This window comes from Xenopus laevis, chromosome 7L (assembly GCF_017654675.1).
Source record: "Xenopus laevis strain J_2021 chromosome 7L, Xenopus_laevis_v10.1, whole genome shotgun sequence".
NCBI classification, from domain to species: Eukaryota; Metazoa; Chordata; class Amphibia; order Anura; family Pipidae; genus Xenopus; species Xenopus laevis.
The window spans coordinates 97,773,918-97,846,006 of record NC_054383.1 but is presented as its reverse complement, the minus strand read 5'-3'; the positions used below and the strand labels follow the sequence as shown (position 1 = coordinate 97,846,006).

At 36.9% G+C, this 72,089-nt stretch overlaps 3 protein-coding genes across 3 annotated transcripts; 2 read left to right on the top strand and 1 right to left on the bottom strand.

Annotated features, from left to right (window-relative positions):
- Positions 1-13,966: 13,966 nt before the first annotated feature.
- LOC108696571 (2-hydroxyacyl-CoA lyase 2) lies at positions 13,967-41,178 on the bottom strand. The gene is made up of 16 exons (XM_018226054.2): positions 40,968-41,178; positions 39,106-39,227; positions 36,650-36,851; positions 36,437-36,564; positions 33,407-33,545; positions 31,254-31,365; positions 26,417-26,516; positions 26,021-26,118; positions 25,501-25,637; positions 24,344-24,478; positions 22,825-22,939; positions 22,239-22,408; positions 17,998-18,068; positions 17,132-17,203; positions 16,940-17,045; positions 13,967-16,775 (listed from the first exon to the last, which is right to left on the bottom strand). The coding sequence occupies exons 2-16, from the start codon at positions 39,220-39,222 to the stop codon at positions 16,597-16,599; spliced, it is 1,881 nt and encodes a 626-aa protein (XP_018081543.1). The 5' UTR covers positions 39,223-39,227; positions 40,968-41,178; the 3' UTR covers positions 13,967-16,596.
- A 14,299-nt stretch (positions 41,179-55,477) lies between these two features.
- LOC121395769 lies at positions 55,478-62,779 on the top strand. The gene is made up of 8 exons (XM_041570053.1): positions 55,478-56,761; positions 58,334-58,408; positions 58,693-58,779; positions 59,911-59,931; positions 61,343-61,426; positions 61,739-61,862; positions 62,104-62,168; positions 62,419-62,779. Exons 1-7 carry the CDS (start codon positions 56,521-56,523, stop codon positions 62,165-62,167), a joined length of 696 nt encoding a protein of 231 aa, XP_041425987.1. The 5' UTR covers positions 55,478-56,520; the 3' UTR covers position 62,168; positions 62,419-62,779.
- A 976-nt stretch (positions 62,780-63,755) lies between these two features.
- LOC121395477 lies at positions 63,756-69,382 on the top strand. The gene is made up of 9 exons (XM_041569048.1): positions 63,756-63,791; positions 64,302-64,476; positions 65,765-65,839; positions 66,124-66,210; positions 67,236-67,256; positions 68,204-68,287; positions 68,604-68,727; positions 68,969-69,033; positions 69,284-69,382. The coding sequence occupies exons 1-8, from the start codon at positions 63,756-63,758 to the stop codon at positions 69,030-69,032; spliced, it is 666 nt and encodes a 221-aa protein (XP_041424982.1). The 3' UTR covers position 69,033; positions 69,284-69,382.
- The last annotated feature ends 2,707 nt before the right edge of the window (positions 69,383-72,089 follow it).

Here is a 72,089-nt window from a genome sequence, read left to right as displayed (position 1 = left end):
GTACGGCTGCAGGGATAACAGCTGATGTTAAAGCACGTATTTAAGCAATAATACAATCTTCAGGAATAACATATCAAAGGTTAGATGATCATTCGTTGATAATATTATTCTTTTGATATATATCTCCTAAAACTCAGCTATGCTAAGTAAATACCTGCCAAAGAAAAAGCAATGCATTAGTTAAGAAGGTGCAGATTGCAAAAAGCATCAGAATTGTATAAAAACTGTATATAAAGAATATATGGCTTGGCTATTTACTTTTCTACCATTTATTAGTGTGTGTGTGTTCCAGAATCCATACACACACTTACCTTAGTTATTCACGTAGATACTAGTGATTCAGCATGCACCAAATGCCTCTGGAGTTTCCTTTGCAAGCTTTTATTGCAGCAGAAATCTGTGTGCATTTAGCCCACACCTTAATCCTATGGGACAAGATCCCCTGTATGTTTATGATTTTATAATTGGTACATACATTAGTTGTAATGTTTAAAAGTACACAGGGGAGGCAGAGCATATTAAAACTGCCAATTAGCAGTGAAGTACTTACAGTAGGTGGTCTGTGTCTAGGGATACAAATATTCCCCACATTGCAAATGTAGGAAAAACATTTTTACATACTGTATAGCACATAGTAATTACATTTTTATACATAACAGTTCATTTGACTTATAAATCACACCAAGTGGCTAAATCTCACACATTTCTGAACTGCTAACAGGCATTTTCTTTTTTTTTAAGTATTTTTCTTTATCAAAAAAGTATAAACATATTGCATGTTACAGGTTGTACAGTATTAGACAGAATTATAGTGAATTCACTGATGCAAAGGTATTATCATCTGTAACTTTTTTGACATCATTATTAGACATTGTACGTTATCACACATTTCCAAAAAAACGTAAAATAAACTTAACAAACTATCACTGCCTTCATGACTTTTCTTACAATCAAATACACTTGTGTATATCTTTAGTTAACTCAATTAGGAACCTGACTTTACTCGACGCTCAAAATTACCGTTAGTCTATCTCTATATTGAATGTTTTGCTAGATAGGTATTCTTTCCAGGGTAACCATATATTTATATATTTATCATACTTATTATGCACGTATGCCGTTAGTTCCTCCATCTTGTGAATCTCATTTATAGTTTGGAACCACTTCTCTTTGGTAGGGATACATCTCCTTCTCCAAAGCAAAGGGATTTGGGCTTTAGCTGCAATCAGCAGTTGCAAGAGTAAATCTTTTTTCATGCAGTCATGTGGTGCATAATTATGAAACAATAGGATTTTTATGGGGTCTAGTAGTATTCGTTCTCCTATCACTTCTGAACACACATGTGCGACCATTATCCAATACTTTGTTAACATGGGACAAGTGAACCATATGTGTTGTAGGGACCCTATATCTGATTCACATCTCCAACAACTATCATTATCAAACAGACCCCTAACAGGCATTTTCAAGGGGCAGTACATCCTCATGATTTTTATTCTATAGTTTTTATTTCTAAATTACACTGTTTATAGTACAAATAATTCACTTTACCATATAAAATGTTATTCCTTAACCAACAAGTGTATTTTTTTAGTTGTAATATTGGTGTGTAGGCAGACATCTCATTGTGCCTGACCCTATGGTTTCAGAAAGAGCCAGCTCTTCACAATGGGACTGGTTTCAGTTAAGATATTGTTTCTCCTACTTAATGTAACTGGAGGAGTCGAAGCTGGACCTGGATTTTTACTGTGAATTGCTATTTTCATATCTACCCGGGAGCTATTGTCATCTGTCAGGGAGCTGTTATCTTGTTACTGTCCAATAGTTCTGCTGATGGGCTGAGGGGGGTGAATGTGACATAACTCTAAATTGCAGTAAAGCAGTAAAGAGTGACTGAAGTTTATGAAAGCACAAGTCACATGACTGAGGGCACTTGGGAAACTAAAAACATGTCTGGCCACATGTCAGATTTCAAAATTAAATTAATAAAATTTTTTTGCTATTTTGAAAAATGGATTTCATTGATGCACTTCGAAAAAAACAACATGTTTTCCCATAACAGTATCCCTTTAACATTGGTTTAAAAGCCTTTTTTCTCAAGTTTCAAGAACAAAGATTGGTCAACTTGCTGATGTTTCATGATGAGTTTGCTCTTTACAGCTGTAATATCTGTGCCCAAAGTCTACATGCATAACAAAAAGCAACCTTAAATCAGATGGCTACAAATATTCACAGCAGTGCAGTACAGTAGTTATATGAATTTTATTTAATGATGTTCTCATCCTGTTCCTGTTGTCTGCTGGGCTGACAGGTGATTTTATGATATAGGCTGAACAGACTGAGCATGATTTGTGTACACATCTCTAAGGCATTTTGAGCTCTACCAGCCTTTGACAGGGATGCTCATAGGAGGATTTTCATTAAAGAAGAAATAAACCCTAAAAATGAATATGGCTTACAATGTCATATTGTATATACTGAACTTATTGCGCCAGCCTAAAGTTTCAGCTTGTCAATAGCAGCAATGATCCAGGACTTCAAACTTATCACAGGGGGTCACCATCTTAGAAAGTGTCTCTGACACTCACATGCTCAGTGGGCTCTGAGCAGCTGTTGAGAAGCTAAGCTTAGGGGTCGTCACAAATTATCAAGCAGAAAATGAGGTTGGTCTGTAATATAAGTTGATGCTACAGGGCTGATTATTAAATTCTGATGCTAATTGCGCTGGTTTCTGTGCTGCCATGTAGTAATTATCTGTATTTATTTCTAATCAGCCTTATATTGTGACATTTGTATTTTATGTGTACTGTATATTGTGAGTCGTTCCCTAAGCTCAGTAAGTGTAAGTGTCAGTAAGGCTGTGGTTACCTTGGGCTGGTACAGAAGCCCAAAATGTAATTTACATCATTTCTAGCTACTTCTTTAATTAGGCTTTAATTCTCTTTTAATGCTAAGACTGACAGTTCAAAAAAAAGACTGCCATACTAACTGCTGGTCTGTCTCCAGACTCCAGCTGGGGTGGAGGATAATACCAGCAGCCAAATATATAGATTGTTTTGTTCTTTTTTTTATATAAACACATTTATATGAACACACATGAGACACTTCCTGCTCCTCAGCTATGTGTGAAATGAGAGAATTAGAGTAGAAAATATTCTCCTGATGAAGCAGCTCCAGATGAGTGTGAATCTGTTGTGTTAAGCTTACAGTGTCAATGCCAGTGTATGTGTGTGGGTGTGTGTGTATCAATGCCAGTGTATGTCTGTGTGTAAAATGAACTGTAAGTGTTAATGTGTGTAACTGTGTGTAAGAAGGTCTGACAGACTCTCCTCTTTTACCCCTTTCCCTTCTCATTCTGCCGAGTTACCCCCACACTCACCTGTCTGTCTCTAATAAACCTCTGCCTTACTTTATATCTGTATAGATAGAAATATCTATAAAATTGTATAACATATATTTTTGCACCACACCTCCTCTCCTGCTCCTGTCCTGTAACCACCTCATTGTTCATTTTTGGATGACATCTTTTAACCCTTCTGCCACTCAGGGAACAAAGCAGCTTTCTCCTAGATTGAAATAGAATGTATAAACATAGATTCTATACTAGTGCCATTTTGTTGTACACAACCTCTTCTTGCAGTTGTTACTCTACTTTATGTACAGTAGAACCCCCATTTTGCATTTTTCAGGGGACCAGAAAAAGTAAAGTAAAGTCAGGGAAACATATTATGCATTATATATATATATATATATATATATATATATATATATATATATATATATATATATATATATATATTTTTTTTTTTTGTTTTTGTTTTTGTTTTTTTGTTTTTTTGATGGGACCACAAAAAAATGGTATAAAATATGGAAAAATAGAAAATTAGGGTATGTAAAATGGAGGCTTTACTGTAGGTATCCAGCTGTAACTAGAACTCTAGAGGGAATAATATTCTGCAACCACTGGCTAGTAATTGTGCTAAGAAAGTAGAAAAGACCAACTCCTGTACTGGCAAACAATGAGTTTGTGTCACTAATAGAATGGCTATTATATACATGTGCAACAGGTACTACCTTATATATTTATAGAAAAGCTGTTGTTAGGTTTGTGTCGAAACCAAAATATGGGTACAAGTCATTTGTGTAATATGTTTTCTTCCTTGCCTCCCCCCTGGAAAATTTTCTGTGGATGCCCATGATCAGCACCCCTTCAACCCCACCACCTTGAAGCAGCCTTTGCACTAGCAGGTCAGTAAAGGTGCAGGGAGTCTTCATGTGTAAAAGTAGAACACAAGGGGGTAGAAGAGACAGAACACAGGGGAGTAAAAGAGTAGGGAAGAGTATAGAAAAAAATAAAAAGGGATGAAAAAAGCATTCAACGGAAGAGGAATAAAATGAGTCAGGTAAAGTGGAAAGTGGGGAAAAACTGAAATACACAGAAAAGGAGAGCGAATAAATGTGCAGAGAACCTGAAATTGAGAGGGAGTGGATTTGGGAGAAGTGGCTGATAAACTGGCAGATGAGAGAGAAGTGGGAAAAGAAAAATGTAAGAATGATGTATGAAGAATAAGTATAGCACAAAAATTAACCAAACAGATGCTGCAAAAAGTCCTATAGTTCAGCATGAAACATGTTAACAATTTACTATTCCCTTAGCACCATGCCATACTTCAAAGAATCTAAATACAGAACTAAGCTTGTTTAGTATCCTGGGATGAACACCATCCAGCCCTGGACCTTTGTTAACTTTCACTTGTTCTAGTCCTTTTGAACTTCCTCAACCAATAGTTAAATTACCCACATTGGGTCTATTATTGTGATCAGTTAATGTCTATTAAAGTAAGTCCATAGTTTGATTTTGAATGTCAATTTAAGAAGGGAGTGTTGTTAAACGTTTGCTTTGGTAAAAGTGTTTTTTGTTATGTCCTACCACTTTGGTGGACCTTCCCTTTTACCACTAGTCATTATTTCATAGAGGGATTGCTGGAAGCCATTTGTACGTCTACTTGAAAGAATACAATTATTTATTTGTTTAATGTACATTGTTCCTGAACATACCAAGCCCACCTATATTACCAGATCTAAATATCAATTTTACTAGACGTTCTGGAGCATTTTCGTTTTCTTCATTTCACAAAGATCTGGGTGCTTTTTCTTTTAGGACAATGGGCCACTTCATGACTTTTATGAAAGCATTACAGTTAAGACTTAAAGGGGATCTATTGTGTAAATTAAAAATGTAATATAAGCTTAGTCTCTTACATAAAATAAGAATTTTGCTAAATCAATTCAAAATTGTTTATGTAATAATCAAGCTACTCTTCAGTATCTCACTCTCCGCAACCTGTCACTCTTCATGCTATCTTCTTGCTGAGGTCTGGGTCAGATTTTGATTGACAGATAGGTCTAATACATCTTTTAGGAGGGGCTCCCTTTTCTAGCAGATATTTTAGACCTAACGCAAATAACCAACTCCAGCACAAACAAAAGCTAACAAAATAACTGATTTTGGCATGCACCCTGCACTACCCTGAAACAATATTTCAATCAGAGACAGTCATTTTGAAAGAGTGAGTTCTAACACATCTTCTAAGCTAAAGGTGAAACCCCCCAAAATGACGCATTAGACCTGTGAAACAAAAACTGACTACACCTACTGCATGAAAAGAGAATGAAGAGAGACAGCTAAGAGCAAGAGAGTGAAGAGTAACTTTATTAATAACGATTTGTGAATTTTTTCACCAGCCATGGATTCGCAGCGAAATTGCAGTGGAAAAATTTGTTGCAACAAAAAAAGTCGCAGAGACAAAAAAGCCACCAAAAAAAACAACAACCATTGAGTTTAATACATTTGGGAAAAAAAGTCACCATAAGAAAAAACGGGCATTGACTTTAATGCATTTGGACAAAAAAGTTGTAGAGACAAAAAAAGTTGCCACAAGAAAAAACTACCATTGACTTTAATGCATTTGGAGTGAGAAAAATTGTCACACGCGGATGCCCTTTGACTTCAATGCATTTCACAAATTTTTGCTCACCATATTTATCAATACATAAATGGTACAGAATGTTTTATTGATTATATGTAGAAGGTTTCTTATTTCCGTGGGATAATCATTATATTCAATGTAATTTTCGGGATAGATCCCCCTTAATGCTGTCCCTACTATTTATTAAGTAGTTGATATTATTACTTGGTATAATAACCCTGGTTATAAAACATAAAGGGGGTTATGTAATAAAAAGCACTAAGTTTGCCCAGGAGCAGTAACCCATAGCAACCAATCAGCAGGTAGCGTTTATGGGTCACCTGATCAAAAGCGAACATCTCATTGATTTCTATGCGTTACTGCTCCTGGGGAAAATGTGTGCCTTTTATTACATAACCCCCAAAGATATTATAAGCCACTGAGGAATTGCATGGCCATATAAAAGCATGAAGCCAAAGGCAGAGCACTTTTATACAGGTCGTGGAACTCCAAAATGACTTCTTTTTTATTCTGCAGTCTTGAAAAAATATTACAGGTAACATATAAGTGTGCTGGTTCAAAATGAACAAAAACATGAAGTGAAAAATGTTCAAGCACTTTTACAGTCGTTAAACAGAATTGTAATAAAATAAATACATAAACAAATAAAATATATAAATAAACAATGATAAAGAAAGAGAAATCCATTGTTTTCAAGAAAAATTGGAATCCCAGTCTAGCATATGTTCTACATATTGAGATCCCTGTTTCTGGAATCGCAAACCTTAAAATAAAGGAACTATGTAGGCTTGAATGACTCTCTAAACCTGTTTTCTTCTGATTCAACTTTCAGAGCCTGTTGCCAACTGAGTTGGTTAAGGTGTGAACTTATATCTGTTATTTTTCCATAAACTGTTTTATTTTCACATACATATTTGTATACAAAAAAAAAAGGCATTTCACATACGTAAATTCAACAAGTTACGCTGGTTGTATAAAATCTGCAGAGACAGCATCAATCTTAATCAGGGCCTTTTTCAACATCAAACAGCATAGTTTGATCACCTCATGCTGTATGTCTAACCAACATACAGACACCTCTTATCTTGATAATTTTCAAAAGAGATGCATAACTATAAACTTGACACAAAGCAATAGGGGAAGATGGGGTCTGGCTCTGGGCATTTGTACTCTAAAGACATGACAATTATGTCATGACATAATTGTCATGTCTTTAGAGTACAAATAATTGTCATGTCTTTAGAGTACAAATGCCCAGAGCCAGACCCCATCTTCCCCTATTGCTTTGTGTCAAGTTTATAGTTATGCATCTCTTTTGAAAATTATCAAGATAAGAGGTGTCTGTATGTTGGTTAGACATACAGCATGAGGTGATCAAACTATGCTGTTTGATGTTGAAAAAGGCCCTGATTAAGATTGATGCTGTCTCTGCAGATTTTATACAACCAGCGTTAGGAAAGGGCAATCTAAGCATACTTGTAGTACGTCTGTTACTTGGGGGCCGATTCACTAAGGGTCGAATTTCGAAGTTAAAAATACTTCGAAATTCGACCCTCGGATTGAAATCCTTCGACTTCGAATATCGAAGTCGAAGGATTTAGCGCTAATCCTGCGATCGATCGATCGAAGGATTTTCCATTCGATCGAACGATTAAATCCTTCGAATCGAACGATTCGAAGGATTTTAATCCAACGATCGAAGGAAAATCCTTCGATCAAAAAATCACAGGCAAGCCTATGGGGACCTTCCCCATAGGCTAACATTGACTTCGGTAGCTTTTAGCTGCCGAAGTAGGGGGTCGAAGTTTTTTTTAAAGGGGAAGTACTTCGACTATCGAATGGTCGAATAGTCGAACGATTTTTCGTTCGATTCGTTCGATTTCGTTCGAATTCGAACGAATTTAACCAATTCGATGGTCGAAGTACCCAAAAAATACTTCGAAATTCGAAGTATTTTTCATTCGAATCCTTCACTCGAGCTTAGTGAATCAGCCCCTTGGTGTTGGTTAGGGGCAGGTCAATTATATTGGTGACATTTGGGGCCTGTCATCATCTCATAGCTAGATGTTATGCATCATTAATGTATTGATCTGTGTGCAATTTTCAAACTAACATAAAAGAGGACAATAACGTTAAAATACTTTTAACTTGGGACTTGTAGTTTGTTATCACTAACTTTATAGATGTTATGTGGAGAGTGATAATATGTGATGAAGGTAAATGTTTATTAGAGCTCACAGCTTGCATAGCAGGTCTTGCATGCTGCCTATATGTTTATAGATATAGCAATATCCCATTTAGTTATTAACAAATAAAACAAATTATTTACAGCGTAGGTACAAATAAGAAGTGTTGTATTAATTGAGGCACTTAAAAGATTAAACTGTAGTCACGTATTCTGTAATATTTATGATGAAACAGTGCAGAGTATGGTTTAGCATCCCTGTGTCAGGTTCATTTTCATGTTGGATTGGTTCTGAAGCAAACCTGGTTAATTAGACATGGTTTTGGGCAGTTCTGAGGGTTTCTTCTATTAGTGTTCCATGCCGGGCTGCTAGTAGTTCCCCCTCCTCCATCAAAGGGATATCCATCCTGTTTATGTAGTGGCATTCTCAGATTTGGCTGAAGTGCTGATATATACAGTATGGTAGCTCTGTGGGAGAGCCTTGCATTGCAGTAGGGTAGCATTCCTGTGTTGGAAGAGATGATAACGTTCTGTAAGAAATGTAGTCAAGGGGGGCCAGTGGGTTGTCATAAATCTGTTTAGTTTTCCCAGAATTACCCCAGTTCTCTAACTTGAGCAGGCCAATTTGGGTATTACTTAAAGTCATGTTTTCCTTTAAGGGGGGGGGTAGTCCCATTCAGCATTGAAGCTATCAGTAGTTGCTGTTAGCTATGGAATCCATTTTTGGTTTATTGTTATAGCTGCACACCTTCTCATGTCGCTGAGTTCCCATTTATCCCACTTATCTATGGGGGTTTGTAAATCATCCAGCTTTACATTTGGTAATCTATCTGCTCGGACCCTATATGGAGTCCCAGTGGCTGCTGCATACCTGCCCTGTGGCAATAAAGCCTTGCAGTTGTTTAGTTCCAGATGAGGAGGCAGATATTCTTTTTGTGTAATTTGTTGAGCAAGAGGTGTGAAAAAGTTGTTCAAATAAGATTCGAGCAGGTTTGCTATTTGCCTTGCAGTTGCCGGTGTGCTTGGGAGTAAAGGGTTAAGAGATTTTCCACCTGCAGACCTGCGGGTCACAGTCAGGCTCCTAACAGGTTGTGATAGGGTGTGGGGCAATATATTGATTGCCAAGTCCCCCAGGAGCTCTGTGCAACGCGTCTTCCCCTGATGGCTGGGGATTAGCAAAAAACTAAATAGTGCTTTCTTTGAAGTGTCCATTATCAATGTAATCAGTATCTTTATTTCTTAGGAGATAGATTTTAGTTCAGGCTTCAAAAATAGCCTATTACTGTGCAATAGAACAAAACCAGGGGATCATTTTATCTATTTTTTAATCTAGTGTTTAAATATAGAGTGACTTCTCTCGAAAAAAGACTAACCTTAGGGCAAGACCATAGATAGTGAAACAAGCTTACATCAGTCTCGTCACACTTGTGGCAATACATAAAGAGTTTCCCATAGCCGAGATGGACTAGTTTGATCTGTTGGATCCTCCAACTCTCTGTTAGAATCAGGTAGTTATAATCATGTATAGACTTCACCAAGTCAGAGGGGGACACCCTAGGCTGTAAAAATCCAAGGTGACTTCTAACAGGAGGAACTTAATTTATTATAATACACAAGTTTCAGTGAGTCATGTGAAATAAATCAACTACTGTTTTTTTATTGCCTGCTAGTTATACCACTTCAGTGAGCAATACCCATCTCTGTGTCTGCCAGGAGTCCTCATAATACGCCTTTTGTCTCACAATCCAATCCCATTTCATTTTATCTTTGAGGCTGGTTTTGCTGGAAACTGCAAAACAGCAGCTTTGGTACTATGTGTGGTGGTATTTTTATACCAATAAATACAACATAATAAAGAGGACATCCACTGACATTGTAGGGAAGGAGATGTCACCATCAGCTTAACAAGCATTTATTTTTTGTAAAGGCAGTAAAGGCACAAAGAACTGACAGTATCTCTTTTTTCATCCTTACTTAAACACAAAGTAATATCTGCTTATTTGGCCATTTATGCAAAACTTTTCCATGTATGGCCATCTTAACTTTCTTACTGTTACCAGTGTGCAAATAATTTCTGATGCCCTAGATCTCTAACACAGGGCAATTAAAATGCAATAACTAGCCATAGCCAGCCATGTGGGCATAAACAAATGCACTGCAACAGATATACTGATATACAGTGACATCAAGGAAACAGAATAGGTTGTTACTAATAATCACAGCAAAACCAATTTTAATTTGTTCTGGGACTAACAGAGATCCTCATTTAATGAATGCACAATTCTCAAGCAATCTTAATGTCTGTTACATGGTTTCTTCTAATGAATGAAACCCTCTCTGGAAATGGTGATGTTTGTTAAACATTTTGCTCTAATGATCAGGCAAGTGCTCTCTTGATATTTACAAAATAATATTATACATCCTTTGCTTCTAATCCCACTGAGAACATATAAACCCAAGAGCATGTTTTCAAGTCACTAGCGATTTCCAAAACTCCTGTCACTAATGACTGTCAACAAATTTCAACAAGGAAAATGATCTCATTAAAAAGATTTATTTATTTATGATCTCTTTTACTTTTAAAATAATTAGACCAATGCTTTACTATGCTTGAAATATTGTGGATCTGGATATAGTTAGAGTTGCAGATTTCTCATACTGGTAATGTAATTCAATTTCTTTATATCTGTTGTGATAGTTAGGATTTCTGGTGTTTTCCATTTCCTTGCAGTTAAATTTGGATTACAAGAAAAATGATGAATAACTGAATGATATGTTTTAGGTTTATCCAGAGGTTTCCAAACTCGTGATGAACGTGTGGACCCAAAACCCATGGTGAACTGTGAGTTGAGCACCGGTTTGGCTGTTTTGGGTTGAGCTTTGGCCAACCATTGCGGATTAGGGTTGGGTGCAGGTCAGACTGGGGAAGTGAACTCCTCTACTGCTCCCAAAGATTCCCTGTCTTGGAACAAGAGGTTTACATAGAAGTAGTGCACAGAGCAAGAAGACATGGGTACAGGTCCTACAATAGCAAACATTTTGCATGTAATGGTCAGGTGCAGGTTAAGTTTTTGTGGGTTAGGGTCAGATACACGTTGAGTTTCTGCACCAGCATCCGAGCCTAACCGCCACACCGTTTTCCCTTTATATACCTGTGCCCGATCCAATCTCTGACATCACAGAGGGGGCCTGGTGAGCAGGCATGCATATAAATAGACGCAGCCGGAAAGCGGCGCATACTTAGATCGTGAGAGATATGAGAAGCATGAAAAGCTCGTCCCAAACCCACTGTGTGTATTGCCCAAACCTGACCAACCCACAGGTCCCGCAGGTATTGGGCCAGCCCACACATCACTACTGCACATCACTAATCTGATCCAAACAAATAAGACCAGGTGAAACAGACAACTGCAGCAAAACAGTGTTCAATACCTTAGTTACCCTGTATGAGTGGTCAACATACAACAATGTGTGTAATACTCCAGGAGATCTCAAAGAACCCCAGGCTAACATCTAAGGATGGAAAGACCTCTTTTGCTTTACCAAATGTCAGCTTCACCATCAGGAGAACACTGAACAATGGTGTGCATTAGAGGTTTGCAAGAAGAAAGCCACCGCTACCCAAAAAAAACAATTGCTTAAAACAAAGTGGATAAATCGGGAGATTATTGGAAAAGTCAGATGAGGCTAAACTAGAACTTTTTGGCTTAAAAGAAAAATGTTTGGGGAAAGGCAAAAACTGCATTCCAATATAAGAACCCTAGGTTATCTGTGAACATTGTAGTGGTCTGCTTTACTGCCTCTGAACCAGGACAGTTTGCCATCATTAATGGAATTCTGAATTGTACAAACAAATTATGCAGGAAAATGTCAGGGTGTTTACTCAGAAACTGAAGGTCAACAGAAAGCTGGCCATGCAGCAAGGCAGAGAATGTTTTTGAATTGTTGAGTCCTTAATCCTAGAGTAGAAATGTTGTACAATGACCATAAGCAGGCAGTTTCTGCATTGAAGTCCACAAAATACCTGAGTGAAAACTGTTATATAAGGAGGAATGGGCTAAAAATCAATGTGTAATGTTGGAATGTTGGGTTGCAGTTATTATGTCCAAGGGGAGATACACCAAGGTCTTACAGTACTTACACTAAAAATGTGTACAGGACCAAAAAACCCCCTTTAAAACAGTGTTATAAAAAGTTTTTTCTGGTCATGTAGACATTTGTAGTATACGTATAAAACCTTGGTGTACCCCCCCCATGGACATCAATAACTGCAACCTAACATTTTTGTTTTTTAGAATCAGTCCATTTGTACCCTAAGTATATAACATCGCCTACGTTTGTTTTACTTTTACTGTTTAATTTTGTAGTTTGTGCAATAGTCCCTTTCTTTCCCCACATTTTCCAAATGAATAGCTGCTTTACTTATGGCATGATTGCCCATGAAAGAATGCAGATGGAAAAACTAGCAAATATTGCAGCCATACCAAACATCTACAAAATATAAATCCTAAAATTATGGATCCATATTTTCACAAGCCCCAAACCACCATTCTAAACATCACTAAACAGTGATAAGAAAAGGAGTGGATTTAAGGAAACAAAATAAATGGACTGCCAACAGTATGTTTACTTTTATACTATACATTGGAAATAGGAATTAAGTTTGATTTAAAACTGTTCATTGCAGTGTCCTTTAACAGTATCCCTGAAAAACCCACAGTGAATTTTGAGGTTAGAGCTAAGGATATTGCGCTAAAGCTTTAAGTGATAGTGACACCTTTAGTTTTGTGTTTAGAGCTATACCGCACTCCTCTTTTTTTGAAATAGTGCTTTTAACTTGTTCTCCCTTAAGCTGGCCATAGACACAAAGATCTGATCGTACGAATTGAGGATTCGTAAGATTTTCGGACCGTGTGTGCAGAGTCCCAACATTTTTCGTCCGGCGGAGATGGGTCGTTTGGTCGATCGAACAGGTTAAAAGATTTCTGTCGGCTGCAGGTAATATTTCTGCATTTATTGCTGATCGTACGATTTTCAGTGGGAGACTTTCACTAGCTTTGGTCGGACATAACTTTCGTACGATTGCTGTCAGGGGCAGAACATCGGCTGATCTGTTCTTTTACTACTTTATTTGATCTGAATGGTTAGTGGCAGGTCGGGAGATGGGGAAGTCCGATCGTACGTTGATTCGTACTATCGGATCTTTGCGTCTTTGGCCAGCTTAAGGGTGAAGACACACAGACCTACTAGTAGCAGCTAATTGTCACTGCCACAAAATAGACAATGGTTAGTGATAATTGGCTTTGCTAAGACACTACATGTGTTTTAGCAGAGGCAATTGTCAGTATTGTCTATGGCAGGACATTTTTATGGCATTTTGTAGCCACAAAAAGTAGCTGCTACTAGTAGCTCCGGAGCTACTAGTAGCAGCTACTTGTTGCGGCTACAAAATATCCTATTGTCTATTTTGTAGTTGTGACAAGCTTCTACTAGAAGCTCTGTGTATCTTCACCCTTATTTATGTGTTGCTTATTTATGTGTTGGATATCTGAGTGGTTAAAGATAGTGTTTGCTGGCTTCCTGAAATAGTAACAAGCCATTCTCTAGAATCAGGGGTCTAGTCTAGCCCTTTGTGTTGTTGATAGTGATTTGTTGACCATGGAATATTTTACCCTACAAAACAACAAAAGGTATGTATTTGAAATGAAACTTCACAGTGCAAACCCCCATTCTACCCCATATTTACTGTCTTACAACAGGACAGTGAAAAAAATAACACAACATTTTAAAATTCTGTTGAAATAGTTTATTTGAATCTTGTTGATTTAATTTATACAGATTTATAAAGATTACAGAAGTCTTTTACAAAAAATGTAAGATCAACACATTTGAAAAACATATTAAAAATGATCTAGCATGTAGCATATCGTTTGAGATTATAGATGTGGGTAGAAAAGGCTATAATTGCCATTTAGTAAACAATGCCCAATCCATTTGTACTGTTTCTGGAAGAGAAATCTGACCTGTGAGATCTTTAGCGTCTCAACCCCCCCCCCCCCAATGCAGTCGCAAGTCATCGATGACCTCATACAAGGGAAAATTAGGCCGCCTGTTGGTACAGTATGCCTATTTAGCCAATCCAATGTGGCGGTTGTTTTCTCCGACATATTGCATCATAGGATGCATTACTCATGTAGAGTCACAAGCAAGACAGTTTGGAGGGAGTAACTTGTTACACATCTCAGTACTAAATCTTGCTCTGACTCCAAGAGGAATTATACACAAATTTAAACACTAATGACAAAAGCTGAACAAAAGAATAGGAAGAATTCACTGACCATAGAAGTAGTATATTGGGTTTACATTGATTATAGACTCTATGTTAAAAAGAAACCATGTGACTAATACTAACAATTAAAAATGGACAGTATTTAGGCCTTTGTGGGTTATTTGGAAAACCACAGAGGGGTTGAATGTCCTTACTGTACTGCAAAAATACAACTGGGACCCAACAATTAAATCCTCCAGCCAATCTGCATTTTTCTGTCTTGGTTAGTGCTTTTGAGAACATAAATTCAATTAGCAAACAAGATTAATGATTCAGAAAATATCAAAGATGGCAAAAGCTTCAAACATGTTATTATTAACTGCTGTGCTTCAGTTCATGAGGTCCTTTATGCTAATGGCTTACACACTGGGACAGGCTTTTACATTAGTCCTTCTATGGAAACCTATCACTAAAATAAAAATGTCTCAGTCCGAAATTAGATTAAAAATAGTCATCTAAAAGCAGCAAATCCCTACATGCATCATTTTCCCTTTATAACCCTACTGTTCCAAACCATTATCTATACACAGGTAGATGAAGGTTGTGTTACCAGAATGCCATGTGCTATATTCACTTGACAGTTAAACATAATTCCCATATCATGTTAACAATGGTGATAGATTACTTAACCTGGTCTATAAACCTATAGGCTGTTGCCGCTTATAAGAAAAGCCCCTTTTGGTTGAGGCCACACAGAAAACGGTTTTGCACAGTATGATCTAGTTAGGTGCTAGCAACATCAGCAATACAACCCACTTCCTGAGATAGGCAGGTAAGATCCTGTGATATCAATGCTGATGGCTTGGGACGGCTCACTACAATTGGCTTCAGCAAAAATCAATGTTGGATGTTCAGGAGCCTTACCAGTTATATCAGTGGAAGTAAGGTAGGCCCTTGGCTAACATCACAGGAATCCCCACTCTGATTGGATGCATCACCAAGGGTGATGTCCATAGATTTTATTTGGTCAAAGGCATGTGACAGGGTAAAGTAACAGGCCATCATTGTACCTGCCCCAAACACTGGAAACTACTCTCCATATATACATTTGGGTTAGCACCATATTATAATAACCCTTTATGTTCAATACAATATCTTGAAACCCACTTGTTGTTAATAAAATAATTATAACTTTACTGTATATATTTGGTATGTTCTTGCAAAACAAAATAAAATATTGTTTTGTACAGCAAGTTGTGAATAAAGGGATTATAACTGTACTGTATATATTTGGTATGTCCTTGCAAAACAAAATACAACATTGTTTTGTACAGCAAGTTGTGACTGCGGTCCTGCAAACTGAGCCAAAAATCCATTTATCCTCATGTTCAAGGGAAATATAGTTGAACAACAGATGGAGGATCACAGTTTGGTGTCAGAGCTGTAAAGTGAATAATATATGTGCTTTTTTTTCTTTTTAACAATAAGAACAGCACATTTAAATGTTTAACAAAATATTATCCAAGTTAATTAAAGGACAAAAAAAGTCTAAACATGACTGGTCCAAGGAAAAAATAACCCCACCCCAACAAATGTTTTAGGCTTTCCTTCTTATTTTGAAAGGAAATATACCCTGTTTGTAAGTATGTGTATTATGCACACAATATCTTTTATATTTTTAGATGGGCATTAAATGTATATATCAGCAACCCTGGCACCAAGATGGAGGTTAAAATACTAAACTGGAGAGCTGCAGAAAAATAATTTACACACCTATAAGTTTAAAAATCAGAGATCTACTGCAAATGTTCACACAATTCATACAATTCTCTACACTAAAAATAATGTTAGGGTGAGCTTTAGCAGGAGATAAATCCTAATTATTGTTTTTGATAGAATATAATTTCCCATTAAGGTTAATTTATTCACAGCAACTCATTAATTATATTGTCAGTGCGTTCAAGAAAATAAAATGCTATTATTTGTATTTTGGGTTTGCTACCTGCAAAATATAATTCATTATTCAATTAATCCATTAGCTACAGTCCTACTAAATTGTAGTCACACGGGTCCAGCTATGTTTTAAAATGCTATGCTTGTTATTGAAAGGGCCTTAAAGAGAAAGCATAGAGGCTCTGGGTATTGACCATGTTTTATACAGATAAAGAGCCATCTCTAAAGTTTGTCTTTCCAATCAGTACGTTTACTAGCGCTGCTTTTCCCTTGTGACAGGCCTCCTGTGCTTCCTTGATGATGTCACTTATTCGGTCTTCATCTTGGGCGGTGACAACGAAGCCTTTGCCACCAAATCCCTCTGCTGCAACATGATAATCTGGATGGGGAAAAGGGAAGGTCAATAGATGGAAATTAAAAAGTCAGTAACAATCAATTATTGCCAATTATTTATAGGTGTTCCTTTCTTATCTAGACACTAAAGGTGGCCATAAACAGGTTTTTCTCAGAATACCTCTATTTAGCCGTGAGAGGAGTACTCACCACTGTATGCCAGGCTGCAGGCCACATTGCTCCCTAACATGGGCACTTGTTCACGAGAAATCTGATTCCAACAGGCATCATTTCCAATAAGAGCAATCACAGGAGTCTGCACAAAATGGTTTAGAACAGAACGGTTACACGGGAAAACTAGAAGGGAAAATATGCAAAACCAGTATATATAGTATTAAATACCTTATGTCGTGTGTAAGTATCAAACTCTACAATACTGTATCCCAAGGATCCATCTCCAAATATTATCCAAACCTAAAGAAAGAATGGAAACAGATAACATGTAAGAAAGATTTAAGCAACTGCTACATTTGTTGAGTTCTATATATTTCTAAACTTTTAGAGTTGCTCAGATGGTTCTTTTGCCACCATAAAACCCCGATCAGAAGCAATTCATCCACAAAGGCGATTCCTAGACCTTTCTAAACTTTATTAAAGCAAAGCCTGGTTAGGGTGAGATGGGCTAAAAGGAGCCAAAAAAAGCCCTTCACATGCAAGACATGCAGAAGCCTTCTGAAAACAGAAGGTATTACTTTCTTGCCTCATGCCATATACTTGGCACTGCCTTAATAACAAAAATGAAAGTTTAACTCTCACACATGGCATTATGGGCGGAGACATGCAAATGACTCCTTTATGTACTTTTGGCCAACTATGCATCCAGAACCACTAGTTTTATAGCACAGATACAGCATATTGCAAATAGATCCTGAGCATTATTACAGAAAGATGTACATTTGTACAAAATGCATACTACATTCTCCAGTACCTCTGAAATTCTGTTGAATGCTCATGTAAATCCATTTACAAATCAGCCTCAAATAATTCAGCACAAATATTTGTGCTGAATTCACTCCTTTCTATATTGTTTCAGAAAGAGAGTAAATGAGCCATTACAAATCTGTATTTTTCTTTTGTCCATTATCTGATAAGGAATTCCGTAAAATTTCATCTGGCTCCTTTGTACCGTGTTTTGCCACTAAAAAGTAGTTTTCAGCATTTGCACATAAGTATCTACAATATGTGTGTATACAGAATATTCGCGTTACCTCTGAATCTGGACGGCAAAGTTTAGCTCCCAGTGCAAATCCTCCTCCAACTCCAAGAGTTCCAAAGGCACCTAGGAATTGACACTGTAAATATTGTTTTAAAGAAGATTATAGTGCATTTTTTTATTTATTTATCTTACAGAAATTATTTGTTCCTTGGCAATGATATAATGTATAATGAGAGAGAGAGCACTAGCTATACAATCCGTTATCCAGAATGCATGGGTTAGATTGATGTTTCCTTATTGTTTTATACATGATGGTTTTCCATTTTATTGTACACTTGGAAGCATATTTATGAAACAGTAAAAAACATAATCTAGTAAAAAGCTTACAAAAGTTAACCCCACATCCTTTAAGCTTGTAACTTGTTTACTAATTAAACATACCACACTCAACGGGAATACTTGTGAAAAGATCAAGATTTATTGAAAAAATCCCAATAAATCTTGATTTTTTCACAAGAAAAACAAAAAAGTCCAGACTTCAAAATTGTGTGAAAAAAGAAAATTTCTTTATCAGAGAAACTTGCAACGTTTTGAAGCTCCTGCTTCTTTCTCAAGCATTACACATCACATTGACATCACATACTATTTATGGGTTACTAATTAACAAGTGAATGATGCTTAACACCTTATTTACTAAACAGCCTAAACAGTACTTACCTATTCTGTGTGTGTAGCTAAGTACTGTTTAGTAAATAAGGTTTAACCTAATTGTTCTACAATTGTTGAAATTAAATATAACATATGATGTTTAGATTGGGTTTCACTTACCACAATGAAAAACTAAATAATAAAGAGTCTTGTGTTGAACCTTGTTAAGCATCATTCGCTTGTTAGGTGTGTTAATTAGTAACCCATAAATAGGATGTGATGTGTAATGCTTGAGAAGCGGGAGTTCAAATTTTTTTCACGCAAGCCTGGACTTTTTTGTTTAATATATGATTTGTCCACGGTGTGGACTAAGTCGCAGATATGGACTCCGCTGCACTCCATTTTGTATGGATATACAGATCATATGAAAATGTTTGGGAACCCCTCTTAATTCTTTGAAGTTTGTTTATCACTGGCTGAGCTTTCAAAGTAGCAACTACCTTTTAATATATAACATGCCTTAAAGTTTATTGAATTAATAGAAAATATGCAATATGCATCATAACAAAATTAGACAGGTGCATAAATTTGGGCACCCCAACAGAGATATTACATCAATACTTTTAGTTGAGCCTCCTTTTGCAAATGTAATATCCTCTAGATGCCTCCTATAGCCTTTGATGAGGATTCTGGATGGTGGTATTTCTGACCATTCGTCCATACAAAATCTCTCCAGTTCAGTTAAATTTGATGCCGAGCATGGACAGCCTGCTTCAAATCATCCAACAGATTTTCAATGATATTAAAGTCGCGGGACTGTGACGGCCATTCCAGAATATTGTACTTCTCCCTTTGCATAAATGCCTTTGTAGATTTCCAAGTTGTCTTGTTGGAATATCCAACCCCGGTGTAACTTAATCTTTATGACTGATGCTTGAACATTATCCTGAAGAATTTGTTGATATTGGGTTGAATTCATCTGACCCTCAACTTTAACAAGGGCCCCAGTCCCTGAACTAGCCACACAGCCCCACAGCATGATGGAACCTCTACCAAATTTGACAGTAGGTAGCAGGTGTTTTTCTTGGAATGTGGTGTTCTTCTTCCGCCATGCAAAGAGGTTTTTGTTATGACCAAATAACTACATTTTTGTCTCATCAGTCCAAAGCACTTTGTTCCAAGATGACTGTGGCTTGTCTAAATGAGCTTTTGCATACAACAAGCGACTCTGTTTGTGGCGTGAGTGCAGAAAGGGCTCCTTTCTCATCAACTTGCCATACAGATGTTCTTTGTGCAAATTGCACTGAATTGTAGAGCGATGTACAGATACACCATCTGCAGCAAAATGTTCTTGCAGGTCTTTAGAGGTAATTCTCACAATCTATATATAATAACAAGGTTTCTGCTAATGCCACACAAAAAGAGTATATATACGGTACTACTCAAGGAAATAATAATAAATAAATCAAAAAATACAAAATCTAAATTTGTTGAATTAGTTATGGAGGATTTACTCACAGTTCACCCCAGTCCCAGGGTGCAAATCCAAAACACTATTGCAAAAAAGATGCGACCTCCAATAATAGGGAAGCAATGAATTAAAAAATTAGAAAATTTATTAGGACATAAAACACGCGTTTCGTGCCTATTGGGGCACTTACTCATAGAACACTTATTACTCAGCTGCTGCAGTCTACACAGGCCTGTCTAAAAAGGGCCAAAAATGCTGGAATATAGCCCCCAACTCCAAAGGGCACCCAAATCAAAAGTCCAGGCATGCTTATGAATAAGTGCCTGTGGGTGCGAAACGCGTAAGGCGGAGCATCAATTGGTCTGTATGCCTACTTTTTAATATTTATGCTAAATAAAGAGTGATTTTTTAACTTTGAGAATATTGACTGGGAATATATTTTTGCACTTACTCATAGGCCATATAATTCTCACAATCCTCCGCATATGCCGCTCCTGTATTTTTTTGGGCTGCTAGACCTGAGTTTTACAGCGACTGTGCCTGTGGCCTTCCATTTCCTGATTACAATCCTTACAGTTGCCATGATACTGAACAATCTTGGTTTTCAGATCTTTTGAGAGTTGTTTTGAGGATCCCATGCTGTCACTCTTCAGAGAAGAGTCAAACAGAAGCACAACTTGCAATTAGCCACTTAAATACCTTTTCTCATGATTGGACACACCTGCCTATGAAGTTCAAGGCTTAACGAGCTAATCCAACCAATTTGGTGTTGCCAGTAATCAGTATTGAGCAGTTACATGCATTCAAATTAGCAAAATTACAAGGGTACCCAAATTGTTGCACAGCCAGTTTTTCACATTTTCACAAGTCTGCTTTTATTGAAAAAAGAAATAGAAAAAAAGAGTGTGTACAAGGTACATATTGCAAGGACAATTTTAGAGGTTACATATGATATATCACAAAACACGGTTTTAGCTAGTTCCCAAACCTTTCCTCAGCCTATCTTAAGTTTCCACAAATTAAATTAGAACTACCCTTTTATCAACCATCAACTATATGATCCTTATCAGGGATGGGCGAATTTGACCCCTTTAGTTTCGGCAAAAATTTGCCGCTGGCGAAATGTCGCAGACGCCCATTAAAGTCTATGGGCGTCAAAAAAAATTTGTCGCGCGGCGAAATTCTTTTGTCGCGCGTCTTTTTTTTTTGACGCACGTCTCCATACAAGTCTATGGGCGTCATTTTTTCGGCGAAACGAGGCGAAAAAATTCGCCCATCCCTAATCCTTATTACTACATTCCCTAGGGTGTGTGGGTGGACATTGAGATCTGGTGGGTAGACCATGGCTCCCAAACCTTAATGATTTTGTTTCTCTTATCAGGGTCAGTTTCTGACATTATTTCCATAGTTCTCCTCGCATTCAACTAAGTATTTAATTGCTGTATCATAGGAGTCTCCGTTTTTTTCCAGGATTTAGCTATTAAAGTTATTGCCGTATTGAAGATTTGGAACATCACGCGTCTTTCTTCTTTTGTAATTTTTATTGGGTATATTTGAAGTAGTGCTACTTGTGGTAGTTGAGGTATATCTTGTTTAAGTACCTCCTTTATTAATTTAAAAACTCTATTCCAAAAGGGTGTCCAGTTTTTCACATTTGATTTAATTCCATACAACTGAATACTGCTTCACTAAAAATCTTTGTTCAGAAAACAGCCCAGTACTCAGATGTTCCTGGGAAATGAAAGACATGCCACTGTTATCTTTTTTGTGGAAAGTGGAGTAAATTATTGTGCAGACTGAGAGGGGTTCCCAAATCTTTTCATATGACTGTGTATATACACACAGATATGGGATCCATTATCTGAAAACCCATAATATAGAAAGCTCAGAATATTATCCAAATAATCCACATTTTTAAAAATGATTTCCTTTTTCTCTGTAATAATAAAACAGCACTTTGTACTTAATCCAAACTAAAATATAATTAATCCCTATTGGAAGCAAAACAAGCCTATTCTTTTTACAACACTACCAATCCAAGTAACTGTTCCTGGAGCTAGTCTCAGTAAAGCCTGAGAGGTAGGTAAATACAATGCTCTATTCTTCTGCACCCATGGTTGGCCCTATAACAATATTATGTTTACCTCAAAAATATACAAATATAAAAAAATCACCTGGATCCAACCAACACAAAGGGCCTCTTGGACGAAGAATGTAAGCAGCACTTCCAACAAAATCACCACCATCAGCAACTATTATACTGTCCTCCGCCATAGCATCGTCCACTAGATGCAGAACTTTAAGGGGATTTAGATGTCTCTCAGTTTTGTCTTCAGCTCTTTGTCTAGAATTTTAAGAGCAAAAAATAAAATAAAATAAATCACATTTTTATTTAGCATATGGAATTCACATAGGTAAGCATAGGTAAGATATACAAGTCTATGTAGATGTCTGAGAATTATACTATATGTATACAGCACATGAGAGATATGTATAAACATCAGTGTGTCAGATAGTTACATCAAGACACAGGCACATCGGAGCCATTCACCACTAATACCTCTCCCTCACCCAAGTGTAAAAGCTGAATTCACAACTTATTCCCGGGCAATGGGCAAAAAAAAGAAAAATAAGGAGGGTCTCAGCAATAGAACAGTGAAGGATTTACTCACAAGTAAACTGAACACTAAAGGAACTAGCATGTCTACAGTTTTGCTAAATCAAACAGTCAACCTGATTGTATTTCTTTTGGTATTTTACCGGTTAGTTTTCTCTTTAGTTTCATCCCCTGCCTTGAGACCTTCCGTCCATTCAGTGGGACAAGTATATCCTTTGAGTCCCTCACAGAGTTTAACTATAAAAGAACCGGCATCCCCTGAATGAGAAAAACAAAGTAATGTTAAGGAACAGAACCACACCATATTTCTACAAGGAAAAGTTATAAGGGCAAGTCTTCCTTTGAACAGTAGTAAAGTCAATGATCTATGATTGCAAAATGTTCATATCAAAACAAGTTAGTTGCTAGTTGTTAAAAATTCTGCTAACATTACATTATATGGGTATCCGAGAATAACACAAGGATTGTTAACATTCAACAGTATTTTTGTGTAATTCAATGTAAAATGTTTTAGAAAAGACATATAAATATTTGGGGTACAGGTATATCAGACAGTGTAATCCTGGGAGGCCTGAAGATTCCCCATTTGTCTAGGATAAGACCACAAACTTTCGGGATAGAGGTTACTGAGCTCAGTTGCTGTTTGTTACATTTTCTATCCTTAAACCGGTTGTTCACTGCTGAGTTCACTTTCAGTATGATGTAGAGTGAACTTCTGAGACAATTTGCAATTGTTTTTAATTTTTTATTATTTGTGGCTTTAGAGTTATTTAAATTTTTATCCAGCAGCTCTCCAGTTTGCGATTTCAGCAATCTGGTTGCTATGGTTCAAATGATCCTAGCAACAATGCATTGATTTGAATAAGGGACTGGAATAGGAAATGACCTAAATAGAAAGATGAGTAATAAAAAGTAGCAAAGAACAATACATCTGTAGCCTTACAGAGCATTTGTTTTTAGATGAGGTCAGTGACCCCCATTTTTGAAGCTGGACAGAGTCAGAAGAAAAAGGCACATAATTCAAAAACTATCTTAAAAAGAAATTATGAATACCAATTGAAAAGTTCCTATAACAAACTAAAACTTAACTTAAACGTGAATCACCCCTATAAGTACTTTTCAGTCATTGTATAATGCCACTAGGGGTACCCCCCAAATGGAAATTAAAATGGAAAGCACCAGCTAGTCCTGTGCTCTCTGCTTAAGGTGATAATGCCCTCCTTACTGCTCTATGATAAACCAGAATGTGTCCGCTTACATAAAATACACAATAGCTAGATCAGGACTTGCTCTGGGCTGAACACATGGCCAAATGGCCTGACTTTTTCTTTTGAGAACGTTATTCAAAAAAAAAAAAAATGGTGGCTACACAAATATAAATTAAACCTGCAGCCCAAGGGCTCTGGCCACCTCTGTATTCATGAACAATAAATAATGTAGTGAATAAAGTACCCTTCTTGGAAAATATAAGGTTATTATAAGTTACCAAGGAGTTTCATGTCCATATAAAAACATGAGACTGTGATAAAAAAAAAAAAAAGTACAAGTAAATTATAATCGAGAACCACAACTATTTGTAAAAAACACTGGTTTTGGAAATCTTCACATGACTGATTTAGCATTCATCATTGAGTGAAAATGTCATTAATCAGTACAGGTTACCTTGGATTGCAACACTTGGCTTCCAGAACATATCAGAGTTCTTCAGTAACTGCGAACGGTCCCTATTTACAGCAATGATTTTACTGCGTCGGCTCAGGACACGCCCATAAGAAAGACGGAAATCACAGACTGTGCCTTGATTTAGGAAAGGAAATATAGCACAAAACATTATGTGGAGATATGTTTCCCGGATAAGAGATATTTCCGTAATTTGGATCATCATACCTAAAGTTTGTTAAAAATAATTTAATCACTAAATAAACTTATATTATTTTGCCACTAATAAGGATTAATGCATCATAGTTTGCATCAAGTACAAGGTAATGTTGTATCATTAACCAATCATGGGTTGGAAGTTACTTTCCTACATTAATGTAAATCACTGGATCGTTCATGTGGTCCTCGCCCTGATGGCCTGCATTGCGATCCATTGTGAATCCTGGTTGAACTCGATACCATCCAGCTCAATGTGGGCATATCAGGGAAAGATCCAATATTTAGAGATATTGCCAAACAATTGTATAAGTACATGTATGGCCAGCTTTAGACTTTACTTTATCTGTAGCTTTTCACTGCACCTTCAGAGATGACCAGTAAAGCATTGCTTAGTTCCTGTTTAGGGACCTGTCTGGTGGTTACATGGTCAAACATCAGTCTTTTTAATTAGATGAAAGGAAAAAAAATTATAATATGAAACAGATGTCTTGTAACAAAAGAATGATACAATAATATTATAAACAGTACAGGTATGGGACCTGCTATCCAGAATGCTCAGGACCTGGGGTTTTTTGGATAAAGGATTTTTCCATAATTTGAATCTTCATACCTTATGAATACTCGAAAATAATTTAAACATTAAATAAACCCTGATTTTGTCTCTAATGGTGATTAATTATATCTTTGTTTGGATCATTTTTATTACAGAAAAAAATTGAAATAATTTTTTAAAATTTTAATTTTTTAATTAAAATGAACTCTGTGGGATATGGCATTCCCATAACTTGGAGCTTTCTGGATAATGGGTTTCCAGGTAACAGATCCCATATCTGTACTATTATTCAAAGTACTTATGATACAGTTATAACACTATAGCAGCACTATTTCAGGTTTACAATTGATGCAACGTGTTTTTGGTTTTCTGGAGCTGAATGCCCTACCTGCCAGAATGACAAGATCTGCTTCCTTTAAAGCTTCCCTGCGGTTTTGTCGAATGTGCAAAGGGCTTTCTTTTCCCAGCATGCCTCTGGCCATACCCCCCAAGAAACAAGGAATACCCAAAGACTCCAGTGATTTTCTGTAAAGAATTATCATACAATGTGCATGACCTGGTGGACACACTTTTCATATTAAGCACATAGTAGCCACAATAAATACAAGCTGTTATATTGTACTGTACAATGTATATATATATATATATATATATATATATATATATATACACACATATATATATACACACATTTGCAAAGATGAAGCCACTTGGGAGAGAAATTGAATAAGCGAACAGTGGAAATAAAGGGAAAGTGAGTCTGCACTAAATATCGGGTGTGACTTGTGCAAGCAGAATGCTCTTCCAGTATCTGAATATGAGTTTTGTTCCAACACTGTGTTGTGCATTTCCCCAATGCAGTTTGAGGCAAGTTTAAGACACAGCAGGACATATGGTTCATCACTTACCGCAGAGTTTCTACTGGAATAGGAGGTAATGTGACCTGGCTGCCCAAAAGGAACACTGGCTTCTTAGCACGACTTAATAGCTCTATACACTGCTGAATCTGGAAAACAAAATAATCTTTATTTAGAAAAGTCATATAAAATAACAAATAATATAAAAATATCCTGCCCATATCATCTCCTTGTCTAACTATGCCTCTCTTTGGTCTACAAGAAGCTGCTGCACAGAAGGAAGTTTTTACATAGATAACTCCCAAAAGCTACAGACAAGGGAACCATACAGTATCTTAAGCTGCATGTTGTTGCTGTTCTTTGGTATAACAGCCCTAAGCATTACTGCTAATACAAGTTGAACAAAGCTCCCCATTAAGAATGACTATAAATGAAAATAATAAGGACCTGCATAGAGCTTGCTTGAGGGATAGAGAGTGGCAGTGGTGATACATCTCGAGGTTCCCAAGCACCAGCAAACAAATTGTTCAGATGATTTTGCAGGTACCTATGGTAAGATTTGAATAAAAAAAGAAATAATGTAAATATCAACTATATTTTTCATAGACTTCTTATTCTTTAGCCCAAGCCCTTGTTTATATTTCAACATTTGCCAGGCCAGCACAGCTCATATTGAGGTCACAGACACATGAGATGGCATGAGATGGCAGCTCAGGGTATGAACTCTGGCCTGCTTATTCTTGCAGGACTGCTTTAGCTCGCTGACATTTGTAGGTTTTCAGGCACAGACTTCTTGTTTCAGATCCCTTTTCAATGGGAGTTAAGAAAGAAACATAAATTGACTTTAGATTATTTGTTCTTAGCAAATTCTGCATACGAACATGTAATTTCACTTGTTATTGTTTTACTACATTACCTCTCTCAATTTCAGTTTATAGATGACCATTACATCTATAATCTTCCTGGCAACAGCTTCTCCAACAAAGTTTATTTATATGGTATTAATCAGTGCATCCCTAATATATATATATATAATACATGCCACATAATTACTAATGAGACCTAGGGGCCCATTTACTTAGCTCGAGTGAAGGAATAGAATCAAAAAAACTTCGAATTTCGAAGTATTTTTTTGGCTACTTCGACCATCGACTACGAATCAAACGATTCGAACTAGAAATCGTTCGACTATTCGACCATTCGATAGTCGAAGTACTGTCTCTTTAAAAAAACTTCAACCCCCTACTTCGCCACCTAAAACCTACCGAGCATCAATGTTAACCTATGGGGAAGGTCCCCATAGGCTTTCTATCAATTTTTAGGTCGAAGAAAAATTGTTCGATCGATGAATTAAAATCCTTCGAAACGAACGATTCGTTTTTCGAAGTCGAAGGATTTACATTCAGCAGTTGAATATCGAGGGTTAATTAATCCTCGATATTCGAACCTATGTAAATCGGCCCCTTAATGTATTCATATTTGCACTGGCTAGGGTAGCCTAAATCAGCTAAGTAAAGTCGTCAGGCAGCCAGCCCTTACTATAAACTGAGACTTGTACTGACAATTTTACTTCATACCACATCCAGTGTGTGTGATTGGTGCCCAAAAGCTTGTGCAAGCAAGATAGAGATCCATTTCCATCATCCATGCTACTGCAAGCTGATGTTTTCTAGAAAGGTAGATACACCTAACCCCGCTGTGTAACTTTGCATTTAGAGAGCAGGTACAAGGAGTAACTGATGGAGTCTACCAGAATAAATGCATTCATAATTTAGTGTGAATAATCAAGTAGAGCAATACATTTTAATAAGCTATCTGAAAACACAACTACTGTATATCAATGCTCCCTTGTGCAGAGTGTTGACATGTGCAAGAAGAAAACATCACAGAAGTGCTGAGGTCTGAAAAAAATGAACCAACAATCAAATCAAAGAAGATAGAAACTGCCATAAGAGGCATGGGAAAAGGCCAGTATTATTAGGTAGGAAAGACTAACTTTTCATGAGAAAAAAAACCTAAAATTTTTAGAGATTTATAATCATCATTTATCATTCCAGAAATCCGCCATCTCAAACCTGCCGAGGTCATGTAGAAGTCAATGGCAGATGTCCCTTTTACAATTTGAAGATATCGTGACCTGCGCTGGGTTTCGTCCAATAATCCGATAGCTCGAAAAAGATTTTCAAGGCTTTTCTTGACCCTACTTTTTCAAGATGATTATTTGATAAATAAGAATTAAGGGTTTATTTACCAAAGGTCGAATGTTAGGGGGTCATTTATCTAAGTCCGAATTTATCTCAATATTTTCTGCTAAAAACTGAGATCAAATCTGCTCGGGGTTTTTTACGCTTATTTATTACATTTTTCTGAAAATTAGCTTTGCTGGGAATCAAAATTTTTTCCGATTTTTTTTCATCCGATTTAAAGGAATTTCACGTTTTTTTCGGGATTTCGCACATCAAAAAATCATTGGGACTTCTCCCATTGAATTATATGCAACCTCGACAGGTCTGAGATGCCGGATTTTCAGATTCTGACTTTTCCGTCCTCAGGGTTTAATACATCCCGAAAAATTTGTGATTTTTTAAAAGTCTGATTTTATAAAAAAAAATAAAAAAATCAAGATTTTTTTCATGATCTTTGCATTGGGAGTTTAGTAAATAACCCCCTTAGAGTTTTTTTATTTACCTTGACTGAACTCACAACTCGAACGGTATCTTATTAAAAAAATTCTGCGAGTTCGAGTTACGAAGCCCAAAAATTCAAGTTGATCTAGTTTTTCGCAGGAAAAAACTCAAATCACTCGAATTATTCGAGTTTTTGGGCAAAACCCTCAACATCCCTCAAACTTCAACATCATGGAGGCTATTAACATCTTCAAATGGTTCAAGGGACCTCTGCCATTGACTTCAACATGACCTCGACAGGTTTTAGATGGTGTATATTTGGTTTCAAGCTTTTCCTGGGTCGGGTATAATAAATCTCAAAAATTTTTAGTTTTTTTTCAAAAAACTCAAATGATTTGTGGAAAACATAACCTGAACCTTAATAATCATGGATGGGAGTTTGGTTGGATTTATTTTCATAAAAATATAAAGATAAATTTGAGATAAGTTTTAGTAAATAATCCCCTAAAAGTACAATTAGCAAAATATCTTTGGAAAGTTTAAATCAGGGGTCAGCAACCTTTACTAAATAAAAATAGTCTGGAGCCGCAAAACATAACACAGTTTATAAACTTTTAAACGTTTTTTTTTTTTTTTTCATTTTAACTGTTACAACAGAATACAACAAACAGAAGTGCAGTGTGCATGTGTAGGCTTACTTTGAAATAAATTAAACACTGAATAGCCTATTAAATGCTAGTGTTCTCATCTGTTTAAAAGCGAGGGCTATAGACGTCATTAAAATATGCGTCACATCCACGTCTATAGCCCTCGCACCTGCTGGACTCTGGAGCCTTTTCTCTTGTTTTGAGTCTGCGACCGCAGTAAGGACCATAATGAATCCTCTTGCTGCGGTGTTGCCTGGGATGTCTATACAGGCCTTGCACCTGCTGGCAGCATCTTGAGTGTGCAACGGTTAGCTTACCACGGTCGCACACTCAAGAAGCCGCCAGCAGGTGCGAGGGCTCTATAGGCAATGTGACAGGCAAAACTACAAGACCGAGCCACAGCAAGCAGGATGAAGAGCCGCATGAGGCTCCGGAGCCGCGGGTTGCCTAGCCCTGGTTTAAATGTACTTGATTTTGATTTGACTAGATTGGATGTTTACATGGCTCACATGCACGTAAACATGGGGTGAGAAGTAAATAACAAAGCAAGAAAAATCAGTTGAATGTGCAGGTTAAGGCTAGGGGCACACGGCGCGATTTCGCCGCGATTCTGCGCTAAGCGAGTTGTCGCTGCGTTTTTTAAGCCGAAATAGCTTTGCTAACTTTGGCGCTGGCGTCAATGCAAATCGCGGCGAAATCGCTGCGCTAATTCACACGCGGCGATTCGTTTTCTATTGTCGTCCGAAGTTGCCTCGCTGGGCGTTTCCGGGCGACAGTAGAAAAAGAATCGCCGCGTGTGAATTAGCGCAGCGATTTCGCCGCGATTTGCATTGACGCCAGCGCCAAAGTTAGCAAAGCTATTTCGGCTTAAAAAACGCAGCGACAACTCGCTTAGCGCAGAATCGCGGCGAAATCGCGCCGTGTGCCCCTAGCCTTAGCATTGGGTCCTGGTAAACAAATTTCAATAATGGCAACCCAAAATCAACCCACCCTGTACACCCAAACATGTTTTCAAGTAATTGCCACTAATAATTGCCACTAATAATTGCACTTTATCACATGAAACAAGTCACCCTCAACACAGGCAGCCCATCCTTGGGACTCCCTAACACAAACTCCCTATTACAAACTGTCAAGGGGCATTACTAGGACAAGAATATCAAAAAGAGTGTCTTCCAGATGGTGGTTTGGAGTTTAGAGACGGGAATGAGCAATCTATAGTCATTTGCACTTTTTTCAAATTTATTTTGGAGAAATAGAATTTCACTTTTTATGTGCTTTTGATTATTGTTGGTCTTGATCAATATGAAATCAATGATGAAATGAAGACAAATGAAGACAAGAAAAAATCTGGTTGTAAAAGTCAGAACTTTTTCCATCAATTGGAGCATGTGACCTAACATGTATATGTGCCCTTGGTTTGTTTGTGTGTACAGTGAATCGTACGATCACAGGGGTTGGCACTTAAAATGGCAATTTTTTAATTTAGGATTACCCAATGGTACATACTACAGGTATGGGATCCGTTATCCGGAAACCCTTTATCCAGAAAGCTCCGAATTATGGAAGGGCCGTCTCCCATAGACTTCATTTTATCCAAATATTTAAATAGGAATCCAATTTTCTCTGTAATAACAAAACAATAACTTGTACAAGATCCAAACAAATATATAATTAATCCTTAATGGAAGCAAAACCAGCCTGTTGGGTTTATTTAATGTTTACATGATTTTTTATAAGACTTAAGGTATGAAGATCCAAATTATGTAAATATCCGTTATCCAGAAAACCCCAGGTCCTGAGAATTCTGGATAACAGGTCTCATACCTGTACTAGAAAAGCATATTTTTAAGAGAAAAGTTTATTTATATGAAGCAGGGTTTCATATATGGGCTGTTTCACAAAATATATTTCTATAATGATTTACAATGTTTGGGGGTATAGTTTTCCTTAAAGTAGCCCAAAAATAATCTTATCAGTAACTGCAAACTGTAACACCTTTGCACTTACCAGCTGATGGCTTTTCCCACAATCCCTTTTGGAGCCCCCTTAGGTGATAGTTCTTTATGTACTATGTGATATGGGTACAAAATATCGATAGGAAATTCTACAAATACAGGTCCTATAATATAAACAAAAGCAAGTTAATATCCTAGGCCATGCAGGTACATTTTTAAGATCTAATATTATACAGCTTCTGAAATGCCTAATTTAATACACAAAATAACTGCATATTACAGTGGCTTTTAATAGCAATGTGTATAAACTGATTACATACACACACAGAAGTGCAAATCGGCACTCCTCATAAAATAAAAAAACGTAGTTAACTACATTAGTACATCACCTAGAGAAATTCTAAACAATCTCAACAAGGCACAAAGAAAGACCCCACTGCTTCAAGGTAGAAGTGCTAACCAAGGGTTGTTTTGTTGTCTGCGTTAAGCATGAGTGTCAAAACTTTTGATATACCCTGCCACTGCGGATCAATGTAGATAATAGGAACTCATATTGGGCACTAGCCTTGACATTACAATTACAGAATTCCTGTGCATGGAAATGCAAATAAGTTAGGGGCAGATTTATTAAGGGTCGAAAAGGAAATTCTAATTCAAATTTTTTTTTTTGGTCAAAATGCTAAAATTCGAATTGTGAATTATCCAAACTCGATTTTCCAAACTCGAATTTCGAGAGTTATCAAATCTATACCCTGGGAATATTTCAGATTTGACTATTCGCCACCTTATACCTGCCAAGTTCATGTATAAGTCAATGGGAGAGGTCCAGAAACCAATTTGAAGATGTTATTAGCCTTCCTGACATTGAAGTTATTTTGGAGAAAAAACAGATTCAAGTTTAGTCGAAATACAGTAGAATCAAGTTTTCGGATCGTTAATATTCGTTCGAGTTTTAGATATTCGATTTTCTTCTTAAATAACCTCCCAATCGGATTTCGAGTATATTCGAATTTACTAGGGTAAAAAGAAACTAACATGAATTTGAAATTCTACCTCTTAGAGGCCCATTTATCAACTCCCGTAAATTCGACCAATTGAAATTTATTATTATTTATTTATTATTTTAAACTCGAATGGATTGAAACGACCTGAAAACTCGAATCGATTTCAAATAGAAAAACATAATTGAACTAAAAATCTTGAACGTCAGGAAGGCAGCAAACATCACCAAATTGACCCCTGGACCTCTCCCATTGACTTATACAGCAATATGACAGGTTTAAGGTGGTGAATAGTCTAATTCGAGTTCTTAAACGGCCAGAGTATGATAAATCTCGAAAATTTTAATTAAAACTCAAATTGAGTCTGGATAATTCACAATTCGAATTTGAGAGTTTTGAACAAAAAAAATAAAAAAAACCTTGAATTCGAATTTTCACTTCGTTCCTTAATAAATCTGCCCCTTAGTATGCCATTTAGTATTTTGTTGAAAGGATAAAAAAGGATAATAAAAAAAAAAATCGCAGATACAGTGAATTTAATGGACTGCATTTTTTGACCCTGCTACATTCCTTCTTAAAAGGACCAGTAACATAAAAAAAATTTTAACAAAAAAAAAACCACCAAGACAGTTCTAACTTTTAAATCACAAAGCTTCTATTAAGAAATTACTTACCGATTCTCTGCATGCGCTCCTCTTCAGAAACGGTGTCAGGGCGACAATCCATTGTTCAGCACTCAATTTCTCCTCCCTGCCTTCTATAGGAGATAGCTAGGGAGGAGAAATCGAGCATCGCACAATGGATCGTCGCCCTGTCGCCGTTTCTGAAGAGGAGCGCATGCAGAGAATCGGTAAGTAATTTCTTTATAAAAGCTTTGCTTGGTGTTTTTTTTTCGTTACAAAGAAACTCGTTTTTTAAAAATAAAAAATTTATATTACTGGTCCTTTAACTGCATTGTGCTACAGAAAAGAGCAGTCAGAAGCCCTACACCATTACAGTTGCCACAGAGGACAATGGTGGTATAAAAATGCAGCCCCTGGATCTACTTCATTCTAGTTTTGCATATTTTTTATTTAAACCAATTACTGTATCCCTTTAATGAATTTGAAAATAAATACATTTAGATGCTATAATAATAGGAACCCCAAATACAAACCAACTCCTTTCCCTATTATTTAAAAAAAAAAGTTGGGGTGCTGTTCACCTGGTGTTCCAGACTGGGCCTCAGCCAATGCTTTCCTAAGCACAGGTACAATGTCTCGTACAGTTCTAACTGAAGAACAGGATTTACATATAGGTTTGAAAAGTGACATCTGATCTATGTCCTGGAGTGCACCTCGACCCTGCAGTAGGAAAGAGGAAGATATTCCATTAAATTGTATACATATTTATTTATTATATCCAAGTTTAAAGTACACATCGATTACAGAATGCTCTTAGCTCAGCCTACATATTACTATGCAAAAAAATTGTGGGGGTTGAGTTCACACCAGTCATTACAGAATCAGATAGGAAAACACAAAGTTCACTATATGAATGAGCAATAACCTGCCTGACAACATGTCTTTATGCCATAAAAAAACAGAATGTCTTTTTAAAAGGCATTGTTCACCTTCAAGTTAACTTTAAGTATGTTATAGATTGGTCAATTCCAAGCAACTTTTCAATTGGCCTTCATTATTTATTTTTAATAGTTTTTTTAATTATTTGCATACTTCTGACTCTTTTTTCAGCTTTCAAATGGGGTCACTGATCCCATTTAAACAACAAATGCTCTGAAAGGCTACAAATATATTGTTACTGCTACTTTTTATTACTCATCTTTCTATTCAGTCCCTCTCCTATTCATATTCCAGTCTCTCATTTAAATCAATGCATGGTTGCTAGGATTATTTGGATCCTAGCAACCAGATAGCTGAAACTGGAGGGCTGCTGAATAAAAAGCTAAATAACCCAAAAGCCACAAATAATAAAAAATAAATGCAAATTGCTCAGAATATCCCTCTCTAAATCATACCAAAAGTTAATTTAAAGGTGAATAATCCCTTTAACTCCCTTCTAAAGTAAATGTGCCAGAAACCTTTTAGTATTTGCATATTCTTGCTTTTTTTTCTGCCATCATATATTTTTTGTCACAGCAAGGTGCAGCTTAATCAAAATCCAAGTTCGTTAAACGCAGCTAAAACTCGTGCAACTTTTTTCTCAAATGCTAGCTTAGTAAAAATGCGACAATATATTCCCGTGCATGTTTTTCTGCAGAAAAAAAAGTCACATGCTACAATCTCATTGTCCCATTAATTTTAAACAAAGCTGAAAATCTCGAATTTTTAATAAACTGGGAAAATAATTAAATAAAGTTGTTGGAGAACATTCCCATTAACTTCTATATAACCTCACCAGCTTTTACTTGCCAATTATTTTCTGATGACTTTTTATGTGTTTTTCCTTTTAAGGAGAAATAACCCCTTAATAAAAAAAAAACCCTAACCCCCTACATAGACTCTCCTCCATAGACCCCACTCCCCCCAGTCTAGCTGCCCACCGGGAATGAGACCTGCGAAGCAGCGCATGTATAGCTGGAGCAACTTTCTGTTTCGCGACAACTGTGCACGCGCCGCAACTCACGAAATTGCCAAAGCGCCGTCTTATTACAAAGATTACCGAAGAGAAGAAGATGGCGCCCGTGAACTCCGCTGGACAGAATCTGCTGGTGGGGTAAGTATAGCTTTAGGACATTTGCCCGGTGGGCAGCTAGACTGGGGGGAGGGAGTGGGGTCTATGAAGGAGAGTCTATGTAGGGGGGTAGGATTTTTATTTATTAAGAGTTTGTTTCTCCTTTAATAAATTCTGACTATTTTTAGGGTCCGCATTTTTTTCCACATTTTTCTCGAATCGAGAAAAATAACTTTATTTTAGATAAATCAGCCCCTAAGTGTACTAATCAAGTAAATTTTCCACTAAAACAGGTATTTACTTGTCTCATGCCATACACATAGCTTCACTTTGCATATTTTCTTATGAAGAATAAATATCCTGTGTTTACTGTGGTTGTGACACAAAACCTCCCAAACTGCCTTTACAATAACACCTTGTGCCCAGCATAGGTTTTAATAACATCCAAATCTGAAGCATGTTGGTAGTTTCTGCAAGCAATAAGAAAATTATTATATGTAAACTAGGCAGAAAAATGATAAATATTTTAAGCAGAGTTGTAGCTGGCTCTGCCTAGCACTGTTTCTACAAAAGCACCAAAGGTCTAAGGGTCACTAGCCAGCTGCAATTATCAATGGATAAACAGATTGTCATTGTGATATCAGTGCTGTAAACCAGTTGCTTAACCTAAAATACCGTAGGACATACCAAAGAACTATAACTCATGCCACAATACACATAATATTTACAGAGCATTACATCTGTCTTAAGATAATGTAATGTGATATCAGTAAAGTTTAAACTGTAAGCATTTCTGTCATAAGTTAGATACCAAAAGAAATAAAATGTGACTTTGAAACAGCCTCACATTATACCACTCCATAAACAACTAAGCAACAAATAGAAAGCTATAAATCGAAAAGTTCCTAATTATATTTTGAGCATATTTCACCATAGGTGAAAAACACTATTTTATTCAGTTTTGACAGTGCAGATAAAGTTAAGAAAATATGGCTGTTGTTAGTATGGAATCCGTTATCTGGAAACTTGTTATCCAGAAAGCTCCGAATTAAGACCTTCTTCCATAGACTCCATTTTATCCAAACAATCCAAATTTTCAAAATTGATTTTCTTTTTTCATTAATAATAATAAAACAGTACCCTGTGATACAAATTAAGATACAATGAATCCATATTAGAAGCAAAACCAGCCTATTGGGTTTATTTAATGTGTACATGATTTTCTCTTAGACTTCAGGTATGAAGATCCAATTACAGAAAGATTCATTATCCGGAAAACCCCAGGTCCTGAGCATTCTGGATAACAGGTCCCACACCTGTACACACAACAATATCTGTAGGTGGATCGGGCAGATTGCAGGGAGACCTGTATCATGCTTCAATGCAGGCAGCATGTTGTGGTTAATGTTAGGTAAATAAACATTTTAGAGCTATTATCCTAGTTCTTTTCATGGGCAGGAATACTACAAGTTTTACAGGTACACAAGCAGTGGCCATTAAAAAAAAAAAAAAAAAGATCAAAGTGCACAACTGTGGAAAAACAAGTTATTAATTCTAATACCTGTAGTAGTGTGGCTGCGGCTCCTCCTATCAGCAGCACTGGAGATTCTGCCATCTGAGCATTCTTAATGGCTGTTACTGTGTTGGTCAAACCTGGGCCTGCTGTGACTGCTGCCACTCCTACTGTGCCTGTACCAAAACAGCAACAGATTTAGTTTGTAAAACACCGCCAGCTGATATTTCAGAAATAGGTGAGCAAAGATGGAGTGCAAACCTGATAGTCTGGCCACGGCATCGGCTGCAAACACAGCAGTAGCCTCATGTCTTGTGTCAACTATTCGAATTCCTAGCTTTTCACTAGCGACCAGGATAGGGGATATATGTCCACCAGCCAAGGTAAAAACATAACGCACTCCATGAGCCTGAAGTACTTTGGCCACAACCTCTCCACCATGGCAAGGGCTTTGAGTTTCAACCTGTAGACAATGTACAGCATTTACACATTAGTAGATAAAAAACAGAGCTGACAATCATTACTGAGAATTCTATAAAAGTGAAAATGTAATACAGGTACTTTACAAATGTTTTACTATGCAGTATAACATTTCTCGAAATGTCAAAGCAAGAGCATTGTGAAGACTGAAGTAAATTGAAGAGTAACAGTTCTTGAACCATTGTTTCAATTATATGTTAATGAAATAATTATTGTAACTGCAGTATTATATTTTAGTACGTCTGCTTTTTTATGATATTGCTAGGGTAGGGGGTCTCCTGCTACAGGGTATAAATTCTTAGACTTAGTTGGGACCAGGATTGAGTCTACTATTGAATGCTGAAACAAAAAAAAAATAGAATACAAAAAAGAGTTTTAATTCTGCAATAGGAATAGGGTAATAATGCTTCCTGACTCTGCTAGTTACAGTTATCCGGAAACCCGTTAACCAAAAAGCTGCAAATTACGGAATGGTCGTCTCCCATAGACTCCATTTTATCCAAATAATCCACTTTTTTTTTTTAGTTGTTTTATATTGAAGCCTCATCACAGTTGAACATGTTCATTTATACAACAATGTCATTGTTGTTACAAATTGAACCATCAATAATCAATAAAGCATTCTGATCAATGTCGGTTTCGTGCATTCTTGAATAGTATACACGCAATGTACATTTGTAATATGAATTGAACAAATAAGGTTTGAGAAGTTTTACAGGTTGGGTAGCGATGGTCACTCTTATAAATTTACCGCTACTTCTGGCAAAGCAAATGAAAATCCACATTTTTATTTTTCTCTGTAATAATAAAACAGTAGCTTGTACTTGATCCCAACTAAAATATAATTAATCCTTATTAGAGGCAAACCCAACCTATTGGGTTTATTTAAGGTTTACATGATTTTCTAGTAGACTTACGTTATGAAGATACAAATTACGGAAAGATCTGTTATCCAGAAAACCCCAGGTCCCGAGCATTCTGGATAACAGGTTCCATACCTGTACTACCAATAGCAATGCAAGCTTGCTGTAATTGTGCAGGAAAATTTGCCATTTTTCAAAACACAGCATAAAAACACCACATATGACCTAGCCTTTGAAATCAGCTGTTTATTCCTCATCACTTTAGCATAGGGTTCATTACACAATAACATTTAAGGACACTTTAGCTTCAGGCACAGACAGAGCAGCCATATTATGAGCAAGGTTACTGAAAAGTCTAGTAGTCTGTGCTGTGAGCGTAGCCCTTTTTTGGCTGAACCACTTGCAGAAAATTGTCTGCAACATGTATGGCCAGAAGCAACCACATTACTGCCAATCCCTTGCAGAAATTGGATGAAATCGAGCAGTGGGTTAACTTTTTCTATATTATAGAATGGCTACTTGTAAGCAGCTTTTCAAATGGCCGTAGATTTTTTTTTTTTAAAGTTTATCAATTATTTAGCTTCTTCTTCTGACTCTTTCTAGCTTACAAATGGGGGTCAATGACCCCATCTAAAAAACAAATGCTCTGTAAGGCTACAAATTTATTGGCATTGCTACTTTGTATAACTCATCTTTCTATTCAGGCCCTCTGATATTCATATTCCAGTCTCTTATCAATGAATAGTTGCTAGGGAACCCTAGTCACTAGATTGCTGAAACTGCAATAATAAATAATGAAAGCCAAAAGCAAATTGCCTCTGAATATCACTCTCTACATTCTACTAAAAGTTAATTTATAGGAGAACAACCCCGTTAACAGCCAATTCAACAAAAGATTTAAAAAAATCTTTATAGGAAGTTAAGGGGTAATGCAAAAAAAGTTATCTGCAGGTAACCAGTGAGATGGTAGAATGTACTGGTTGGCTGCCTGACATCAAAATCCGATTTGCAAAAATATGTTCTAGTAATTAAGTTAATATATCCAAGGTCTCCGACCCCAGGTCACACTGTTCTCTATTACGTCTCTGACTTAATGCTCCTGTCTGCCACAGTGATATATAAATGTGTGTTTGTGCTGTCACATTTAATTAAAATAAAGCCTCTTAGGAAAATAATTCCAAGAAGAATGGAGATGTTCTGTATCCAGTTTCCCATCGGTAGGGGAGCGTTAACTGATAACAAGGTGCACAGCACAGAAGCACTAACCATGGACCTGGGATAAGTGTATTGGCTCACTGGGGGTGCAACTATTTCTTAGCACTCCATGACTTGCACCTCTGCTCATTGCAAATGATTTAGTATAGTATACCTTACCTTGTGAAACAGTTGGTAGATAGTCCCTAGGCGATGAGCAGTCCATATAAGTACAGCTGATACCAGTACTCCCAGACCAACTCCCAAGGCATGTAAACAGTCGCAGCTTGAATCCATTGACTCTACAGGAACATAAAGCAATAGAAAAGCAATATTACAAGCACATCTGTACATGGTATAGTACATGGTTATATGGTATATGATTTCAGATTTATATTTTAGTCCTGTTCAGTATTCATACCTACAGTTGACACAGGATGAAAGCTACATGAAAACTAGTTTTATGTCCTCAGATTTTTTTGAAACTATAGCTTTGTACAGATGGGATACTGATTTCACAAATCACAAGCCTCACCAGAAGGGCCTGCACCAAAACATTCTAAAAGCCATTGGCTTAGGTTTGTATATTAAAGGGGTGTCACACATTTAAGTTAATGTTTAGTATGCTATAGCATATCCTATTCCTAGCAATTTTTTTAATTGGTCTTCATTAGCAATTTTTATTCAGAAGAAAAAGGCAAATAATTAAAAAATGAAAACAAATAATGAAGACCGCTGACCGCGAGGCTACAATTTTATTGTTATTCTTACTTTTTATTAATTAAAGGGGTGGTTCACCTTTAAGTTAACTTTTAATATACTACATAATTGCCAATTTTAACCAACCTTTCAATTCGTGTTCTTCATTATTTTAGTTCACCTTTAGGTTAACTTTTAGCATGTTATAAAAAAAATGTTTTTTTTAGTAATTATTTGCCTTTTTCTTCTGACTCTTTCCAGCTTTCAAATGAGGGGTCACTGACCCCATCTAAAAAACAAATGCTCTGTACAGCTGCAAATGTATTGTTATCGCTACTTGTTTCTGTTCAGGCCCTCTCCTATTCATATGCCAGTATCTTATTTAAATCAGCAAAACTGGAAAGCTGCCGAATAAAAAAATCAAATAACTCAAAAAACACAAACAATAAAACAATTGCATATTGTCTCATAATATCAATCTATACATCATATTAAAAATGTATTCAAAAGTGATCAACCCTTTTAACTTCCTATTAAACTAGTAGTAACTCAGCAATTCATATTCCAGCAATCATTCAAACCACTGCCTGGTCGCTAGTATAAATAAGGCCCTAGCAACCAGATAGCTTTAAAAAAAAAAAAAACAGACTGGAGGGATTCTAAACAGAAAGCTTAATAACTGATAAACCAAAAAACCGAAGACCAATTGCAAATTGTCTCAGAATATTAATGTTAACATCATTTAAAGGAGAAAAACACCTTTAAGAGAGGTGACTTTAGGCAAAAATAACTCCAAACAAAGATTAAAAGCATCCCCATAACAAAAGCTGTGTTGTGCAGCAGGCCGTGGTTATAAAATACATCATACAGACGTCATACAGGGACAATTATTTGACCAGCACCTACACAGAGCAAAATGTGTGTCTTCCCCCACTGACTGCGTGATTGCTAGCTCTGCTACACAAACCGGAGACAGTAATGCATCTGCCCTAAGTTGATGACTAAATGATCTGATCAAGGAAATTGAATGGAAATCCCATGGTCTCACTGCTGATGGGACAGGTGCTAGAAGTAGTTTTTTCACTCAACCCTGACTATGTGTTTTACAGTGTGAACATCTGCACCCAGCAGTGGCATTACATTGACTCATGGCTGTGCTGTACTTACAGGAACAGGGACTGAGCAATCTCAGAGAAATGTACCCAGGGAACCTCTCTGGCGAGCCACATGACTGACAGCTAAGTACCAAGTTCGCTTCAGCTGTAACTTCACTTACTGTTACTCAGTAGTAAACACACACACACACACACACACACAAAAGGTTTGAAATGTAAATGGAATACCTGTCAGTATTTCCTCCTGGACACACACACACAGATCTGCATGTATAGGAATAAAGAGCTGCACACAATCCCTTCAGAGCTTTAGTGGAACAGCATGGAAACGTCTCAAGGGCTCCTCAATGCCCTGCCCTCAGCATACAGCATCATGTGACACAGACAGACCCAATCACCACCATCCAGCAAAACTCCTTGTCATGTGATCCGTGTGACAGACCGACTCCCGGAAGTGAGGAAGGGTTGTTAGGGAAACCAATTCCCTGCTAAATAACTGCAGTGAACATGTATATAAATAAAAGATTACAATATGCAAGCTGGTGTGTGCTAGTGAAGTGGTGGATACCATATACACAAAGTGCCTGTATAATAATCAAATACTATATTATTAATACATACTGAGGTAATCTAATACACAAAGTGCCTGTATAATAATCAAATACTATATTATTAATACATACTGACGTAAACTATGTTTGCTACAAAGAGGAATTGCTGCATGCAATGCACAGAGACTAATAGTTCAAAATTCAAATACAGGTATGGGACCTGTTATCCAGAATGCTTGGGACCTGGAGTTTTCCGGATAATGGCTCTTTCCATAATTTGAATCTTCATACATGGCCATACGGGCAGATTCGAGGAGATTAGTCGCCAGGCGACTAATCTCCCCAATCTGCCTTCCACCGGCTAAAATGTAAACGCCTGGGGGTAGGCTCACGGAACGTTTCATTTTCCGAAGTTTTCTCATGAGGCAATTACGAGCGACTTCGGAAAACAAATCGTTCCATGTGCTTGCCCCCAGGCAATTTACATTTTAGCCGGTGCATTATATATTATAGCACAGCACCACATAATGGCCAAGCCTGGGATAGCTAGGGGTCATAATGTGACCAAGGAAAAATGGGGTACTACTCCTTCCCTTAGACTAAGGGTCCCCTTTGGGCACAATCTTTGGGGGAATGTCAAGTAAATGGAGATACATTTACCAGTCCCCCTACACATCCAAGCAGACTGGCAGGATGCCTTGGCAAAATGTGCAAGTGCAAGGATTATCTTTAGAAGGCATTACTTTTAATGAATACCTCCAATTCAACAACTGCAGCAAAAGTTATATGACCCTGACTGCTATTGTATTTAATAAATTAGCCCTCTAATTACCATTTAGTTTGGAATTAAAAATCAAGGACTGGCTTATTATCACCCTTATGCATTCTCCGCACCCATTCAGTGGCACCACTACTGGGAGGGGGCCGGGGTGCGATTGCATCAGTGTCCAGAGGTGCTGTAAACAGTAGTGGGTAGCGGCATGGTGCACAGTACACCCTGGAATAGGTGGGGGGGGGGTATGTAGAGGTATATTTACAATACTGGCCCCATTCTACTTGTTGGCAGGGCCCACTGCCAAAGGGGCTCTGGTGGTTAATAATTGGGGCCCCCTAGAGTCCTTAGTAGTATGGGGCCCTATGATTACTTATGGTTACCATACACACGACCTGGCTAATTAAAAAGATGAGAAAGGTGGGATCTGTCTAGTGTTGCCACCTGTCCTGTATAGGTGAAGTAAGTACAAGGGCAGTTTTGTTATAGTCACTATCGGAGTGAAAGACAGTAGTTATTTAGAGAGCAGTCAGAGGCTCTGACAAGGATACCAGGAGGGTTATTACACTGCGGTGACAAGGCCACTAGGTTAGGGACTCAAGTGGTTAGGCTCAGCAATAGAGAATTCCTTGGAGCGTGGGACCACTGTGAGATTCACCTTCAATGGGGATTGTGCATCAAAGGTGGGCAATACTACCTCTGGGGTTTTGTGAACGTTAAACTTAAAAGTTGGGAGTATGCACTGGATGATTATTTGTTCGACGCAGTTGCTGATCAGTTGTGTGACTGTAAACAGCATCCCTAAGAGAGATTGTTAAGAAATCCATATCTCTGTGTGTGATTGTGGGTCAGAGAAGTTCATAGGGAGGGGTACTCCCAGGGAGGCAAGCCATTTTTTATATAGTGTACCTGTGTTTCCTTATAGCGGAGGCACTGGACTCCTGTAGCACCAAAAGGAAGGAAATCGGTGCCAGATTTACCACAGTAGCAGAATAGGGTCTACATGTGTATTTATCTCTATATACCTAAAAGATCCATGATAAATCACAGATATATACATCTTTCATTATGATTGAATGAACCCAAATACCGGAAAAATCACAAGTACAGACAAATGGAGATATTGCAAAAATTTATTTTGATCTTAAATATGTTATTTGCCAAAATGTCATAAAGGTGTGCTATATGGAATATATTGTCTCACCTCACTGATCTATATCTGGGAAGCCTAATTTTTTGCAGATTTTTCCTTGTAAAGGAAAGCAATTTCATCATTAAATCCAAGGTGCTGGATTTGGAGTTCGGCAGCAATTCTAACTTCTCATTGACAATCCCCTTTTAACTAGCAGCCTCTCTTAAATCTTTCTCATATGTTGTCAGAATTACAAACTTTTGCTTACTGTTACCAATCCTTTAGTAAGTTATATTTTGGACTACAAATAATAAAATGAAATGACCACCAATGTTAAACTGTGACACAATATTTTTTAGATTGATCTTGATTTTACCCTTTGTTTTACAAATTATATTCAGAATACAAAGGCTGATTGCCTTGAGGTAATTCTTGTGAATCCCATTTTACAACTGTAGTGATGGTTTTTCTTATTTATTTTTTCTGCCACCCAACTATGAGATGAGAGAAAAACCACATTAAATATAAATACTATGGCTACTGCATTTACAGCTATACTGCCGAAACATCTAGATATCTAGTGGCACCATAAAAAACCTCCAACAATATTATCGAATCTTAACTGGTCCCAGAATGTTGCTAGATAATTTACTGTTACAGCAACACCACTGGAAATACTTCCACAATGAAATCACAGTTATGGAATCTTACACACAAACAAATTGTCGACCTGCACTTGGGCTGGATGGGTGGCAGGAATTTGGGCTGGATGGGTGGCAGGAAGAGCTTGGCCCAAACCCGCCCAAACCCACCCACAGCTCAAATTCCCTGTGAGTGTGCTGGCCCGCACATCACTAACACAAATGTAATATCTCCTTAAGGGGTGGTTCACCTTTCAGTTAATGTTTAGTATGTCATAGAATAGCCATTCTTGGCAAATTTTCAATTGGTCTTCGTTATTATTATTTTTTTTTTATAGTTTCTTAATTATTTGCCTTTTTTCTTCTCTTTCCAGCTTTCAAATGGGGGTCACTGAGACTGTCTAAAAACAAATGCTTGGTAAGGCTACAAATGTATTGTTATTGCTATTTAATTACTCATCTTATCTATTCAAATCTCCACTATTCATATTCCAGTCTCTTATTCAAATTAGTGCATGGTTGTTAGGATAATTTAGGCCCTAGCAACCAGATTGCCCGAATAGCAGTCAGGAGAGCTGCTCAATAAAAAATTAAATAACTCAAAACCTACAAATAATAAAAAATGAAAACCTATTGTAAATTGTCTACATCATACTAAACGTTAACCCAAAAGTGAACAACGCCTTTAATGAAGTACTTTTTAACAGTTACCAGCTGCTGTTTTATGGTCCATGACTCAGTAGCTTTTAATATAAATGACAATGCTCAGTAAAGGAGGTATAATTGCTTCCCATGTTTGAGTGGAAGTACTGAATAAAGAAACAGAAACTCAGCCTTAAGAACCCTGGAGTATCTCATTTTCTACTGCAACTTCACTGTCAGAGGATGAAAGAAATCTGAGTCACCAACAGCTGTAGGACTGCTGACATATCTTTACAACTCTTAGGGGCACACTAAGGGTCGAAGTGAATTCGAAGTGAATTTTCGAATTCAAAAACTTTGAATTTCAAAGTAATTTTTGGGTACTTCATCCATCGAATAGGCCGAAATTCAATTCGAATTGAAAAAACTTTGAATATTCGACCATTCGAAAATTGAAGCATTGTCTCTTTAAAAAACTTCGAATTCGACACTTTAACCTTAAACATGGCGAATTGCTATGTTAGCCTATGGGGACCTCCTAGAACCCATAGCCAATATTTGGCTAAGTTTTTAGAAGTCAAAGTTTTTTGTTTTGAAAATCGTTCGTTCGGTCCATTAAATCGATTCAAACGATTCCTACGACTGATCGAACGATTTTAATTCGATTGAAAACAGCTGAAACTTCGACTATCAAATTTTTTCAATACAATGGTCGGATTTCGAAGTTTTAGCACTTCGATATTCGACCCTTAGTAAATGTGCCCCTAAGTTGAGAATATAATATTCATGACTAATAGCACATCTGTGATTACTATAATAGTTTGTAGATCAGCTGCAGTTAGGGACTTTTAGCCACATGATTCATGCCCTGTATATACCAGGTAATTTAATTTTAAAGCTTCTATGCTTCTGATGCTTATAAATATGAAGTGTGCAATCCCACATGTGTGTGTATATATATATATAGAGCGCAGGCACTTAATGAACTAATATATATTATATATAATATATATATATATATATATATATATATATATATATATATATATATATAAAATCGGGTGAGATATATGATCGTTATTGGCTATATAGTTACACTTGGAACTATAATGATACAGCCGTGTTTTTATATATTTATGATCTTGAGCTGATAAAATGTTGATCCTCAGAAGAGGTATGATGAAATACATTGCTCAGATGGTAGGAAGGCGTACCATAATTAAGATATTAAAATGAGTAAAAAACGAAAATATTTACCTTTTGCCTTCTAATCCAGCAATGTATTTTGTTATGTTATTAAGCTACCTCTCAAATTCCCTGATGCCGTTGTCTATGTGTACCATAGGTACAAGTGATCCACCATCAGCAAGTTGTTAATGAATAAAAGGCGGTGTGTCAAGCTTTAGATGTGCGGCAAGCATGCAGCACTCGCAGCACTGATAGACAGGCAGAAGGTTATTTATCAAACTCAGAACACGAATGTTTGCTTATTTATGAAAAAAACAAAATGTAAAAAAACTCAGATAAATACAGTGGGGGAAAAGACTTGAATACCTCGAATTAATTGAGTTTCTAAGATAAAAAAAACCTCAACTACTCGAATTTATTGAGTTTTCCTACTGAAAATCATGGAGGAAAAAAAAATCTTCAGATGGTTAAAGGACTTATACATGACCTCGCAGATTTTTAGCTGGAGTATATTAGTATTATGGCTTTTATCAGCTTCGGGGAATAATAAATCTAGAAAAATTTAAATTTGCTGTAAACAGTAGTGGGTAGCGGCATGGTGCACAGTACACCCTGGAATAGGTGGGGGGGGGTATGTAGAGGTATATTTACAATACTGGCCCCATTCTACTTGTTGGCAGGGCCCACTGCCAAAGGGGCTCTGGTGGTTAATAATTGGGGCCCCCTAGAGTCCTTAGTAGTATGGGGCCCTATGATTACTTATGGTTACCATACACACGACCTGGCTAATTAAAAAGATGAGAAAGGTGGGATCTGTCTAGTGTTGCCACCTGTCCTGTATAGGTGAAGTAAGTACAAGGGCAGTTTTGTTATAGTCACTATCGGAGTGAAAGACAGTAGTTATTTAGAGAGCAGTCAGAGGCTCTGACAAGGATACCAGGAGGGTTATTACACTGCGGTGACAAGGCCACTAGGTTAGGGACTCAAGTGGTTAGGCTCAGCAATAGAGAATTCCTTGGAGCGTGGGACCACTGTGAGATTCACCTTCAATGGGGATTGTGCATCAAAGGTGGGCAATACTACCTCTGGGGTTTTGTGAACGTTAAACTTAAAAGTTGGGAGTATGCACTGGATGATTATTTGTTCGACGCAGTTGCTGATCAGTTGTGTGACTGTAAACAGCATCCCTAAGAGAGATTGTTAAGAAATCCATATCTCTGTGTGTGATTGTGGGTCAGAGAAGTTCATAGGGAGGGGTACTCCCAGGGAGGCAAGCCATTTTTTATATAGTGTACCTGTGTTTCCTTATAGCGGAGGCACTGGACTCCTGTAGCACCAAAAGGAAGGAAATCGGTGCCAGATTTACCACAGTAGCAGAATAGGGTCTACATGTGTATTTATCTCTATATACCTAAAAGATCCATGATAAATCACAGATATATACATCTTTCATTATGATTGAATGAACCCAAATACCGGAAAAATCACAAGTACAGACAAATGGAGATATTGCAAAAATTTATTTTGATCTTAAATATGTTATTTGCCAAAATGTCATAAAGGTGTGCTATATGGAATATATTGTCTCACCTCACTGATCTATATCTGGGAAGCCTAATTTTTTGCAGATTTTTCCTTGTAAAGGAAAGCAATTTCATCATTAAATCCAAGGTGCTGGATTTGGAGTTCGGCAGCAATTCTAACTTCTCATTGACAATCCCCTTTTAACTAGCAGCCTCTCTTAAATCTTTCTCATATGTTGTCAGAATTACAAACTTTTGCTTACTGTTACCAATCCTTTAGTAAGTTATATTTTGGACTACAAATAATAAAATGAAATGACCACCAATGTTAAACTGTGACACAATATTTTTTAGATTGATCTTGATTTTACCCTTTGTTTTACAAATTATATTCAGAATACAAAGGCTGATTGCCTTGAGGTAATTCTTGTGAATCCCATTTTACAACTGTAGTGATGGTTTTTCTTATTTATTTTTTCTGCCACCCAACTATGAGATGAGAGAAAAACCACATTAAATATAAATACTATGGCTACTGCATTTACAGCTATACTGCCGAAACATCTAGATATCTAGTGGCACCATAAAAAACCTCCAACAATATTATCGAATCTTAACTGGTCCCAGAATGTTGCTAGATAATTTACTGTTACAGCAACACCACTGGAAATACTTCCACAATGAAATCACAGTTATGGAATCTTACACACAAACAAATTGTCGACCTGCACTTGGGCTGGATGGGTGGCAGGAATTTGGGCTGGATGGGTGGCAGGAAGAGCTTGGCCCAAACCCGCCCAAACCCACCCACAGCTCAAATTCCCTGTGAGTGTGCTGGCCCGCACATCACTAACACAAATGTAATATCTCCTTAAGGGGTGGTTCACCTTTCAGTTAATGTTTAGTATGTCATAGAATAGCCATTCTTGGCAAATTTTCAATTGGTCTTCGTTATTATTATTTTTTTTTTATAGTTTCTTAATTATTTGCCTTTTTTCTTCTCTTTCCAGCTTTCAAATGGGGGTCACTGAGACTGTCTAAAAACAAATGCTTGGTAAGGCTACAAATGTATTGTTATTGCTATTTAATTACTCATCTTATCTATTCAAATCTCCACTATTCATATTCCAGTCTCTTATTCAAATTAGTGCATGGTTGTTAGGATAATTTAGGCCCTAGCAACCAGATTGCCCGAATAGCAGTCAGGAGAGCTGCTCAATAAAAAATTAAATAACTCAAAACCTACAAATAATAAAAAATGAAAACCTATTGTAAATTGTCTACATCATACTAAACGTTAACCCAAAAGTGAACAACGCCTTTAATGAAGTACTTTTTAACAGTTACCAGCTGCTGTTTTATGGTCCATGACTCAGTAGCTTTTAATATAAATGACAATGCTCAGTAAAGGAGGTATAATTGCTTCCCATGTTTGAGTGGAAGTACTGAATAAAGAAACAGAAACTCAGCCTTAAGAACCCTGGAGTATCTCATTTTCTACTGCAACTTCACTGTCAGAGGATGAAAGAAATCTGAGTCACCAACAGCTGTAGGACTGCTGACATATCTTTACAACTCTTAGGGGCACACTAAGGGTCGAAGTGAATTCGAAGTGAATTTTCGAATTCAAAAACTTTGAATTTCAAAGTAATTTTTGGGTACTTCATCCATCGAATAGGCCGAAATTCAATTCGAATTGAAAAAACTTTGAATATTCGACCATTCGAAAATTGAAGCATTGTCTCTTTAAAAAACTTCGAATTCGACACTTTAACCTTAAACATGGCGAATTGCTATGTTAGCCTATGGGGACCTCCTAGAACCCATAGCCAATATTTGGCTAAGTTTTTAGAAGTCAAAGTTTTTTGTTTTGAAAATCGTTCGTTCGGTCCATTAAATCGATTCAAACGATTCCTACGACTGATCGAACGATTTTAATTCGATTGAAAACAGCTGAAACTTCGACTATCAAATTTTTTCAATACAATGGTCGGATTTCGAAGTTTTAGCACTTCGATATTCGACCCTTAGTAAATGTGCCCCTAAGTTGAGAATATAATATTCATGACTAATAGCACATCTGTGATTACTATAATAGTTTGTAGATCAGCTGCAGTTAGGGACTTTTAGCCACATGATTCATGCCCTGTATATACCAGGTAATTTAATTTTAAAGCTTCTATGCTTCTGATGCTTATAAATATGAAGTGTGCAATCCCACATGTGTGTGTATATATATATATAGAGCGCAGGCACTTAATGAACTAATATATATTATATATAATATATATATATATATATATATATATATATATATATATATATATATATATAAAATCGGGTGAGATATATGATCGTTATTGGCTATATAGTTACACTTGGAACTATAATGATACAGCCGTGTTTTTATATATTTATGATCTTGAGCTGATAAAATGTTGATCCTCAGAAGAGGTATGATGAAATACATTGCTCAGATGGTAGGAAGGCGTACCATAATTAAGATATTAAAATGAGTAAAAAACGAAAATATTTACCTTTTGCCTTCTAATCCAGCAATGTATTTTGTTATGTTATTAAGCTACCTCTCAAATTCCCTGATGCCGTTGTCTATGTGTACCATAGGTACAAGTGATCCACCATCAGCAAGTTGTTAATGAATAAAAGGCGGTGTGTCAAGATGTAATGCAGAAGATCTGTTAATAATAACACATCTGCTTGGGAAATATGTGCAAATTGGTGGATCAAACTAAAGTCTCTCTTTGGGTTAAAATACACAGCAGCAAGTCAGTGTTTATCAGAATGAGAGGTTGTATCTAAAGATTTGAGATATACTAGGGATGCACCAAATCCAGGATTCGGTTCGGGATTCAGTCAGGATTCGTCCTTTTTCAGCAGGATTCGGCTGAATCCTTCTGCCCGGCAGAACCGAATCCTAATTTGCATATTCAAATTAGGGTCGGGAGGAGAATTGTGTGACTTTTTGTCAGAAAACAAAGAAGTAAAAAATGCTTCGCACTTCCCGCCACCCTAATTTGCATATGCAAATGAATATGCAAATTAGGGTTTGGATTCTGTTCGGTATTCGGCCGAATCTTTCGAGAAGGTTTCGGGGGTTCGGCCGAATCCAAAATAGTGGATTCGGTGCATCCCTAACAAATACAAAAACATAAGACCCCAGCCTTATCACTTATTCTGATGAGTTATGTGACGTGGCGTAATGGAGTTGAGAGACAAATAACTACTAAATGAAAGTTACACTTTGGAGATCTGCACATAGGCGTTGATTTATGACTGTTCAAACCTATCCATGGCTGTCAACCAGCTTTAGATGTGCGGCAAGCATGCAGCACTCGCAGCACTGATAGACAGGCAGAAGGTTATTTATCAAACTCAGAACACGAATGTTTGCTTATTTATGAAAAAAACAAAATGTAAAAAAACTCAGATAAATACAGTGGGGGAAAAGACTTGAATACCTCGAATTAATTGAGTTTCTAAGATAAAAAAAACCTCAACTACTCGAATTTATTGAGTTTTCCTACTGAAAATCATGGAGGAAAAAAAAATCTTCAGATGGTTAAAGGACTTATACATGACCTCGCAGATTTTTAGCTGGAGTATATTAGTATTATGCTTTTATCAGCTTCGGGGAATAATAAATCTAGAAAAATTTAAATTTTTATTCATCCCGAAATTTTTTTTCCCTTAGTGTATGCTGGCAACCTGCATAAATAATATAGCGAGAAGCAGTGGGCAATGGAAATGTCATTAAATTCTATAGTCAAAAAAAGTTGTGGGTGCCTGCCATGTACGGACCAATTTTCACACAAATACAAATAAGAGTCACACATATTTTATATAGTAAGAGAGCCATTGAAAGCCAGTGGATACTGGCAGCCCAAGCACAAACTAGTGGGCACAGATATCCAATGCACATGATCACAGTGCAATTCTGTTAGATTATAATTAAATACTTGTCCACTGTGCCACCAACATGGGAACTACTACAAATAAAGCAGCATGAATCACGTTTCTCCGCCTGCAGAGGATCCTTGCCGTGTGGCCCTAGCCTTAAACCTTCAGCCCATCTGATTCCTCATAGCTGTACTTGGACTTAAAAACAGCACCACTGAAGCTGCAGCAGACATGAGAAGAGATACTTGACCTCTTCTCTTGTCTTAAAGAGAAGCTGACACCATAAAAAAATCTTTTAAAAAAAATGATTCTTCATTTGAAGTTACCTATAGGTCATGCTTACCGTTTTCTCATTAATGGGGTAGTTCGCCTTTAAGGTAACTTTTAATATGTTATAGAACGGCCAATTCTAATTAACTTTTTAATTGGTTTTCATTATTTTTTTTTTATAGTTATTTGCCTTTTTCTTCAGACACTTTGCAGCTTTCAAATGGGTGTCGCTGACCCCTTCTAAAAAGCAAATGCTCTGTAAGGCTACAAATGTATTGTTATTGCTGCTTTTTATTACTGATTCTTCTAATCAGGCCTCTCCTATTCATATTCTAGCCTCCTATCAGGGTCGGACTGGGGGGGCCCGGGGCCCACCGGGACTGCTGGTCCAGGGCCCCCCGCCCCCCTACTGCGCCGCTCGAACGGCGCCATGCGCATGCGCGAACGGCGCTTCTCGGTGCGCAAGTGCCGATGCGCATGCGCAAGTGGTGATGCGATGCGCATCGCCGGAAACTTTTTAAAAAATTTTATACTATTAGAGGGGGTCTAAGTCCAACACTGCCTCCTATTCAAATCAATGCATGGTTGCTAGGGTAATTTGAACCCTAGTTACCAGATTGCTTAAAATGCAAATTAAAGAGCTGTAGAATAAAAAGCTAAATAACTCAAAACACACATAAATAATAAAAAAGTAAAACAAATGGAAAATGATCTCAGAATATCACTCTCTATATCATACTAAAAGTTATCTCAAAGGTGAACAACCCCTATATATTATAATGATGAAGTATAAATGCATATTCATTTTCTTTCTCACAGTGTCGCACTGTTTCTGTATGAAGCACTCTGAAGATTTTGTTGGTGCTGATATCTCATTCTTACACACGTGTTCGTCACTGTGTTGCAATAAAGTTCATTGAAGAAAGAAGTAAGGGTGGGATAGAGCAAGCTGCTTTCTGTTTTGTTTGTTTATGAACAGAGTTACGTGCAGAACTAGGTCAGTAGCTTCTGGGTAAAGATGGATGCGCCGGAGGAATGTAGCATCCTCATACCAACGGGATGCTTTCATTCCAATTGGCTGAGGGGTGGGCTAGCTGGGGCCAGGAATGACTTGCATGGAAATATGTCTAGGGCACGTCACGAAAGAAGGGGGGAGAGCTTCGGATTTGTAACATGCGCAGAGTTATAAAAAGTATTGTACATACAAGTCTCTATGTTGCCCGAGGCAGCGGGGTGGGCACAATTTGATATTTTGCCTACGTCATCCAACCCCCAGACTGACTTTGTGAAGGAAGTGCTTTTACTACAGACTGATATTAGGGAGGCAGGATTGACGCTGTGCAGTGAGTACTAATTCAGGATTCCTTTATTAGCAATCACACTCAGTATTAACCTTTCATTCTCCTTTAATGAACTTTGTGTGAATAATCACGTATATAAATTGAGCTTAACTAGATGCCTCCCCCCTAAAATACACTGTCAGTGTTTGTCAGTATGAGAGGTTGTGAGCTAAAGGTATGACAGGAGAAATAGTAATAATTGTGCTCTTTAAAGGACCAGAAACAGGGCCGGAACTAGAGGTAGGCAGAAGAGGCACGTGCCTAGGGCGCAAAGGTAGAGGGGCGCCAGGCAAGCACGCATGCGCCGGGAACACACCAGTGCGCATGCGTCCGATGCCTTCCCCCTAGTTCCAGAAGCAGTTGCAGTAGTTTTTTCTTCTTCCGCCTGCTCACCTCTACATACAGTAGCTGCGTCCTCTGTGTATGGGCCGAGCATGCACACTGGTGTGTTCCCGGCGCATGCGCACTTGCACGTTCTTGGTGCGTGCACCCTTGCGTGTCCTCGGCGCATGCGCGAACGATAAGGGGTGGCGTAGTCACCACGTTGCCTGGGGCACCCGGCCGACTTGGCCCGGCACTGAGCAGAAATTAATTCTGTCACTAATGTGCTGCCCTACTTTAAGCAAGAAACAAACAAGCATGTTTTTTATTTGTATTTTGGAGCAGACAACCCTGCTAATTATTTCAAAGTCCTACGGCCGACAGGTGCCTTGAACTGTGTGAGGATTGACGGAGAAGATGATATGTCCCCTTAAGCCCATGCTGAAGTCTAAAAAACTGCCATACACTTACTTACTTACTTATAGCACAATGGAAGCAACATTCTGCACTTTGTGCCCGAGTAAAATAATCTATCCTAAAGCTAAGAACCCAGCACCCAGTGTTGCAATGAAAACTTGTACCTAACAAATCCATAGAGCATGTCTTACTTACAGACTCCAAATGCACCTTGAGTCTACAGGCAGTCCTACGTGTGCTATGGATAACCATAAAGAGTGTTGTGACAATTTCCCCCAAATTTATTGGAAAATAACTTTAAATAAGGAGCTCCTCTATATAAGCAGGTCACCAGGGAGCAAACTTACCTTTAGGGAGATAGGGCTTTAGCAAGATTCGTTATAACTAGGATTGCCACCTGGCCAGTATTTTACCAGCCTGGCCGGTAAATGATGCTTGATGCCAATGTTATTAATCGGAAAAAACAGCAAGAATATATGAAGGCCAGTATTTTTTTCAAGAAAAGGTGGCAACCCTAGTTACAACAGCAGATGAGAGGTAACAACCCATCTTCCCTAAACAAAAGAAAAAATTCAGATTTGATTTTTCAAAAATTGTCTCAGCCTAAGGAAGTTTATGTAATAAAATTGTCGATGCATAATGTGTTAACAGCTTCTGGCTGGTGGTAGGGAGGAAGTTTTGTAAATTGTCTTAAAGGAACCGTAACACCAAAAAATTAAAGTGTTTTAAATAAATGAAAATATTATGTACTGTTGCCCTGCACTGGTAAAACTGATGTGTTTGCTTTAGAAACATTCATATGAACGAGCTGATGTGTAGCAATGACGGAAAATGAAAAAAGATATATGGCACAGGTTAAAGGAGAACTAAACCCTAAAAATCAATATGGCTAAAAATGCCATATTTTATATACTGACTTTATTGCATCAGCATTAAGTTTCAGTTTCTCAATAGCAGCAATGATCCAGTGATCAAACTTGTCACCGGCAGTCACCATCTTGGAAAGTGTCTGCAACACTCACATGCCCAGTGCCCAGGATGATGCTAGTTGCACTGGTTTCTGTGCTGCCATGTAGTAATTATCTGTATTAATTACTAATCAGCCTTATATTGTGACACTTATATTCTATGTGTACTGTATATTGTGAGTGGGTCCCTAACCTCAGAAAGTGACAGCAGCACAGAGCATGTGCAGTGAATCAGCAGAAAAGAAGATGGGGAGCTACTGGAGCATCTTTGGAGACACAGATCTTAACTGCTAAAAGGCTGTGGTTGCCTTGGGCTGGTATAGAACCCAAAACATAATATACAGCATTTCTAGCTACTTCCTTCTTTAGTTAAGCTTTAGTTATCCTTTTAATATTGGATAACAGATAACACTATTATGTTCTACAGAGCGTATCTGCTATCTGCTGTAGACACAAGGCACATTTGGAGTCTGTAAGTAAGATATGCTCAATGCAGTTGTTAGGTACAAGATTTCCTTACAGCACTGGGTGCTGGGCTCTTAGCCTTATGTCAGATTATTTCACTCTGGCACAAGGTGCAACGTGGAGCTTCCATTGTGCTATATATAAGTATAAGGGGCAGATTTATCAAGGGTCGAATTGAAAATTGAAATTTTTAAATTGAAATTTTTAGTTTATTTTAGTGTAATTCTACTTGGGAATAGTTCAAATTCGAATCAAGTTTAAAAAAAATTTGAATTTGAAAATTTATCGTGTACTGTCCCTTTAAGAATTTGCATTCGACTAGTCACCATCGAAAACGTGCCGAAATTGTGTTTTCAGCCTATGGGGGGCCTCCTACAATCAATTTAGAGTCATTTGGTGGACTTTTGAAAAAAAAACATTAAAAATGTTTAAAAAAACATTTTATTTTTTTTGTTTGGTGAAATAACTTGAATCAAATTCGATTCCAATTCGATTCGAGTTTGCAGGTCGATCACCCGAATTGAGAAAATGTGAATTTTTAAATAAATTTAAATTGGTCATTTGATCCCCAAATTTCGAGTTTATGGGAGTTTTTATAAAACTCGACCCTTGATAAATATGCCTCTAAGTCACATTATGTCACATTAAAACATAATTGCTTAGTGAATGAAAAGTATAAGGTTTACAGGTCTAAAAACAATTTAGAATAAACTGTATTTTGACATAATATATACCTTTAACATTAATATTTCGATTCAATTAAAAGTCGATTTTTCCATTTACTACGTTTTAAAGGTCTAAAAGTGACACAATGTTGATCTAAAATAGATGGAGAAATTGAGATGATGTTTTGCAATGTATACATCACTGTACCTAAAATTCAATTCAAAAGTTCCTAAAGGATAAGGATTTTGTATTTCTTAGTTACAATCCCCCTTATTTCTTTTATTCTGATGCATTAATATAATGTATAGAGTAAAACAGATTAATTTAAAAATGTTATCAAGTTATTTTATCACGTCTACCAGATGGGTAAATGAGATTACTTTACTTAGTAGTAATTAAAACACCTGTGACCTCCAACCCCCACTAGTAGATGCAACACCTGTATAATTAACCCTTTTCCTGCCACCCTCCCATACTTGCTATGAGCCTATTTAGCTCTCTACTGGCATTACTGGTGATGTTGCTCATAGCAACCAATCAGATCTTTGCTTTTGTTTTCTAACTGTTAAAATTGAATTGCTGTTTCCAAACAGTATTGGAAACTGGTTTGGTTACTTCACTTTGCAGGTTTTGCTAGTTCTTTACACATGATGGTATTTTCTTATTACATAATTCATGCCGGATGCAAAAACGAGATAGCCTTGTTGGGGTTTATGGTGATGTCATAATGGCAGTGTAGTATAAACCTAAACTTTATCTAGAAACCTGTCAGCCTAAGCATCAATATATGTGTTCATTATGATGTCATCTATGTGTTCATTATGATGTCATCTTTATGATTGTGATGTCATAATGTCAGTGTAGTTTGACCTTGTCATCACCAGGAAACTCTCAGTCATCAGATTGCTTGTGAAGAGTGAAGAGTGAAGACCTATTTCATATTTCACATTTCACATTTCATATAGCAATGACATTTTTTAAAATTCCCATTATTTTTCTTATTATATTTTTGAATTGTATAATTTTAGTCCAGACATGTGTAGACTGCACCAGTAAATTTAGGAAAGCAATAGAACGTTTCCGCAAATACGACCTTCCTTGGAGAATAAACGATGCTGAAATTGGATTACGCTGTTCTCTTTTAATGATGCGGATGGAAAGCACCTACTTCCAGCAATATGCAGTAAATCAATATAGTGGATTCATAGGTAAGTAAGAAAAGAAATGTGTGCTAAACTCCTTTGTATTTTCTTTATCTTATACAAAACATATAACTTCAATTCAGGGATATCTTGAGTTGATATACATGGCATATCCCATACAGTATATATTATTTATTTAAAGTGGTGGTTCACCTTTAAGTTAACTTTTAATATGTTATAGAATGGTTAACTCTAAGCAGATTTTCAACATTATATTCTATTTCTTCTTATTTTATTGTTTTTTTTTTACTTTCTTGCCTTCTTCTGACCCAGCTTTCAAATGTGGTTCACTGACCCCATCTAAAAACAAATGCTCTGTAAGGCTACAAATGTATTGTTATTGCTACTTTTTATTATTTATCTTTCTATTCAGGCCCTCTCAGTGGCGGAACTACCGGGGGAGCAGGGGGTGCGAGCGGGGCCCGCACCCCCTCATGGCCCCCCAGCAGTCCGCGCGCCGCTGTGCGGCGCATATTCCCGGCCAGTTTCCGGGTGTACGGAGGGGGGCGGGGGCCCAGCTGCGCGTCCTGTGCCAGGGCCCCCCCCCCTCTAGTTACGCTTCTGGGCCCTCTCCTATTCATATTCCAGCTTCTTATTCGAATCACTGCATGGTTGCTAAGGTAATTTGGACCCCTAGCAGCTAGATTGGTAAAATTGTAATCTGTAGAGCTGGTGAATAAAAAGCTAAATAACTCAAAAACCACAAATAATAAAAAATGAAAACCAGCTGCAAATCATCTCAGCATATCACTCTCATGATACTAAAAGCTTATTTAAAGGTGAACAGCCCTTTTAAGGAGAGACGGAATATACCAAATGTTTTTGTGGAAATAAAATACTCAGGTATGAAGAATTCACTGGCACACAAGACATGTGTTTAGCAGGGCAAGCCCTTGCAATTTTATTTAATGCATGGTGCAACATTTCGGGGACACGCCCCTTTGTCAAGCATACTATGCTTGACATAGGAGCGTGTCCCCGAAACGCATGTATTGTATGACAGTGAATTCTTCATACGCTGTATTGGAGGTTGCTGATTACCCCATCACTGAGCACCAAGAGGAGATACTTGGGTACATAAGATGTGCGGTCAAATATTCAGGCTCATTTATTAATCCCACATTTGCAAATATTTGAACCCTAATTTTGCCAAAATTGTGCCACCTATGACTTATTCAACAAGCACTTGTGCACATAGGATTTGCACCCAGCTCTGTCCATTCGTAAATCAATCTTTTTTTTAATATAATCATTATAATACACAAAAGCCGTGAATATCTTGTAAATTATATCCTTATAAACGGTGAGTAGTGATGTCATCAGTTATAAACGGTGAGTAGTGATGTAATTTCTGTCACATGACTCACTAAAATTTGTGTATTATAATAAATAAAGTACCCCCAGTTGTAAAATATGAGGATATTATAAGTTACCTCTGAGTTCCATGACCTGTATAAAAACACTCGGCCTTCGGCCTCGTGTTTTTATATGGTCATGAAACTCCTCGGTAACTTATAATATCCTTATATTTTACAAGAGGGGGTACTTTATTCACTATATTATCTCTCTATTCTGCAGACCCTCAGGACCTGGCTGTGATTGTCCAGAAAGCGATGGACAAATTACCAGATGTTTTGAACTTTAACGGTTCAGGTATGTATACAGATTATTATGTAAGTACCAAATTATATAGTCTCACAAATGGAAAGGATTAGGGTGAAAGTTCCCTATGTGTGAATTGTAAATTGTTGTGTTGCAGTTCAACCGTTTAAAAATCATTAGCAACTCAACAATATGTAACTTATTTTTTGGTGACTTGACCCCTTGTAAATCATGAGCCTTTTGTTCTTAAGGCTTCTTTATATGAACCCAAGTGGAATATTTAGGATGATACAGAACAAATATATTAATGTATGCTGTCTCTTATTCTTCTTTAGATTCTGAATTCCTTGATAATCTTGCCAATTTTGGTAAGGAAATCATTTTGGAGATGAAGCCAGCCTTAAAAAAAGCTCAGGACTTGGGTAAAGACATTTATTTTCTTGATAATATTTTAACTTTGTAACGTAACAAAAAATGTTAATACATTTTTATTTTATTGCTATACATTATGGGGCAAATTTACTTAAGGTCGGATATCGAGGGTTAATTAACCCTCGATATTCGACTGTCGAAGAATTTAGCACTATTCGTTTAATTCCTTCGAATCGTTCGATTCGAAGGATTTTAATCCATCGATCGAACGATTTTTGTTCGACCAAAAAACGCTAGCAAAGCACATAGGCTAACATTGACTTCGGTAGCGTTTGGGTGGCGAACTAGGGGGTCGAAGTTTTTTCTTAACAAGACAGTACTTCTACTATAGAATGGTCGAATAGTCGAATGATTTTTAGTTCGAATCGTTTGTTTCAAAGGTCAAAGTAGCCAAAAAAAACATTTGAAATTCAAAATTTTTTTCCTCTATACCTTCACTCGAGTAAAGTGCCCCTATATTAATGCAGAATAAAAAGAAATAATTGCAACTAAGCAATACAAAATCCTTATCCTTTTGGAACCTTTGATGAAATGTTAGAAATCGAATATTAGATACATGTATACATTACAAAACAAATTTAACATTTTTTGCCTTCATAAAGTTAAAAATCAGATAAACTTAATTAAAGTTCAAAAGGGAGTTATTTTAATTGACTTTTTATCAGTTATGGATGCACCAAATCCATGATTTTCGATTCACCCGAACCCTTGAATTCACGAAAGATTCGGCTGAATACTGAACCAAATTCTAATTAGGGGTGGGAAGGGGAAATATTTTTTACTTCCTTGTTTTATGACAAAAATTCACGAGATTTCCCTCCCCGCTCCTAATTTGCATAAGATAATTAGCATTTGGATTAGGTTCGACCGGGTAGAAGGATTCGGCCGAACCCTGGTGAAAAAGGCCGAATCCCGAACCGAATCCTGGATTCGGTGCATCCCTAATATCAGTACTACTAAAACAAGGCAACTAGGCCACTTTACCCCTGCCCCCTCATTTTGATGATGCAGAGGTGGTAATGTTATGTTAAAAGGTACAATATGTTTGAGTTAAAATGGATTGAAATATTTGTTTAACATAACATAATAACTGATAACAATTGTTTTTTTTTCTCTTACAGTTTGCTCACCAAGCGAATGTGGTAAGATTTTATATACATTTTTACTATTCCATTGTCTCAATTTCTCCACCCATTTTAGATAAATATTGCACTTACTCTGGCTTTTTTTATACCTGTAAAGCTTGGTAAATTGAAAGTTTTTCAAATACTTTTAACTGAATAATCAAGTACAGGTATTAATGTTAAAGGGATATATAAAATCAAAATACAATTTATTCTCAATGGTGTACTATTGAACTGGTCCTTTCAGACCTATAAACCTTATATTTTTCATTCACTTTAAACAATTATGTTTTAATTATTGACATTTAGGGGCATATTTATCTAGGGCAGGGGTCAGCAACCTTTACTATAAAAAGAGCCTCTTCCACTAAAGAAAAATAGTCTGGAGCCGCAAAATATAAAACAGATTATAAACATTTAAAAGTTTTAACCTTTTTTTAATTTTAACTGTTACAACAACAGAATACAACAAACAGAAGTGCAGTTTGTATTTGTAGGCCTACTTTGAAATAAATTAAACACTGAATAGCCCTATTAAATGCTAGTGTTCTCATCTGTTTAATGTAAATTCTGTTTCTGAAGTTCAATGCTGATCTTCCCTCTATTGTCTTGAGTTTGTGACCGCGGTAAGGACCATGATGAATCATCTTGCTGCGACTCTGTCTTGCCTGTCACTCCTGGGACATCTATACAGCCCTGCGAGGGCTGTATAGCCAACCTGAGCTGCAAGACCGAGCTGCAGCAAGCAGGATGAAGAGCCGCATGAGGCTCCGGAGCCTCATGTTGCCTACCCCTGATCTAGGGTCTAATTTCGAATTGAAAAAACTTTGAAATTTGAACTCAAAAAGATCAACCAAAATTAAGCCAAAGTTTTTTTGGCTGAAATAGGTCCATTTTCAACTGAATAGATTCGTATTCGGCTGAATTTGAATAGTTCGAATCGAAGGAATAGCGCATTCGATCAAATTCGATTCAAAGTTTTGACTCCAAATAGGTTCTAGGAGGTCCCACATAGGTTAAAACAGCTCCAATATATTTGGGAATGGGCTGCAGCTCACCATTTGAAATATTTATATATAGATCGTCCTGCCGGGTATCCTGTGTTGATCCCCAGTAAAATCAGTCAGAAAAGAAGTCAAAGTGCAGGACAAATCCACAGCAGTAGTCTTAGACTGCAAAATATTTATTTGGGAACGTAAAGAACACAGTTTAAACAGCAACTCGGCTGGTGAACGGTTGAAGTCGAATTTTTAAAGAGACTTTTTGCAAAGCCAAATCAAATTGGGACTATTCCCTAGTCAAAATACACAAAAATAGCTCAAATTTTTTTCAATTCGAAAACTAACCTGGACCGTTGATAAATCTTCCCCTAAAGAATAGTATTATGTCATATTTGTCTATATTGGATATTTCTCTTTTTGTGTTACAGAGAACTTGAAAGAAATGGTCGACTGCGGTCAATGCAAAATTGTGTTCAAGTCTTTATGCCTAGTAGGAGATGCATGTGCAGTTAGTAAGTGCAGTTACAGAAATGTTCTCATATTATAGCAATTGCATTTAATTGACATTATGATTTTTATACCTGACTATTTTAAAAAAAATAAGAAGTAAATCCAGATAAATGTGTTATCTGTCCAGGTGTACTCTACCTGAGAGTATACTGTATGTGTCTAGATTATTTAGAATGGGAGGGATATATTTTAACACAGGTGACTTTGTAGACAAAGTGTACTTTACCTCTGAGGAGAGAGTGACAAAACCATCAGAAAGCTGAATAATTACACTGTTTGCTAAATAATATTTTATTCTTGCTCCTTTTTTTAAGATCGAGAAAAACGAGTGCTGATGGAGACTACTGACATTGAAGAAACTGGAAAGAAACTTAAATTAATAGCACTGGTCACTGCAACAGTTATAGGAATAATATTCCTTGTACTACTTATAACAATGTAAGTCTCTCTCATAAACTACATTATGTTAGTCTGTACCAAATACAACTTGAAATATTGATAAAGTAGGGGTAATTTAGAGATTCCCTTGTAGCAACAACTATCACTTGTTCCCTGGGGAAAGCCACACTCTGCTCAATATATTAGATTGCTCTTGAAAGTACAGTCTGGTGGTGTAAAATATAAACTTGCCTAGGCTGTAAAAAAAGAAGGATTAATTTTTTCTTTTTGTCTTTTCTAGTGCTGTAGTTTATTCACTGTACACAAAGAAAGAAAGAGAAACATATACAGTTGAAGACGTGTAAGGTGAGTCAATTTTTTCAAATGCTTAGATGAATACTAAGGGCTGAGCTCTTGTGTCACATAGTTCTCTTGTGCCCCTGGGTTTAGTAAACAAGCTCTTATTTCTTTTGTTGTTTTAGTTTACTGCTCCCAATAATTAACATGGTTAATGTAATTGATAAACAATATAAATTTCAATGTACCAAAGCACATTTAATCCACGTTTAATTAGTAGATTGTGCTGTAAATAAAACCGTTATAACTGCTTTTGCAGGGCATCTGGAAATTGGACCATGCAGACTGATACCCCTACAAAAATGAACATTAGAGATTAAAGAGCAGTACAAAGTTTGACACTTCATATACACTAAATGTATATGACACTATAAGGCTACATATGAAGCAAGAAGATTATTTCGCTTTTTGGTACTCCTGGATTCAACCAGCAAGAACATTTATGAAGAAATCCTGACTTCTTATGCCATCCAATAAAAGATATGATAAACTACAAGTCACTGTAAAAGACAATTGAATTGAGACAGTTACCCTTCCCTCCCCTCCTTTTTGAGGGCAGGAACTATTTATCCTAGCCTACAAATCTTTCAAACTATGCATTGAACTGTCCACCCCTCCCTTTTTTTGAACCCTATTTATATTCAATCAAAACTAATAAATAATGTTTAAAAAACATTTTTTAAATGTAAATTTTTTTAATTTGTACTGTGTGTTGTCATAGTGTATTGTCTTATGTATGGTTAAATATAAAGCTCTGAAATAGACTGTGATACAGTATGCAGGACCGTAATTTGAATCGCAATACTTTAAGGGGGTTATTTACTAAAACTCAATTTTTTCTGGTTTGGCTTTTTGGGGCAAAAACTCAAATTTCTGTTGAAAAAAAAATAGAATTTTTCTAGATTTATTGTACCTTGATGCTGCTGATGCAGAATCTGAAAACCCGGCATCTCAAACTTGTTGAGGTCATGTATAAGTCAATAGCAGATGTCCCTATCACAATTTAAATATATTGTTGTCTGCACTGGGTTTAGCCCGATAATCCAAAAAAATGTGTAGTTTTCAGGCGATAATCCGAAAAAATGTAGCAATTTTTTACATCATCTGATTTGCCTTGAGGGCAATGGCACATCCAGGGTCGGACTGGGCAGCCAGCCCAGATCCGTGATTTGGAGCCTTCTTAATGCCGTGACTTCCCTCGGGCGGCCACGACAAAAGCACGGCGTGCCGGCAGGATTTAGCCTGGGGCAGGATTAATCTCCAGGTTTATGGGGAAGGATGATAAAATCAGTTTTGTTAGGTTCATTTGAAGATTGCATTTATTTTCTACAGGAGTTGATAGCTAGGTGACAGAGATCCAAGTCACATTACCAGAGGTTAGTTACCAGTTGATAGGTGCATTTAAAAAAAAACAAAAAAAAACAGGTTAGCAATGAAATGGTTAAAACTGAACAACCTTTTCTTAGAATCTGACAAATGCCCTTAAATTAAAAGAGTATATTGGATTTCCCCTGATCTACTTGTCTCCTGTACAATTATAAGCAGGGTTAGCCTAAGCATCAATATGTGTTCATTATGATGTCATCTTTATGAAAAATGTTATCACGTTATTTTATCACGCCTACCATATGGGTAAATGAGATTACTTTACTAATAGTAATTAAAACACCTGTGACCTCCAACCCGACTAGTTGATGTAACACATGTATAATCAACCCTTTTCCTGCCACCCTCCCATACTTGCTATGAGCCTATTTAGTTCTCTGCTGGCATTACTGGTGATGTTGCTCATAGCAACCAATCAGATCTTTGCTTTTGTTTTCTAACTGTTAAAATCAAATTGCTGTTTCCAAACAGTATTGGAAACTGGTTTGGATTCTTCACTTTGCAAGTTTTGCTAGTTCTTTACACATGATGGTATTTTCTTATTACATAATTCATGCCGGATGCAAAAACGAGATAGCCTTGTTGGGGTTAATGGTGATGTCATAATGGCAGTGTAGTATGAACTGAGTGAAAGAAAGAGTGAAGAGTGAAGACCTATTTCATATTTCATATTTCACATTTCATATAGCAATGAATTTTTTTAAAATTCCCATTATTTTTCTTATTATATTTTTGAATTGTATAATTTTATTCCAGACATGTGTAGACTGCACCAGTAAATTTAGGAAAGCAATAGAACGTTTCCGCAAATACGACCTTCCTTGGAGAGTAAACGATGCTGAAATTGGATTACGCTGTTCTCTTTTAATGATGCGGATGGAAAGCACCTACTTCCAGCAATATGCAGTAAATCAATATAGTGGATTCATAGGTAAGTAAGAAAAGAAATGTGTGCTAAACTACTTTGTATTTTCTTTATCTTATACAAAACATATAACTTCAATTCAGGGATATCTTAAGTTGATATACATGGCATATCCCATACAGTATATATTATTTATTTAAAGTGGTGGTTCACCTTTAAGTTAACTTTTAATATGTTATAGAATGGTTAACTCTAAGCAGATTTTCAACATTATATTCTATTTCTTCTTATTTTATTGTTTTTTTACTTACTTGCCTTCTTCTGACGCAGCTTTCAAATGTGGGTCACCGACCCCATCTAAAAACAAATGCTCTGTAAGGCTACAAATGTATTGTTATTGCTACTTTTTATTATTTATCTTTCTATTCAGGCCCTCTCGGTGGTGGAACTACCGGGGGAGCAGGGGGTGCGAGCGGGCCAGTGCCCGCACCCCCTCAGGGCCCCCCAGCAGTCTGCGCCGCTGTGCGGCGCATATTCCCGGCCACTTTCTGGGTGTACGGAGGGGGCGGGGGCCCAGCTGTGCGTCCTGCGCCAGGGCCCGCCCCCCTCTAGTTACGCTTCTGGGCCCTCTCCTATTCATATTCCAGCTTCTTATTCGAATCACTGCATGGTTGCTAAGGTAATTTGGACCCCTAGCAACTAGATTGGTAAAATTGTAATCTGTAGAGCTGGTGAATAAAAAGCTAAAAAACTCAAAAACGACAAATAATAAAAAATGAAAACCAGCTGCAAATCATCTCAGCATATCACTCTCATGATACTAAAAGCTTATTTAAAGGTGAACAACCCTTTTAAGGAGAGACTGAATATACCAAATGTTTTTGTGGAAATAAAATACTCAGGTATGAAGAATTCACTGGCACACAAGACATGTGTTTAGCAGGGCAAGCCCTTGCAATTTTATTTAATGCATGGTGCAACATTTCGGGGACACGCCTCTTTGTCAAGCATACTATGCTTGACATAGGAGCGTGTCCCCGAAACGCATGTATTGTATGCCAGTGAATTCTTCATACGCTGTATTGGAGGTTGCTGATTACCCCATCACTGAGCACCAAGAGGAGATACTTGGGTACATAAGACGTGCGGTCACCTCCATTTCTTTGGAATCAAATATTCAGGCTCATTTACTACTCCCACATTTGCAAATATTTGAACCCTAATTTTGCCAAAATTGTGCCACTTATGACTTATTCAACCAGCACTTGTGCACATAGGATTTGCACCCAGCTCTGTCCATTCGTAAATCAATCTTTTTTTTTAATATAATCATTATTATCTCTCTATTCTGCAGACCCTCAGGACCTGGCTGTGATTGTCCAGAAAGCGATGGACAAATTACCAGATGTTTTGAACTTTAACGGTTCAGGTATGTATATAGATTATTATGTAAGTACCAAATTATATAGTCTCACAAATGGAAAGGATTAGGGTGAAAGTTCCCTATGTGTGAATTGTAAATTGTTGTGTTGCAGTTCAACCGTTTAAAAATCATTAGCAACTCAACAATATGTAACTTATTTTTTGGTGACTTGACCCCTTGTAAATCATGAGCCTTTTGTTCTTAAGGCTTCTTTATATGAACCCAAGTGGAATATTTAGGATGATACAGAACAAATATATTAATGTATGCTGTCTCTTATTCTTCTTTAGATTCTGAATTCCTTGATAATCTTGCCAATTTTGGTAAGGAAATCATTTTGGAGATGAAGCCAGCCTTAAAAAAAGCTCAGGACTTGGGTAAAGACATTTATTTTCTTGATAATATTTTAACTTTGTAACGTAATAAAAAATGTTAATACATTTTTATTTTATTGCTATACATTATGGGGCAAATTTACTTAAGGTCGGATATCGAGGGTTAATTAACCCTCGATATTCGACTGTCGAAGAATTTAGCACTATTCGTTCGATCGAACAAAAAATCATTCGATCGAACGATTAATTCCTTCGAATCGTTCGATTCGAAGGATTTTAATCCATCGATCGAACGATATTTGTTCGACCAGAAAACGCTAGCAAAGCACATAGGCTAACATTGACTTCGGTAGCGTTTAGGTGGCGAACTAGGGTGTCAAAGTTTTTTCTTAACAAGACAGTACTTCGACTATCGAATGTAAATGGGCCCCTATATTAATGCAGAATAAAAAGAAATAATTGCAACTAAGCAATACAAAATCCTTATCCTTTTGGAACCTTTGATGAAATGTTAGAAATCGAATATTAGATACATGTATACATTACAAAACAAATTTAAAATGTTTTGCCTTCATAAAGTTAAAAATCAGATAAACTTAATTAAAATTCAAAAGGGAGTTATTTTAATTGACTGTATATCAGTTATGGATGCACCAAATCCACGATTTTGGATTAACCCGAACCCTTGAATTCACAAAAGATTCGGCTGGGAAGGGGAAATATTTTTACTTCCTTGTTTTATGACAAAAATTCACGAGATTTCCCTCCCCGCTACTAATTTGCATAAGAAAATTAGCATTTGGATTTGGTTCGACCAGGTAGAAGGATTCGGCCGAACCCTGGTGAAAAAGGCCGAATCCCGAACCGAATCCTGGATTTGGTGCATCCCGAATATCAGTACTACTAAAACAAGGCAACTAGGCCACTTTACCCCTGCCCCCTCATTTTGATGATGCAGAGGTGGTAATGTTATGTTAAAAGGTACAATATGTTTGAGTTAAAATGGATTGAAATATTTGTTTAACATAACATAATAACTGATAATTGTTTGTTTTTTTCTCTTTCAGTTTGCTCACCAAGCGAATGTGGTAAGATTTTATATACATTTTTACTATTCCATTGTCTCAATTTCTCCACCCATTTTAGATAAATATTGCACTTACTCTGGCTTATTTTATACCTGTAAAGCTTGGTAAATTGAAAGTTTTTTAAATACTTTTAACTGAATAATCAAGTACAGGTATTAATGTTAAAGGGATATATAAAATCAAAATACAGTTTATTCTCAATAGTGTACTATTGAACTGGTCCTTTCAGACCTATAAACCTTATATTTTTCATTCACTTTAATCAATTATGTTTTAATTGTTGACATTTAGTGGCATATTTATCTAGGGTCTAATTTCGAATTTGAAAAAACTTCGAAATTTGAATTCAAAAAGATCAACCGAAATTAAGTCAAAGTTTTTTTGGGTCAAATAGGTCCATTTTCAACTGAATAGATCCGTATTAGGCTGAATTTGAATAGTTTGAATCGAAGGAATAGCGCATTCGTTCAAATTCGATTCAAAGTTTTGACTCCAAATAGGTTCTAGGAGGTCCCACATATGTTAAAACAGCTCCAATATATTTAGGAATGGGCTGCAGCTCACCATTTGAAATATTTATATATAGATCGTCCTGCCGGGTATCCTGTGTTGATCCCCAGTAGAATCAGTCAGAAAAGAAGTCAAAGTGCAGGACAAATCCACAGCAGTAGTCTTAGACTGCAAAATATTTATTTGGGAACGTGAAGAACACAGTTTAAACAGCAACTCGGCAGGCTTTAGATGGTGAACGGTTTAAGTCGAATTTTTAAAGAGACTTTTTTTGCAAAGCCAAATCAAATTGGGACTATTCCCTAGTCGAAATACACAAAAATAGCTCAAACTTTTTTCAATTCGAAAATTAGCCTCGACCGTTGATAAATCTTCCCCTAAAGAATAGTATTATGTCATATTTGTCTATATTGGATATTTCTCTTTTTGTGTTACAGAGAACTTGAAAGAAATGGTCGACTGCGGTCAATGCAAAATTGTGTTCAAGTCTTTATGCCTAGTAGGAGATGCATGTGCAGTTAGTAAGTGGATTTTGTTCGCAGTAACAGAACTGTTCTCATATTATAGCAATTGCATTTAATTGACATTATGATTTTTATATCTGACTATTTAAAAAAAAAAAGTAAATCCAGATAAATGTGTTATCTGTCCAGTTGTACTCTACCTGAGAGTATGTATGTGTCTAGATTATTTAGAATGGGAGGGATATATTTTAACACAGGTGACTTTGTAGACAAAGTGTACTTTACCTCTGAGGAGAGAGTGACAAAACCATCAGAAAGCTGAATAATTACACTGTTTGCTAAATAATATTTTATTCTTGCTCCTTTTTTTAAGATCGAGAAAAACGAGTGCTGATGGAGACTACTGACATTGAAGAAACTGGAAAGAAACTTAAATTAATAGCACTGGTCACTGCAACAGTTATAGGAATAATATTCCTTGTACTACTTATAACAATGTAAGTCTCTCTCATAAACTACACTATGTTAGTCTGTACCAAATACAACTTGAAATATTGATAAAGTACGGGTAATTTAGAGATTCCCTTGTAGCAACAACTATCACTTGTTCCCTGGGGAAAGCCACACTCTGCTCCATATATTAGATTGCTCTTGAAAGTACAGTCTGGTGGTGTAAAATATAAACTTGCCTAGGCTGTAAATAAAGAAGGATTAATTTTTTCTTTTTTTCTTTTCTAGTGCTGTAGTTTATTCACTGTACACAAAGAAAGAAAGAGAAACATATACAGTTGAAGACGTGTAAGGTAAGTCAATTTTTTCAAATGCTTAGATGAATACTAAGGGCTGAGCTCTTGTGCCACTTAGTTCTCTTGTGCCCCTGGGTTTAGTAAACAAGCTCTTATTTCTTTTGTTGTTTTAGTTTACTACTCCCAATAATTAACATGGTTAATGTAATTGATAAACAATATAAATTTCAATGTACCAAAGCACATTTAATCCACATTTAATTAGTAGATTGTGCTGTAAATAAAACCTTTATAACTGCTTTTGCAGGGCATCTGGAAATTGGACCATGCAGACTGATACCCCTACAAAAATGAACATTAGAGATTAAAGAGCAGTACAAAGTTTGACACTTCATATACACTAAATGTATATGACACTATAAGGCTACATATGAAGCAAGAAGATTATTTTTGGTACTCCTGGATTCAACCAGCAAGAACATTTATGAAGAAATCCTGACTTCTTATGCCATCCACTAAAAGATATGATAAACTACAAGTCACTGTAAAAGACAATTGAATTGAGACAGTTACCCTTCCCTCCCCTCCTTTTTGAGGGCAGGAACTATTTATCCTAGCCTACAAATCTTTCAAACTATGCATTGAACTGTCCACCCCTCCCTTTTTTCTGAACCCTATTTATATTCAATCAAAACTAATAAATAATGTTTAAAAAACATTTTTTAAATGTAACTTTTTTTAATTTGTACTGTGTGTTGTCATGGTGTATTGTCTTATGTATGGTTAAATATAAAGCTCTGAAATAGACTGTGATACAGTATGCAGGACCGTAATTTGAATCACAATACTTTAAGGGGGTTATTTACTAAAACTCAATTTTTTCTGGTTTGGCTTTTTGGGGCAAAAACTCAAATTTCTGTTGAAAAAAAAAATAGAATTTTTCTAGATTTATTGTACCTTGATGCTGCTGATGCAGAATCTGAAAACCCGGCATCTCAAACTTGTTGAGGTCATGTATAAGTCAATAGCAGATGTCCCTATCACAATTTAAATATATTGTTGTCTGCACTGGGTTTAGCCCGATAATCCAAAAAAATGTGTAGTTTTCAGGCGATAATCCGAAAAAATGTAGCAATTTTTTACATCATCTGATTTGCCTTGAGGGCAATGGCACATCCAGGGTCGGACTGGGCAGCCAGCCCAGATCCGTGATTTGGAGCCTTCTTAATGCCGTGACTTCCCTCGGGCGGCCACGACAAAAGCACGGCGTGCCGGCAGGATTTAGCCTGGGGCAGGATTAATCTCCAGGTTTATGGGGAAGGATGATAAAATCAGTTTTGTTAGGTTCATTTGAAGATTGCATTCATTTTCTACAGGAGTTGATAGCTAGGAGACAGAGATCCAAGTCACATTATCAGAGGTTAGTTATCAGTTGATAGGTGCATTTAAAAAAAAAACAGGTAAGCAATGAAAGGGTTAAAACTGAACAACCTTTTCTTAGAATCTGACAAATGCCCTTAAATTAAAACAGTATATTGGATTTCCCCATATCTACTTGTCTCCTGTACAATTATAAGCAGGGTTAGCCTAATCATCAATATGTGTTCAATATGATGTCATCTTTATGAAAAATGTTATCACGTTATTTTATCACGCCTACCATATGGGTAAATGATAATAGTAATTAAAACACCTGTGACCTCCAACCCGACTAGTTGATGTAACACCTGTATAATTAACCCTTTTCCTGCCACCCTCCCATACTTGCTATGAGCCTATTTAGTTCTCTGCTGGCATTACTGGTGATGTTGCTCATAGCAACCAATCAGATCTTTGCTTTTGTTTTCTAACTGTTAAAATCAAATTGCTGTTTCCAAACAGTATTGGAAACTGGTTTGGATTCGAGAAAACGAGATAGCCTTGTTGGGGTTAATGGTGATGTCATAATGGCAGTGTAGTATAAACCTAAACTTTATCTAGAAACCTGTCAGCCTAAGCATCAATATATGTGTTCATTATGATGTCATCTATGTGTTCATTATGATGTCATCTATGTGTTCATTATGATGTCATCTTTATGATTGTGATGTCATAATGTCAGTGTAGTTTGACCTTGTCATCACCAGGAAACTCTCAGTCATCAGATTGCTTGTGAAGAGTGAAGAGTGAAGACATATTTCATATTTCACATTTCATATAGCAATGAAATTTTTTAAAATTCCCATTATTTTTCTTATTATATTTTTGAATTGTATAATTTTAGTCCAGACATGTGTAGACTGCACCAGCAAATTTAGGAAAGCAATAGAACGTTTCCGCAAATACGACCTTCCTTGGAGAATAAACGATGCTGAAATTGGATTACGCTGTTCTCTTTTAATGATGCGGATGGAAAGCACCTACTTCCAGCAATATGCAGTAAATCAATATAGTGGATTCATAGGTAAGTAAGAAAAGAAATGTGTGCGAAACTACTTTGTATTTTCTTTATCTTATACAAAACATATAACTTCAATTCAGGGATATCTTAAGTTGATATACATGGCATATCCCATACAGTATATATTATTTATTTAAAGTGGTGGTTCACCTTTAAGTTAACTTTTAATATGTTATAGAATGGTTAACTCTAAGCAGATTTTCAACATTATATTCTATTTCTTCTTATTTTATTGTTTTTTTTCCTTACTTGCCTTCTTCTGACCCAGCTTTGAAATGTGGGTCACTGACCCCATCTAAAAACAAATGCTCTGTAAGGCTACAAATGTATTGTTATTGCTACTTTTTATTATTTATCTTTCTATTCAGGCCCTCTCAGTGGCGGAACTACCGGGGGAGCAGGGGGTGCGAGCGGGCCAGGGCCCGCACCCCCTCAGGGCCCCCCAGCAGTCCGCGCCGCTGTGCGGCGCATATTCCCGGACACTTTCTGGGTGTACGGAGGGGGCGGGGGCCCAGCTGCGCGTCCTGCGCCAGGGCCCGCCCCCCTCTAGTTACGCTTCTGGGCCCTCTCCTATTCATATTCCAGCTTCTTATTCGAATCACTGCATGGTTGCTAAGGTAATTTGGACCCCTAGCAACTAGATTGGTAAAATTGTAATCTGTAGAGCTGGTGA

Excerpts from the sequence above, each read along its gene's own strand:
- LOC108696571 (XM_018226054.2), bottom strand. The coding sequence starts at position 39,222 with ATGGATTCAAGCTGCGACTGTTTACATGCCTTGGGAGTTGGTCTGGGA. Across the intron at positions 33,546-36,436 it reads CCGCAGCCACACTACTACAG|GGTCGAGGTGCACTCCAGGA; the intron begins GTATTAGAATTA and ends TTCCTACTGCAG. Across the intron at positions 31,366-33,406 it reads GGCCCAGTCTGGAACACCAG|GACCTGTATTTGTAGAATTT; the intron begins GTGAACAGCACC and ends TTTATATTATAG.
- LOC121395769 (XM_041570053.1), top strand. The coding sequence starts at position 56,521 with ATGACATTTTTTAAAATTCCCATTATTTTTCTTATTATATTTTTGAAT. Across the intron at positions 56,762-58,333 it reads TCAATATAGTGGATTCATAG|ACCCTCAGGACCTGGCTGTG; the intron begins GTAAGTAAGAAA and ends TCTATTCTGCAG. Across the intron at positions 61,863-62,103 it reads CTTGTACTACTTATAACAAT|TGCTGTAGTTTATTCACTGT; the intron begins GTAAGTCTCTCT and ends TGTCTTTTCTAG.
- LOC121395477 (XM_041569048.1), top strand. The coding sequence starts at position 63,756 with ATGTTATCACGTTATTTTATCACGCCTACCATATGG. Across the intron at positions 63,792-64,301 it reads TTATCACGCCTACCATATGG|ACATGTGTAGACTGCACCAG; the intron begins GTAAATGAGATT and ends ATTTTATTCCAG. Across the intron at positions 64,477-65,764 it reads TCAATATAGTGGATTCATAG|ACCCTCAGGACCTGGCTGTG; the intron begins GTAAGTAAGAAA and ends TCTATTCTGCAG.